The sequence below is a fragment of the Salvelinus namaycush genome, chromosome 2 (assembly GCF_016432855.1).
Source record: "Salvelinus namaycush isolate Seneca chromosome 2, SaNama_1.0, whole genome shotgun sequence".
In the NCBI taxonomy this organism is placed as follows: Eukaryota; Metazoa; Chordata; class Actinopteri; order Salmoniformes; family Salmonidae; genus Salvelinus; species Salvelinus namaycush.
Window position 1 is genome coordinate 8,550,051 of NC_052308.1, and position 64,564 is coordinate 8,614,614.

Below are 64,564 nucleotides of genomic sequence, written 5' to 3' on the forward strand. Positions count from 1 at the left end.
ATCGATATGAGTCAGAAACATTTTGACTACAAAGTGTAAATAGGATAATTTTGGTCATAAAGTCAGTCTTGTGCAAAACTGTGTTTTTGTAAGACTTGTGGTCATGACTGCATTACAACATAAATGACTGCATTACAACATAAATTAAGGTTGGGTTTGTTTCAATATTGCCCACAGCTGGCAGAACACAAGTAAGCTGCATGTGACCCGATCGTAATGCCTGGTAAATGTGGGTCGACTTTGGAAATACCTATGGGGCTAGTAAGGGACCATTGGTAAATCAGACAATGTCCATGGGACAATATGTTAAAATTCCAATAGATCCAAATGTATATTACTTAAAAACCTCCAACTATAAATTGTAGTAATTCATATACAAATGTTGAAATAATTGAATGAGAAAACTAAAAGGTGAAAATATTGTCTCATTTACATACGGAGAAAGGCTATCCAAAGTCAGTTTGCAAACAAACCGTCTGAAGCTAAATCATTTTGCTAACTATATTCCCACTTGCAAACACACACACAAGACACACACAACAAACCACACCCCGAAACCAACTGACCTTTGAATTCAATCATGGCCACTAGCATTTCTTAATGAACCAAATCTAAAACTAGGTCAAATCAGGAAGTTCAGTCACCCGTTAAAACAAACAAATGACATGTTGCAGCTCTGGCCAGCAGCATATCACCCTGCATCCCACTACTGGCTTGCTTCTGAAGCTAAGCAGGGTTGGTCCCTGGATGGGAGACCAGATGCTGCTGGAAGAGGTGTTGGAGGGCCAGTAGGAGGTGCCCTTTCTTCTGGTCTAAAAATAAATAAATATATATCCCAAAGCCCCAGGACAGTGATTGGGGACATTTCCCTGTGTAGGGTACCGTCTTTCAGATGGGATGTTAAATGGGTGTCCTGACTCTCTGTGGTCACTAAAGACCCAATGGCACCTATCGTAAGAGTAGGGGTGTTAACCCTGGTGTCCTGGCTAAATTCACAATCTGGCCCTCATACTAATCACACCCAGCTTACAATTGGCTCATTTATCCCTGTAACTATTCCCCAGGTCGTTGCTGTAAATGAGGATGTGTTCTCAGGCAAATTACCTGGTAAAATAAATAAAATACCTTTCTACCTTTCAGATGAGCCAAGGAGGACAGATAAGAACAACAGGCCAGTGGGGCCCTTAGAAAAGCAGCAGGCAGGGGCAACTGGTAGGGAAGATGATGATTTAGGTGACCCAGGCCCAAAACAAGTTAATATACCCTAGTATGCCCTTGACCGTTCTGGATTGCAAAACTAAAAATACACACAAGACACAGCAACAGAAGAGTAGGACAAGACCCAACAACAGAAGAGTGAGACAAGACACAGAGGAATAGGATATTTAACTAGGCAAGTCAGTCAAGAACAAATTCTTATTTAAATGACGGTCTACACCGGCCAAACCCGGACGACGCTAGGCCAATTGTGCAACACTCAATCACAGCCAGTTGTGATACAGCCTGGATTCAAACCAGTGTCTGTAGTGACACCTCTGAAACTGAGCTGCAGTGCCTTAGACCGCTGCGCCACTCAGGATATGATGGAGAGAGACACCAGACAAGACACAGAGACAGCAACAGAAGAATAGGATATGATGGAAAGAGACACCAGAAGAACAGAACAGGCCATAACAGAAGAGGACAGACAAAGGAGACAGTAACAAACAAGAACCTGAGACAGCAAGAGAAAAGACAGAGAAAGTGACAGAAGAGGGCAGATGGAGAGAGAACTGAGGTGGGTTGAGCACACAGAGGACTGTATCACTTCAAGCTGCTATATAGATTCTAATTAATTGTATTTATTTGCACAAATTATAAGTGATGCAGATGCAGGAATGCAAACATGCAGGAACGCCCCAAATTGCGGTCCGTAATCACATTATTGGTATTGGTACACTGTGTTACTGAGTGCCTCAAGTGACAACATGGGCCAATGTGTTAGGGGGCTTTCATACCAAATTGGTTTGAAGCGGTATTTCCCAACTCTGGAGTGTTTATGCTTGATAATCATAGATGGATTTAACGTGAACATTTTTCTCCAATAACCAAATCAATTGCATGAACACATAGTTTTGTTTAGGCATTTAGTTTGTTTGACATTTGGCCATTTCAAACCAACTGGACAAAAAAAATTAAAAATACAATGTAACAAATAATCTAACTCTGATTTTAACTATAGCTCAGAACTATGTGTGAAAACGCCTTTAGAAATGCCAAGGCCAATTTCTGGCCCCAGTCCGGCCCTGGTATGCTCAAAGGTGTGCGCTACTATGCCTGCGTTTAGACAGGCAGCCCAACAAATATTACCTTTTTTCACAAATTGGTCTTTGTTCCAATCAGATCAGATCTGATGTGAAAAGATCTGATGTGACAGTTCAAAAGACCAATGAGTGGAGAGAAAAAAATCTGAATTGGGCTGCCTGTCTAAACGCATACTATGAGGGAGGTGACTATATTTTGCTCAGGCTGGTGTCTGAGTTTGGTCATGGGGAGACTGGACAGAGCCAGGAAGACACTACCTGTTAGTTATATTGGCAGGAATGCCTGCTTAGGGTTTTCAGTGTTTCTACACTCTTTTTGTTCATATTTGTAAATATTTTTGCCAATTTTGCTTAATTTTGTATCACCTTTTATTTAATCAACCTTCACATCAATTTCCCTCCTTTCATTTTGCCTCCTACCCTTTTCACAGAGTTATTGAATCAATTTAACTTCTCTCTCGCTCTCTAAAAATGTCTCTCTCATAGCACGTTTGTCCCAACAAACATATTTAGGCTAGGTAACATTATTTATCTTCATGCTCCAAAATCCCCAAATAATTGTAGGCCTAGACTTTTAAACTTGAGCTTTACCTAATAGCCCCGCCCCTGGAGAAAGTGAGTAATCCTTTCAGCAAACATGCCTGCAGTCTGCAATCATCATAACAAACACCTTGTAAGGCAGTGGCCAGCACTCAGCACTTCACTGACTGGAGAACTCCACAAACCAATCTAGTACTGGAGAAGCTGTTTTATCTTCAAGCCATAAAATACAATGTTTTTCTTTGCATATCATAGCTCGCTCTTGGTAAGAAGAAGTCCTTACAGCATGAGTCTCACATGCTGCCTGGGAAAATCATCTTGGCTGTGTTATACCTCAGTAAATGTTACCAGGCCATTGTGGATTTGACTGATTGGAGGTTACTGGATTTGAAGAAGATAGAGTAGCTAGGTAATTTAATGGTACTGCTACCCATCACAGGAAGAGGGCAGTAAAACCAGATTTTAGAAGGAGGCTGTCTTGGCTTCACTGGCCTGCTGGTATATTATATCTAATCTCCTCTTTCCATCATACCATCCTTTTTCCTTCCCTCTCTTTCTGCCTCTTTCCCTCTCTCTCTTGCCTCGTCTACACCTTGCCCTAACGTGACTTTCGTGATCTAATCAATAAGGTTTGACGTGCCTACACTCATTATTAAAATGTGTCTTATGCGTCCGCTGTGTACTCATTGTGACCAGATTATCTAATGCCTCCCCGTACGCAAATTATTTGATAGACATTCTTTCAAAATAATATGAATGTATTTATTTTAAGACTATTACTGATGCCATAAGTCAATAGTGCTTACTCTCAATGATTTTAGAGGCCATGATAATGATTTAAATGGTTTGACCATCCAGGTCTGTTTACACTTGATTGATATCCAGACACAATGCGTGCCTGACTACTTCTGGAGTTAGTCAGGAAGACACAATCAGACCACAATGTGTCTTTTAATAATCTACTCCTGTCTAAAAACGTGGGCACAATCAGAATGTGGACAAGATCAGGACAAAGGGCTGCATGTCAGCACCAGATATAAACGGGGCTTCTCTCTCTCTCTCTCTCTTACACTCTCTCTCGCTCTCTATCGTACTCTCTCTCTCTTTCTTTCTCTCAGCCTCTCTCTAACCCTGTTTCTGCATCTCTCTACCTCTCTCCCCATCTCTCTCACAAACATGCTTATCTCTCATGTCTCTTCCTCTTTTCCTTCATCCTCTCTTTCTCCTCCCGCTCTCCATGTCTCTCTTTTAGTCTACGTGTGTATCCAGCAGACTCCTCCTCCCTCAGTCCCAGCCTGGCTTCTTTCTCTGCTGCTGTCTTAGACTGAAGCCTGTCCTGAACTCGTCTGAACTCCACTCATCAGAGATCACTCTATGACCAGGGAGTATCTGCCAGGCCAGACAGACACACACAAAAACAACAGGTAAGATGGGACCATCTTCAACATCTACCGGCAACTGTAACCACTGCTTTCATGATGTATAGAATACAGTTACAGTCCACAGAGAACACATTCAAAACTTGTATTCCTATCCGGGACTGCACATTCTTCTGCTTTTTCACTTTCAAAGCCTGAAGTGTGGGTGTGTGAGCAGTGAGTGTATTCTGAAACTTTTTCAGACTGCTGAGTTCCTGCCAAGAGTATAACTTTGAGAACTGTATCTATGCGAGTTTGAAGTTTGAAGGGTAGATCACATCTGTTGCTCTAAAAACATAATTTTCTCAAAAAGACTTGTGTCCAACACAGGGTAAAGAAGCTATGGTCATTTAGGGAAAGAATGTAAAAAAAAAAGTTTTTTTATTTAAATGTAATGACTTATTAGCTTGATCATAATTCCATACACTGGGTGTGTGGTGACTGCTATATACTGTATGGTAGTGTATATGTAATCTGAGGAGTGATGACAGCATGTTCAGAACATGATGGATGACAGCAGCACACAAGGCCAGTAGATGTAAAAACACCGAACTGGGTAGAGGTTTGGCTGGGTGAGTTAAGGGTTCTATTTCCTGAGAATCTGCAGGAGATGAGTCTCAGAACTCAGGATATGATATGATGAGTAACATTCGTGTAGAGTACTGTACTGTATGTACAATACAGATGTAAGATCTTAATTTGATCACACTATAGTTGCTGAGAATGTTTCTGCACAGCAGGAAATGCAAACGTGTAGTGTATTCAAGGTTTAAAAAGGCTTCTAAAGTTTGTAATTTCCACTTAAAATGTCAGACTTGAATTGCCCTAATGAAAAATGTATCAACCCCTACAAAAAATGTCCATGAATTATAATCCACATAATATTTCACATTTCCTATTTCTGCAGGATCATTTTCCTGCTGTAGCAAAATGGCTCAAATTAGGATCCTACATCTGTATGTCGCAAGACCTGCTTCCTATGCAATGTGTTGTTCAAAATGATCTTTGTTTCTCAGTACTCAAGTTTCACTCTCAACCCTTTATACAGGAAAGCTGATGTTGCAATAAATTATCTTGTTATTGTGGTAACCAGGCGATTACTGTGATAGAGGTGATGTCGGATAATACTCTAAATTGTCAAATGCAGTTCTTTACAATAGACATTTTTCAGCATTTGAATTGTTCTATTGCATTAATCTCTGTTGTCTAATGCCTGCCCGGGTCAGTGACTGTCTAAAGCCATGAAGTGGCTACTAACATGGTGGTGTAATTACAAAATGAAATGCAGACCATTTCCTGTTTACCCAAATGGCAGATTGGAACCTGTCTGGGTGACATCATAGGATTCATATTTCAACAAGATGGAGTCGAGTACAATACACTCAACAGCAATGTATTATTTCAATTCAGCAGTAGTTCTCTATTTAAAGCACAGGAGGTTGGTGGCACCTTATTTGGGAAGGACAGGCTTGTGGTAATGGCTGGAGCAGAATTGGTGGAATGGTACCAAATACATCTAACCCATGGCTTCCATGTGTTTGATTCCATTCCATTTGCTCCATTTTGGCCATTATTATGAGCCGTCCTCCCTTCAGCTGATACAATGAGTGTTCTGTATGAGTGGCCTGGAACCTCCCTAGCAGCTGTTGAACATCAGGAGGAACTTTGCATTTCCTGATAAAAGATAATAAAGTACTGTAGTCAAGCCCTGCAGCAGTTTTGACTCAGAGGAGTAAGCTATAAAAAGAGAGTAGCACAATCAATATTTAAACTCCCAGTAATTTATTGAGTAAATCACCAACGTTTCAGCATCACACTGTGCCTTCACAATAAACGTTGGTGATTTACCCAATAAATTACTGGGAGTTTGTCACGTGTGCGCCCTCTCCGGCCTATAGGTCGTCAGACTGCTGATTATCCCACACACCTGTCACCATCGGCATGTGCACCAGCGCCTCATGACACTCACCTGGACTCCATCACCTCCTTGATTACCTACCTTATATATGTCACTCCCTTTGGTTCCTTCCCCAGGTGTTCTTGTTTCTGTTTCATGTCTGTGTGATATTCATAGTTTGTATTATGTTTTGTTTATTGATTAAATCACTCACTCTCTCTCAGTGCACATCGTTACAGAGTTTATATGAAGTGTGCTACTCTCTATATTTGTATACACAAAATCATTTTCTCTGGATGTGTTCCAGCTCATGCTTTTTATTTAACTCAGAGTTCATTTTCTGAGTAAATTCCTAAGATACTACACATTTAGAAAGGGTCTCTACAATGGATAATCAGGCTCTGTTCTGTAAGTACTGTATGTTCTCTCATTTGAAGAGTTCTTGATCACCTGACCAGAAAAGCTCTGGGCCCTAGGTACCGTATAGTCTATAATGGGTTTGCACACAGTTTTTTTGTGGTCAAATCACAAGGTCTGTAGGTCTCCTCCCATCCAATGCGTGTCAGGGACTGTAGATGTAGACTTAATTTCTATGTAAGGACCTATTCCCATTGAGTGAGTGTTAAACAACAGGAAGTACAGACCTGCTGCTCTTTTTCTATGTATGGAACTAAGTCTCCACTGTGACTCCGCAGGATGCCTTTGGGAGGAGGAAATAAGTGCGGCTGCTGCCAGAAGACGGTGTACTTTGCTGAGGAAGTGCAGTGTGAAGGGAAATTTTTCCACAAGTGCTGCTTTCTGTGCAGTAAGTGAACGGAGTGAGTTCTGTGCAGTAAGTGAACGGAGTGAGGTCATCCCGTTCTTTCATAAACCACACTGTGACTACCAATGCACCAATTACTCTGAGCTGATATTCAGAGCTCAGGATGGAATGTGAAGTATTCTGGCACCGAGAGAGGAAGCAGAGCATCCAAAGGTTCTCGGTTCTCGTTTGTGTGCCCTTATTTGGAGAGAGAGAAATGGATGTGTCACAGGCCTTGTAGCCCTTATATGGGAGAAAAGGTACACATCATGTGTTTGTGTGAGCTAACAAGGCTCATCTCTCACCCGCAGAGTCAGAAGATCAAATGTTAACTAACACAGACTGTGGTGATGTCACAGTGTCATTTCAATGTCATGAAAGGACTGAAACCTTAAACGGCAAGGTCTGTTTACCTACAAAATGACCTAAGATTGTTAGTGTTGTACTGTAGTGTCTAAACTGCTGGTGTTGCTGCTGATATGGCACAGCATTGACCACTTAAAGGCCAAGCACAGTCCAAAACGTGATTTACCTGTGTTTTAAATATATTTGGAATAAAAAGCTGTTTGAAATGACCACCTGCCATTTCTGCTTGTTTTGGTGGGATGGAGTTTCATCCTGCCTAGTTACATCACCAGGTGGTAAATTAGTTATGTAACCTTTATTTAATGACAGCTTAGCAGGGAACAGTTGGTTAACTGCCTTGTTCAGGGGCAGAACAACAGATGTTTACCTTGTCAGCTTTCGGTTACTGGCCCACTACTCTAACCACTAGGCTGCTTGCCGCCCCAGGAAAAGATAAATGGTTGAGTTTCATGTAATTTGAAAGCTTACAAACACACTGTCAGAAATAATTCAGGTTGTTAGTAAATTATACTTGAAAATATAATTATTTTGACATAAAAAATGTAGTTGTCATATTTTCTTGAATATAATTAGTACTTTACTTGTTCAACCAACCCCCCCCCCACCCCAAAAAAATTAATTCAATATAAGATAAAAGTGTAATCTAAACAACTATGTGTGTTTAAAAACAACTAGAAGGAAAATTGTGTTTAACTTACAGAATTTTCATATTTCCCATAAATGTAAGAATTCACTCTGTTTTCAGAGGATTGTGGGTATTTTTTACTTTACGATACTTTGTTGTATGTTGTATGCATGTTTAGAAGAACGAAAAGCTCATTTATATATTAGTATCAAACAATTTGTTATGCTATGAGGTGTAATGGATCATGATGAACAGATATAAAAACCGTTGAACAAATTGATGTTCAATGATGAGACCACCCACAATTCCTGCTAAAGTGGATAAAAATGTCAAGCTATGAAATACATAAAGCCTTGTTTAACACTAAGACACAATCAATGAAAGTAACTAATCAAATATGTATTCAAAGACATTCATTGCGGTACCTATAGATGCATGTTAGCACTAATGCTAATGCTAAAAAATAATTTACAAGTCTTCTTCTCATAATGCACTGATGTGTCCTTGTGTCCTTTCTGTCATAGTTTGAACCCTGTTCATTGCTGCTCTTAGCTATATTTCTAATTATATTACCTCCTACTCTCCTCTTAGTGGCATGTAAGAAGAACCTGGACAGCACAACGGTGGCCTGTCACGTGGATGAGATCTACTGCAAGTCCTGCTACGGCAAGAAGTATGGGCCAAAAGGCTATGGCTTTGGCGGAGGAGCAGGCACCCTGAGCATGGACACGGGGGCACATCTTGGAATCAGACCTGAAGAGTAAGGAAGGAATCTCAGAGAGTTTAAAATTGTATACACTCTATACGAGGGGTGTATTCATTACGTCAATTCTGTTGCAAAACGTTTCTTAAACAAAAGCAAATGGAATGAGACTGGAAGGGACCTGCCTGAATTTGTCCAATAGAAACTCTTGTTTTAGTAGTGTTTGGATTAATGATTACACCCCAGGGCTTTCACTGCTGATGTTCATCCTTCCCTTCTAATCAGCCCTGGGAAACCAGGTGAGTGGAATCTGGTCAGTGACATAGGTCTACCAGGGAAAAACAGCAGTACTACAGACATCAAGGCCTGAATATGTAGAGTAATCATAACAAACCTGTCTTGTCATCCACAGGCCAGCAGCCCACTGTCCCACCAACAACCCCAATGCCTCCAAGTTGGCCACCAAGTTTGGCAGTTCAGACGTGTGCCCGCGCTGTGCCAAGGCTGTGTACTCTGCCGAGAAGGTGCTCGGAGGTGGAAATGTAAGTCTGAGTTTTGGGCTAATCAGATTGTTTTGAGAGGAAATAGCTCATAATCTTGCCATCTCAAAACCCTGCTTCTACTAAACGTTGTATACCGTATGTAAAAGTACTAAATGACTACATGTATCTTTGGCTTTCGAGTTCATGTCAACTGAAATAGATGCAGGGGGATATGCTGTCTGTGTTCTAATACAGAACAACACTTCTCCTGATCTCTCTCCTTCAGTCCTGGCACAAGAGCTGCTTCCGCTGTGCCAAATGCGGCAAGGGGCTGGAGTCAACCACTGTGGCCGACAAAGATGGAGAAATCTACTGCAAAGGTGTTTATACTCTATTCATGTAAAACAAATGTGTACAATAAATAGCAAAGACACAATTGCCTAAATGCATTCAATTAAAGTGTAGAGTAAACATGAGAATTGCACATACTGTAGTGTCTTTTTAAAGGTGTGTAAATACTCTGTTCTGAACATCTACTTGTTTTCGAGTTATTGATAAACACATGTGTAGACAACTCGTGGATTGCCTAGCTAAATAAATTCACCAAAACGGAATGTAAATATACTGGAGAAAAAGCTCAACTTTAGCATCTCTTATAAATGTATATGCCTTTGTATGTAAATACATTCTTATATAAAGTTTACCATCTTTCATCCACAGCATGTTATGCCAAATCCTTTGGTCCCAAGGGCTTCGGGTTCGGCCAGGGGGCAGGGGCTCTGGCACATGCTCAGTAGAGCTATGGCTTCCTCTGATAGACACCTAGACAGTTGGACTGCAAATCCCAGGATTCTCAAATCAACCTCTATTTAATACTGCCATTTCACTACTGCTACAGTCACAGAGGCTCAACAGCAACACACAGTGCACAGCTTACCTAAATGCTTATCTTGCCAGAAGAGTAAGTTGTTTATGTTTTCTATCTAAGCTCTGGTATTGATGAGGTTAATACTCTGCATGACAAATGTTTCCTAACCACTATGAGGAAGAAAAAAAGGACTTATTAGCGTGTTCATTTTGACCTAATAGACTCCATTCACAAGAACGTTCCTTTTAGAATTTTGAATGTACACAAAGTGAGTCAGTGATATGTACAGTCAGATGGACACACCCTGGTTTTGTAGAGTTGTTTGGCTGTTGGCGTGTTTACTTAACAGAGCAAATTATCAGCGGCAGAATGAAAGAACAAAGTCATAATGTACAATTATTGTCCAAGGCTATAAACTCTGGAGAAAACTGGCACTGATCTTATCCTAGGATATTTACAACACAGTGGATGTACTGTATCAAATACTGTGCACATTTAAACACCAAATAAAAAACTCTAATAGAAAAAAACATTGTATTTAATTCAATTATGGTAATGTGAGGAAATGATGTGTTTGAGACATGACAACAGCACATTTGGAAACAAACAAACCCAATTGAAACAACCTGCCAGGGTGTTCCTTGCAGGGGTGCAATTTTGGTTTTAGAAGTGGGGGGACGACATAATATATATATATATATATATATATATATATTATTTATTTTTTTATCCAGCCGGATAAACACTCCGAACAGCCTACGCGTGGTCCTAAAGCACAGCCCTGGCACCGCCCTCTCCCGGGGGTTGGCACACCGGGCAGCTGGAATGGGGCTGTGGGTAGGACTGGCAGGTGGCCAATCTGTCTTTTGTATCTCCATACAAAACTATGACATGCACACGCCATCTCATCTCAACGGCCAGTAGGTGGCGTGTGACCTGGCTACTGGGATGTTAATTAGTGTTTGTATACAAACTGCTGCTCACACACATGCTGGTATGGAATCAGGAAGCAACTGTGAAGAGAGTCAACCAGGTAGTAGTGTTTTTACAGTATCCAAAATTGTTCTGTATTTGATTTGATTTTTGTTAGTTACTAGATCTATTTTCAACCACTGCAGAATGCCACAAGAGGGCACTAGAGAACTCCATTGTTACAAGAAAAAAAACGATTTGGACAAAATGTTGCTGTTTCAGTTTTACAGCTGAACAGTATGTCTTGCATCTCACTCTGAACTCTCCCATCCATACTGACAGAGTTAGATACAATACCAAAAAATAATTAACTGATCCTCCTGCCATAGATAAGTGGGAATGAACTGATCCTGCTGCCTTATATAAGTGGATATTAACTGATCCTACTGCCATATATAAGAGGATATTAACTGATCCTGCTGCCATATATAAGTGGATATTAACTGATCCTCCTGCCATATATAAGTGGGAATTAACTGATCCTCCTGTCATATATAAGTGGGAATTAACTGATCCTCCTGCCATATATAACTGGGAATTAACTGATCCTGCTGCCTTATATAACTGGAAAAATAACTGATCCTCCTTCCATAGATAAGTGGGAAATAACTGATCCTTCTGCATATATAAGTGGGAATTAACTGATCCTTCTGCATATATAAGTGGGAATTAACTGATCCTTCTGCATGTATAAGTGGGAATTAGCTGATCCTTCTGCATATATCGGTGTAAAATAACTGATCCTGCTGCTATATAAAACTGGAAAAATAACTGATCCTCCTTCCATAGATAAGTGGGAATTAACTGATCTTTCTGCATATATAAGTGGGAATTAACTGATCCTCCTGCCATCGATAAGTGGGAATTAACTGATCCTCCTGCCATATATAACTGGGAATTAACTGATCCTCCTGCCATCGATAAGTGGGAATTAACTGATCCTGCTGCCATGTATAAGTGGGAATTAACTGATCCTCCTGCCATATATAGGTGGAAAATAACTGATCCTGCTGCCATATATAACTGGGAATTAACTGATCCTCCTGCCATATATAAGTGGGAATTAACTGATCCTGCTGCCAAATATAAGTGGGAATTAACTGATCCTCCTGCCATATATAACTGGGAATTAACTGATCCTGCTGCCATATATAAGTGGGAATTAACTGATCCTCCTGCCATATATAACTGGGAATTAACTGATCCTCCTGCAATCGATAAGTGGGAACTAACTGATCCTGCTGCCATATATACGTGGGAAGTAACTGATCCACCTGCCATATGTAATTGGGAATTAACTGAACCTCCTGCCATATATACAGTGAATGGGAATGAACTGATCCTGCTGCATATATAAGTGGGAATGATCTGATCTTGCTGCCATATATAAGTGGGAATTAACTGATCCTCCTGCCATAGATAAGTGGGAATTAACTGATCCTCCTGCCATATATAAGTGGGAATTAACTGATCCTGCTGCTATTTATAAGTGGGAATTAACTGATCCTCCTGCCATAGATAAGTGGAAATTAACTGATCCTCCTGCCATATATAAGTGGGAATTAACTGATCCCCCTGCCATAGATAAGTGGGAATGATCTGATCTTGCTGCCATAGATAAGTGGGAATTAACTGATCCTCCTGCCATTGTCTATGGCAGGAGGATCAGTTAATTCCCACATATATGGCAGGAGGATCAGTTAATTCCCACTTATCTATGGCAGGAGGATCAGTTAATTCCCACTTATCTAAGTGGGAATGATCTGATCTTGCTGCCATATACAGTGGGAATTAACTGATCCTCCTGCCATAGATAAGTGGGAATGATCTGATCTTGCTGCCATATACAGTGGGAATTAACTGATCCTCCTGCCATATATAATTGGGAATTAACTGATCCTCCTGCCATAGATAAGTGGGAATTAACTGATCCTCCTGCCATAGATAAGTGGGAATAGACTGATCCTCCTGCCATAGATAAGTGGGAATAGACTGATCCTCCTGCTATAGATAAGTGGGAATGATCTGATCCTTCTGCCATATATAACTGATCATGCTGCCATTTATAAGTGGGGATTAAAATGTCATGCCATTCAGCAGTAGTTCTCAAGAGTCACATCACAACTGACAATCTTCCCATTGTACCAACAGGCAACCATAAATGTGAGATACTTGCTTCGGTAAAACTTTATTTGTATAGTCCACATGTCACACTCATTACACAGAGGGCCGAGTGTCTGTAGGTTTTCGCTCCTCCCGTGTACTTGATTGATGAATTAAGATCACTAATTAGAAAGGAACTCCCCTCACCTGGTTGTCTAGGTTTTATTTGAAAGGAAAAACCAAAAACCTGCAGACACTCGGCCCTCCATTGAATGGGTTTGACACCTCTGGTATTGCCCAACTGTAGGTGCTCTACAGCAACGTTTTCCAACCCTGTTCCTGGAGCGCTACCATCCTGTAGGTTTTCGCTCCAACCCTAATCTAGCACACCTGATTCTAATAATTAGCAGGTTGATGAGCTGTTGGATTGAAAACCTTCAGGAGGGTAGCTCTCCAGGAACAGGGTTGGATTGATAACATTCAGGAGGGTAGCTCTCCAGGAACAGGGTTGGATTGAAAACCTTCAGGAGGGTAGCTCTCCAGGAACAGGGTTGGATTGAAAACCTTCAGGAGGGTAGCTCTCCAGGAACAGGGTTGGATTGAAAACCTTCAGGAGGGTAGCTCTCCAGGAACAGGGTTGGATTGAAAACCTTCAGGAGGGTAGCTCTCCAGGAACAGGGTTGGATTGAAAACCTTCAGGAGGGTAGCTCTCCAGGAACAGGGTTGGATTCAAAACCTTCAGGAGGTTATCTCTTCAGGAACAGAGTTAGAGAGCACTGCTCTACAGACTATCAGTAACATTTCAACTAACTATCTACTAAACCTATCCCTAACCTTAACCCTTATCCAAACCCTAAACTTAACCCTTACCCTAACCCTAGCCCTAAGCCTAACATTAACCTTTACCCCTAACCCTTATTCTAAACCTAACCGTAACCTTAGCAAGCAGTTGCTTATCAACAGATAGTTTGTTGATAGTATGACCATCTGTAGAGCATATCTGAAGAGCATCTACAGATGGACTATCCACATAAAGTGTGACCCTTGCTTCTTATCTGTACAAATAAAACAAAAATAGACCAACAAAAGGTTGATCCGAGCACTCAGACAGTACAACCGCTATCAAGCACCCAAGTTAGCATGCTAAAGTTGGCTAGCTTGCTAGCTACTTCCAGACACAACTGAGAAAACACCTCACTCTGACAATTTGACTGGCCCAGGCAGAGCTGGTTAGGCTGTTTTCATTTTATTTAGGACGTTAGTGACTGTAACTGTGCTGCTGGCAACAATTTAATTACATGTTTTTTACCTACGTTCACTGACACCGGTCATATTAAAGGGGTGTTGTGAGTTCGTAAATTCATCAGTTATTCAGTGCTCTGGTACACTCAGAAGAGAGTGCTCTGAAATCGGCTTAGATTGGCGGAGTGAATTTACAAACGCACCCATAGTTGACATGGTGACACTACAGACCAGAATGTCAGCACCTGTTTCATATGGCAGGGTGGGCCAGTGACAACAGGCCTAATTCGTTATTGACTCTGGACAGTAACCATGGGGGGCATCATAGTTTAGAATTTGGTTCATGAGAACAAGAGCTCAACTGTGAATTGAACCACAGCAATGGCCACTGATTCAAATGGCAAGATAGAATGGTGTGGTGTTAGAGAATATACCTGTCCAAACAAGCTTTTTATGATTTAAACAGAGGCTATATAAACTTGGATAAACATCTTTAGACTTAAGACGTTGAAGTCTGTCCTTAATGGCCTCCTCACAGTTTTCATTTACTTCAATTGACCATGCCATTCTATTCAAAACTACTCTCAGTTTAATTATAATTCTGTCTCAGAATCCCGGCAGGGCTAAGTGGTACCTCCAGAGTAGACAGGACTGGATCTTTAAGACAAGCACAAACCAGTCCAATCTGATTTACTTAAGTACCTTGGGGATTTATTGTCCTTGTGAAGCACACACACACACCCACACACACATGCATGCTTGCACACACGCACACGGACGGACACGGACACGACCACACACACAAACAAGCAATAACCCGATCAAAGAGTAGCAGGATCAGATGGTGGTACAGTCCCCTGCTATTGTATGGTGGATATGATCGCATTCCTTTAATCAACTCCAGGGCTTAACATTGTCTGCAGTTAATATTCTAATCAGGCCATGGGGGGGGGGGGGGGGGGCTGCTGTTCTCAGGGGCAGTGCCTGTCTGTAAAACCTCTCTCATTACCAGCCAGCAGAGAACACAGCAACCAGTGCTTAATTTGAGCCTCTCATTTTCGGACTGTATCATTCCGGAACCCATTTGCCAGGCTCTGGTACCTCTTGTGGCATGAAAAATAATTGTCACTGTTTGCAATGTAAAAATTATAGTAAAGGCAATCACAGTTAATTAATGTTGACTCCTTTGTAATGCTCCTGCCCCTTAAATAATGTAATGTGAAAAAGTGCCTGATTAATTTTTTGTTGGGCCAGCCCAGGTTTACGGTGTGTGCAACATTGTAGCCCATATAGACCAACGAGTGGCCATTGCTGTGGTGAGAGAGAAAAGCGTTCCATTCTATGATCTCTCTCTATCTGCTCTGATGGACATGAGCCTGCAACTCTCATCTCTCCAGCGTTGAACTTCATCATTTATTTCCTTATAGAGTCATAGCCGCAAGAAGAGTGCTGGAGTTGCTGCAGCACCTCTGATGAATTGAAATACTTTTGCCACAGTTATTTAACTACTGCTGTCTGTTCAGAAAGAAATGAAATAATTCAGAATACTATACCAGGTGTAGGCCTAGAATTTAGCCACAGAGGATCAATAGTTTATAGCCAAGCTGTGGATTGTGTGTAGCCCAATCACAAGGCATTCCTACAGTCGGGAACACGCTGCAGATCTGTCAGTGAACAGCATGAAGCCAAAATAGGCCTTTGGAATATTTCAAATACAATAGCGTGAAAACACAGGTTGGAAAGCAATGTCTCCTGCTGAAAAGAGAACTCTTATCTGTCTGTGGTAGGCTACCAAGTTATCAACTTCCAAATAGGCCTATTGAGGGAACAGCAATGTAAAACAAGAGAGAGATACGTTTTTGGTACTGGTGCATTGGCCAATTGCCGGTGAGTGAGCTGCACATCATTTGGTGAGTCAGTGAAACTGGAAAGCTTTTTTAGAACTATAATTTCCTCCTCATATTGTACAATATGTGTGTCTCCACACACCTAGAACCGAGCTACTGATGTACTGTACTCAAGACAAGGTCATTTTTATTCATCTCAGATTGTCAGTTTGTCAGTGTCAAAGTATCCTGTCATTTCGATCATTTGTGAGGTATTAAAAAAGATTCTGCTAAAGTCTGCATCATCTAAAATGATTTAGAAGTGTATGAAATGCATTTATAAAAGGCATACATTTTCCCAGACCCTAGGCTACAATTTTTTTCCCCCATGTGTGCAACTTCTGCAAGCGCCTCTACTCTACTGCTCTATCTATGCCTGTTCACAAAAGTGATGATAACGCATGCAATACATTTCTTCTGATTTCTGATACATCGGAGCCCCCCAGGTCACCACCCTCCCGGACTCATGCTTTGTTCCGGCACCTCCCAATTTACAAGTGAAGCACTGACAGCAGCCAAACTGCCTGAAAAACCTATCTCATTACCAGCCAACAGAGAACACAGCAACCAAACTGCCTGCAGAATCTCTTTCATTACCAGCCAACAGAGAACACAGCAACCAAACTGCCTGCAGAATCTCTCTCATTACCAGCCAACAGAGAACACAGCAACCAAACTGCCTGCAGAATCTCTTTCATTACCAGCCAACAGAGAACACAGCAACCAAACTGCCTGCAGAATCTCTCTCATTACCAGCCAACAGAGAACACTGCAACCAAACTGCCATCAGAATCTCTTTCATTACCAGCCAACAGAGAACACAGCAACCAAACTGCCATCAGAATCTCTTTCATTACCAGCCAACAGAGAACACAGCAACCAAACTGCCATCAGAATCTCTCTCATTACCAGCCAACAGAGAACACTGCAACCAAACTGGCATCAGAATATCTTTCATTACCAATTAACAGAGAACACAGCAACCAAACTGCCATCAGAATCTCTTTCATTACCAGCCAACAGAGAACACAGCAACCAAACTGCCTGCAGAATCTCTCTCATTACCAGCCAACAGAGAACACAGCAACCAAACTGCCTGCAGAATCTCTCTCATTACCAGCCAACAGAGAACACAGCAACCAAACTGCCTGCAGAATCTCTCTCATTACCAGCCAACAGAGAACACAGCAACCAAACTGCCTGCAGAATCTCTCTCATTACCAGCCAACAGAGAACACAGCAACCAAACTGCCTGCAGAATCTCTTTCATTACCAGCCAACAGAGAACACAGCAACCAAACTGCCTGCAGAATCTCTCTCATTACCAGCCAACAGAGAACACAGCAACCAAACTGCCTGCAGAATCTCTTTCATTACCAGCCAACAGAGAACACAGCAACCAAACTGCCTGCAGAATCTCTCTCATTACCAGCCAACAGAGAACACTGCAACCAAACTGCCATCAGAATCTCTTTCATTACCAGCCAACAGAGAACACAGCAACCAAACTGCCATCAGAATCTCTTTCATTACCAGCCAACAGAGAACACAGCAACCAAACTGCCATCAGAATCTCTCTCATTACCAGCCAACAGAGAACACAGCAACCAAACTGCCATCAGAATCTCTCTCATTACCAGCCAACAGAGAACACAGCAACCAAACTGCCATCAGAATCTCTTTCATTACCAGCCAACAGAGAACACAGCAACCAAACTGCCATCAGAATCTCTTTCATTACCAGCCAACAGAGAACACAGCAACCAAACTGCCATCAGAATCTCTTTCATTACCAGCCAACAGAGAACACAGCAACCAAACTGCCATCAGAATCTCTTTCATTACCAGCCAACAGAGAACACAGCAACCAAACTGCCATCAGAATCTCTTTCATTACCAGCCAACAGAGAACACAGCAACCAAACTGCCATCAGAATCTCTTTCATTACCAGCCAACAGAGAACACAGCAACCAAACTGCATGCAGAACCAACCTATTGGATCACTTAGCAAAGCTACATCATATGGTCTGAAGAGAATAAAATACAGAGCTATGTTTATTTGGACAACTTCCTTTACATACTTTTCATTGCTGGCTTGTCAGTCACTGTGACTGAGATAAGATAACAATGTCCAACCCCCAACATTCCTAACCAAAGGTATGACTGGAAAGTTCAGCATTATAAGCAGTGGATAAGAGAGACCAGCCTAGGGTGTGTTCTATTCTGGGGTCCCAGTGACGGGCAGGAAGGACAATGGGAGACAGCTAAATACTCTGGTGCATTCTACTTCCCAGCACTCTGAGCCTCTACGGAACATCCCCCACCTCAGCACAGGAAGGTAAGACAGGACTCCTCTCTCATTCGGATATTGAGGAGACAATACATAAAGCTTTTCTGTATTCTTTGAATTTGAGGTTCAGGTATAATTGCAGAACATTATTAAATGTATTATCATAAATATCGGTGTATTTCAGTATGTAGAAAATCGGCCATTATTGAGTAATTTACTATTTATTTAACTTTTTAGATATTGACACAATTTACATAAGAGCAAAATTAAACATTTTAAGGATAGGCCTATTAGAAAAATCTGGAAATAAAATATAGGTTTTCCTTATTTTCTTTTTACAATTAATTTGTTTGGGAAATTCATTTTTGACTTTCAGGTTTCCAACTGATTTGAGTTTTCCAATTGATCTTTTGTTCCAATTAATTGTATATTCTTTATGGGATTTGACTGTGACATTACAGATTTGACTCAGACAATAAATTCCAACAGAATTAAAGAAGTTGTACAGGTTTTAAATGTTTAACAGTTATTTCCATAACCTCTAAGTATTCCACATCGTTTCATATTACTAATAATTCAAACTGGGTTCCCATCTAAACTGGACACTGCGACATTCCTCATGGAATTGGAAATTCTAAAAAAGAACCTCTTAATCCCAACCTCCTGGTCCCTTTAAGGAGAAGGCAGCCTGACAGGTCTATTTGTGGAGCGTTATCCAGTGGAAATGAGCAGGAGAAAGCTGGGATTGTTATCTGTCTGGAATAGTTACCACGCCAGAGCCGATGAACGCCTCTCCCTCTGTCTGCCATCACTTTATTTTCTGGGGGAGAGCCATTGTCAGCAGAAGGGGGACGGGCCACGGGCCACGGTCTCCAGACCCCAGGCATCAGGCTCCAGACCGCAGACTCCATACACCAGGCTCCATAACCCAGGTTCCAGACACCAGGCTCCAGACACCAGGCTCCATAACCCAGGCTCCAGACCCCAGGCCAGAGGGTGAGCCGTAGTAGTAGGGTCTGGTGAAGTAAACCACTTGGAGCCCTGAGTGACCACTTTTAACCTGTTGATAATGTACTGTAGTAGGTGGAGAATATCAAACCATGATAATATACTGTAGTTGGTGGAGAGTAACAACCATGATAATGTACTGTAGTTGGTGGAGAGTAACAACCATGATAATGTACTGTAGTTGGTGGAGAATAACAGCCATGATAATGTACTGTAGTTGGTGGAGAGTAACAACCATAATAATATACTGTAGTTGGTGGAGAGTAACAGCCATGATAATGTACTGTAGTTGGTGGAGAGTAACAACCATGATAATGTACTGTAGTTGGTGGAGAGTAACAACCATGATAATATACTGTAGTTGGTGGAGAGTAACAACCATGATAATGTACTGTAGTTGGTGGAGAATAACAGCCATGATAATGTACTGTAGTTGGTGGAGAGTAACAACCATGATAATATACTGTAGTTGGTGGAGAGTAACAACTATGATAATGTACTGTAGTTGGTGGAGAGTAACAACCATGATAATGTACTGTAGTTGGTGGAGAATAACAGCCATGATAATGTACTGTAGTTGGTGGAGAGTAACAACCATGATAATGTACTGTAGTTGGTGGAGAGTAACAACCATGATAATGTACTGTAGTTGGTGGAGAGTAACAACCATGATAATGTACTGTAGTAGGTGGAGAGTAACAACCATGATAATGTACTGTAGTTGGTGGAGAGTAACAACCATGATAATGTACTGTAGTTGGTGGAGAGTAACAACCATGATAATGTACTGTAGTTGGTGGAGAGTAACAACCATGATAATGTACTGTAGTTGGTGGAGAATAACAGCCATGATAATGTACTGTAGTTGGTGGAGAATAACAACCATGATAATGTACTGTAGTTGGTGGAGAGTAACAACCATGATAATGTGCTGTAGTTGGTGGAGAGTAACAACCATGATAATGTACTGTAGTTGGTGGAGAATAACAGCCATGATAATGTACTGTAGTTGGTGGAGAATATCAAACCATGATAATATACTGTAGTTGGTGGAGAGTAACAACCATGATAATGTACTGTAGTTGGTGGAGAATAACAGCCATGATAATGTACTGTAGTTGGTGGAGAGTAACAACCATGATAATATACTGTAGTTGGTGGAGAGTAACAACTATGATAATGTACTGTAGTTGGTGGAGAGTAACAACCATGATAATGTACTGTAGTTGGTGGAGAATAACAGCCATGATAATGTACTGTAGTTGGTGGAGAGTAACAACCATGATAATGTACTGTAGTTGGTGGAGAGTAACAACCATGATAATGTACTGTAGTTGGTGGAGAGTAACAACCATGATAATGTACTGTAGTAGGTGGAGAGTAACAACCATGATAATGTACTGTAGTTGGTGGAGAGTAACAACCATGATAATATACTGTAGTTGGTGGAGAGTAACAACCATGATAATGTACTGTAGTTGGTGGAGAGTAACAACCATGATAATGTACTGTAGTAGGTGGAGAGTAACAACCATGATAATGTACTGTAGTTGGTGGAGAGTAACAACCATGATAATGTACTGTAGTTGGTGGAGAGTAACAACCATGATAAGGGGCTGTAGTTGGTGGAGAGTAACAACCATGATAATGTACTGTAGTTGGTGGAGAATAACAGCCATGATAATGTACTGTAGTTGGTGGAGAGTAACAACCATGATAATATACTGTAGTTGGTGGAGAATAACAGCCATGATAATGTACTGTCGTTGGTGGAGAATATCAAACCATGATAATATACTGTAGTTGGTGGAGAATAACAGCCATGATAATGTACTGTAGTAGGTTCTCGATTAACAACCATGATAATGTTATGTAGTTACTGGAGAATAAAAACCATGATAATGTACTGTAGAAGGTGGAGAATAACAGCCGTGAATATGTGCTGTAGAAGGTGGAGAATAACAGCCGTGATAATGTAATGGGCTATACATTTGGGTGATGTTTTTATCTCGGCTGAGTAGCCTCGTTTCACTGCCAAAAATAAAATTTAACCATCTGGTGTTCAGCGAAATAACAACACAATGTCAAATACAGATAGCTTAGTCAAATAATTAACATCGAATCACATTAACCTTTACTCTCTGGCGAGAATTCCACTAATGGTCCCTATGTAGCCAAACGTAGCTGCTGCTCATTCCGTTTGCTCGAAAATTGATAAATGGTTAAAAAAAAGTAAGGCCCATGTCCATAGAGACACATACCAGCTCTACTGGTAGTACTGCTACTACCAGCAGTACTGCACCTGTCGAAGACACAAGTTGTTCTGCTTCCACGCGCACATCCAATGCTATCATTAGTAATTCTACATTTGTTGTTAGCCCAGCTAGCATGGACACTGACAGTTGTGAATTTGATGCAGCCGAAGGGCTACTGCCCCCTTACCCGGAAAGCACCGAACAACAGACAGGGACATTGGACCATTGAAGAGGCGCAAATATGATGAGAACTACATTGATTTGGGGTTCACCTATATTGGGAGTAGTGCCTTTCCTCAGCCGCAGTGTGTTATATTTTCACGGCCGTCGAAAGAACTGGACCAAAGCGCAGCGTGGTAAGCGTACATTTTCCCTTTATTTAAAATGACGCCAACTAAACAATAAACCATACAAAACGACCGTGAAGCTTAAGGGCTATAGTGCCACAAACAAGGATAACTACCCACAACGAAAGGAGGGAAAAAGGGCTACCTAAATATGGTTCCCAATCAGAGACAACGATAGACATCTGTCCCTGATTGAGAACCATACCCGGCCAAAACATAGAAACACAAAATCATAGCAAACAAAACATAGAATGCCCACCCCAAATCACACCCTGAACAAACCAAATAGAGACATAAAAAGGCTCTCTAAGGTCAGGGCGTGACATATATGTACTATCTCACAACTCAATGAAACCTTCACTCTTCTGCAGACATTTAGAAATGAAACATGCCAATTCGAATAATAAGCCACAGGAGTTTTTTGAGCGAGAATTAAGACGACTTTCGAGTAGTAAGACATGTATAAAAGCAACAGATAACATTAATAAGAAGGGTCTGGAAGCGTCTTATATGGTGAGCTACCGAGTGGCTAGGACAGGCAAGCCACATGGGACAATGCTGGGGGAAAAGGCCAAATAAACTATACAGACAATGCTTTCATCAAATAACACTGTTTCACGACGCATCGGTGACATGGCAGGAGATGTTTTGAAACAATTGCTGCTTCGCATACAAGCCAGTGAATTCTATGCGTTACAGCTGGATGAGTCAACAGACGTGGCGGGCCTGGCACAGCTCCTGGTATATGTCTGTTACGTTTATGGGGGGTCAATTAAGGAAGACATCCTGTTCTGCAAACCACTGGAAAACAACACAACAGGAGAGGATATTTTTAAAGTACTGGACAGCTTTGTGACATCAAATGGACTTTGGTGGTCAAGATGTGTTGGTATCTGTACTGATGGTGCAAAATCCATGACAAGGAGACATAGTGGAGTGGTAACGCGTGTGCAAGCAGTTGCTCCCGACGCCACTTGGGTACACTGTAGCATCCACTGAGAGGCTCTTGCTGCCAAGAGAATGCCTGGAAGCTTGAAAGACGTTTTGGACTCTACAGTGAAAATGGTTAACTTTGTTAAAGCAAGGCTCCTGAACTCTCCTGTATTTTCTGCATTATGCAATAATATGGGCAGTGACCATGTAATGCTTTTACAACATACAGAAGTGTGCTGGTTATCAAGGGGCAAAGTATTGGCATGGTTTTTTTTTTTATTGAGAAACGAGCTTAAAGTTTTCTTTGCTGAGCATCATTTTCACATGTCTGAATGCTTGCATGATGACGAGTTTCTCACACGACTGGCCTATCTGGGTGAGGTTTTTTCTCACCTGAATGATCTGAATCTAGGATTATAGGGACTCTCCACAACTACATTCAATATGCAGGACAAAATTGAGGCTATGATTAAGAGGTTGGAGCTCTTCTCTGTCTGCATTAACAAGGACAACACACAGGTCTTTCCATCATTGTATGATTTTCTGTGTGCAAATGAACTCAAGCTTATCCCTTTGATGCCCTGCCTCCAGTCCACTTACCGATATCTGAACAAGAGAGCCTCAATCTAAATTGCAACAAACTGTCCTGTGAAAATTGAATTTAATCAGAAGCCACTGTCAGGGATAGAGCTGCGCTCAGAGTATCCTGCCTTGGCAAATTGGGCTGTTAAGACACTGATGCCCTTTGCAACCATATACCCATGTGAGAGTGGATTCTTGGCCCTCACAAGCAAAACCAAATACAGGCAGGTGTGTGAAAAATGATTTAAGACTGAGACTCTCTCCAATACAACCCAACATTGCTTTCAAGCACACTCTTCTCATTAAACTGTGGTGAGTTATTCACGATTTTTGATGAACAAATAAGGTTTGATATGTAAGATGGCTAAATAAAATGCACAATTATTGATTATTTTTATATTAATTATTTGTGCCCTGGTCCTATAAGAGCGCTTTGTCACTTCCCACGAGCCGGGTTGTGACAAAAACTCACACTCATTGTTATGTTTAATAAATGTATCTTATGTGTGTGTGGCAGGCTTACAATGATGGCAAAAAAAGTGTGCTGACCCTGGTGCTAGAGGGGGTACGCAGCTGGAGGTTGAATGTTTGAAGGGGTACGGGACTATAAAAAGTTTGGGAACCACTGCTGTAGATTTGTGGTCTCTGTCATCAAGCACTTCAGAAACAATAAGATTTATTTTTGTCTTCTAGGTGAATCTACATTGCCAAGATGCCGGATCAAGTGTAAGTATATCATGTTTCTGTTTTCTTTTCCAGCAGTCCCCTTTAAGAGAAGGGTCAGACATCACATGGCAGTTATCTTAAGAAACACTAGCAATGACTGCCTGATAAATTCTGTCTGCCACATCGGGTATGTATTTCAGATACTTTATCTCTAATGCCAAATTATGTTTACACTAAAATGTGTTTTTTCTTTACAGACAAGAGGTAAGAGCTCTAATTGTATTACATAAATGCTGATAAACTCTGATTAATTGAGACATTATTATACTGTCAATCATAATTTGACTATAACTAAATTAATCAAATTGATTTAATATTTTTGAAGCAAAAGTCGAAGATCTCTGCCTCCCGTAAGCTCATGCTAAAGGTGAGTCTATAGCCACACTATGACTACAGCAATAACACTTGACTATTTGGCAACTATCTATCATATGTGGCAATACATTTTCAAACTTAAATGTATTTTCAGAGCTTAATGGTGGCCAAGGCGAAGGAGGAGATCGAGCAGGAGATAGTGGATAAAGAGGAGGAGAAGGAGAGGTATCTGGCAGAGAGAGCTCCTCCCTTACAGACTGGTGGCATGTCCTTTGCTGAGCTCCAGGTACTCCCATCCATACATACGTTCAATAAACCTGTTGACTGTTTATGGTCCTGGCTGCTGGGTAGCTCATTGCTAATTCTAATTTCCTGAACAGGAGTTATGTCAGGAGTTACATGCCAAGGTTGATGTGGTGGATGAGGAGCGATATGACATTGAAGCCAAAGTCATGCACAACACCAGAGAGGTAACGTAGCCTACATGATGCTGCTTGAATCATACACTACATGACCAAAAGTATGTGGACACCTGCTCATCGAATGTCTCATTCCAACATCATGGGCATTAATATGGAGTTGGTCCCCCCCTTTGCTGCTATAACAGCCTCAACTCTTCTGGGAAGGCTTTCCACTAGATGTTGGAACATTGCTGCGGGGACTGGCTTCCATTCAGCCACAAAAGCATAAGTTAGGTCGGGCACTGATGTTGGGCGATTAGGCCTGGCTCTCAGTCTGCGTTCCAATTCATCCCAAAGGTGTTCGATGGGGTTGAGGTCAGGGCTCAGGCCAGTCAAGTTCTTCCATACCAATGTTGACATACCATTTCTGTATTGACCTCGCTTTGTGCACGGGCATTGTCATTCTGAAACAGAAAAGGGCCTTCCCCAAACTCTTGCCACAAGGTTGGAAGCACAGTATCATCTTAAATGTCATTGTATGCTATAGATTTCCTTTCAAAGGAACTAAGGGGCCTAGCCCGAACCATTAAAAACATCCCCAGACCATTCTTCCTCCACTAAACTTTACAGTTGTAACTGTGCATTCAGGCAGGTAGAGTTCACCTGGCAACCCTGATTCATTCGTTGTACTGCCAGATGGTGAAGCGTGATTCATCACTCCAGAGAACGCATTTCCACTGCTCCGGAGTCCAATGGCGTCGAGCTTTACACCACTCCAGCCTACACTTGGCATTGCGCATGGTGATTTAGGTTTGGGTTTGTTTAGGTTTGTGTGCGGCTGCACAGCCATGGAAACCCATTTCATGAAGCTCCCGACCAACAGTTGTTGTGCTGATGTTGCTTCCAGAGGCAGTTTGGAACTCAGTAGTAAGTGTTGCAACCGAGGACAGACTATTATCCACTGTGTTCTCGGGGACCTTCAATGCTGCAGACATTTTTTGGTACCCTTCCCCCAGATCTGTGCCTTGACACAATCCTGTCTCGGAGCTGTGCGGACAATTCCTTTGACCGCATGGCTTGGTTTTTCCTCTGACATGCACTGTCAACTATGGGACCTTATATAGAAAGATGTACCTTTCCAAATCATGTCCAATCAATTTAATTTACCACAGGTGGACTCCATTCAAGTTGTAGAAACATCTCAAGGATGATCAATTGAAACAGAATGCACATGAGCTCAATTTCGTGTCTCATAGCAAAGGGAAAAAAATTGCAGAGATTGCACAACAAAGTCTGATACTTATTTCCATTGTGGTCCCAGATGCCTGTTGTGTAGCCCATAAAGATTGAAGAAACTTTAGTTTTATCTCTATGATGGTCCACCTCTTCTGTCCCGCAGATAAAGGACCTGAACATCAAGGTTCTGGACCTGAGGGGGAAGTTCAAGCGGCCCAACCTGAGGAGGGTGAGGGTCTCTGCTGATGCCATCCTGCGCTCCCTTCTAGGCTCCAAACACAAGGTCTCCATGGACCTCCGGACAAACCTGAAGTCAGTCAAGAAGGAGGACACAGAGAAGGTATGTTTTGTTTGCCGTGGTATATTTAGTGGGTCCTCATCAGACCAAAGGTAGCAAGCATTAGTGTAAAAAAAAGTCTGTCCTGCTCCTCTCCTCTCTACCTGACTTTCCCTCACAGTCCCTTCAGTTTCCCTTAAGTCATGCAAGTTTGGCTCACAACCAAGTTTTCAGTGTCTATTTTAAAGAAGTGATCTTTGTGTGTACTAATGTGTGCTGGTGAACTATAGAATAAAACTATGGATTTGGAACATCTGATTGGTTCTTGCCAGACCGCTTGTAGTGGAGTTTGACCAAAGTAGCATTAAGTCACTAGTGTGTGAGGGCATATACAGCCAACCGCCCAGACGGCTCCAGCTAGATGTTTTAACATGGCCCTTAGAATCACCGGATTCTGGCCTGCTATAGTTGACATGTTGAGATGCCGCGAAGAGGAGTCTGTGTTTCTTGCCAAGAGACGCCTGTCACTACCCACCTCAGCCCAGACCGCCACAAAAAAACGCTATGCACCTGAGGAAGATGAGGGGGCACACTCCAACACTCAGACATAATTTACAAACAAAGCATTTGTGTTTATTGAGTCTGCCAGATCAGATGCAGTAGGGATGTTCTCTTGATAAGTGTGTGAATTGGACAATTTTCCTGCCAAAATGTAACGAGTACTTTTGGGTGTCAGGGAAAATGTATGGAGTAAAAAGTACATTATTTTATTTAGGAATGTAGTGAAGTAAAAGTAAAAGTTGCCAAAAATATAAAAAGTAAAGTAATGTACAGATACCCTAAAAAAATACTTAAGTGGTACTTTAACCTCTTTCAGCTAGGGGGCACTATTTTTTTATTTTATGGAAAAATAACATTCCCAAGGTAAACAGACTATTTCTCAGGCCCAGATGCTAGAATATGCATAGCATTGACAGATTAGGATAGAAAACACTCTAAAGTTTCCAAAACTGTCAAAAATATTGTCTGTGAGTATAACAGAACTGATTTTGCAGGCGAAAACCTGAGGAAATCCAACCCGGAAGTGCCTTTTATTTGGAAAATCCCTGTTCCATTGCCTGCCCCTCCTCCATTTAAAGGGGTATCAACCAGATTCATTTTCCAATGGCTTCCTCAGGCTGTGACCAGGCTTTAGACATAGTTTCAAGCTTTTATTTTGAAAAATGAGCGAGATTTATCAAAACGCGTCAGGTGTCCTTTGATTAGTTCCTGCGCGCGAGAGTTGTAGCGCGACATTTTCTTTCTCTGTAGTATTGAATAGTTTACCGTCCGGTTTAAATATTATTGATTATGTATGTTAAAAACAACCTGAGGATTGATTATAAAAAAAGTTTGACATGTTTCTACGAACATTACGGATAGTTTTTGGAATTTTCGTCTGCCCTTCAGGACCGGCACGAGCCTGTGGTTTTCTGAACATAACGCGCAAACCAAATGGAGGTTTTTGGTTATAAATATCATCTTTACCGAACAAAAATAACATTTATTGTGTATTATTGTGTAAATATTTTTAGTATTTTTTTAAAATTTGGCGCTCTGCAATTCAGCGGTTGTTTACGAAAATGATCCCGCTAAAGGGATCCGTGAGTCAAGAAGTTAAGAAGTATTTTTACTTAAGTAACTTTGACCACTGCCCATGCCTTCACACCAGTACATTCACATGCTTTATATACTGTTACATGCACACTTATCACATAGTATTCCATACATAAGTTAAGGCCATGCAGCCATATATGTATGTGGTGGACACTTGATACGGTCAAATGATATTGTTGTAGTATGTCACAAAATCATGTTACAACCACACATATCAATAATAATTTTACATATCAATATTTTGCTAAGTCTTGCTAAGTGAATGGGTCTCTGCAGAAGGTGTAAATGGTACAGCCAAATGGTTACTTGCATAGTAGCAATACTAGAAGTATATTGTGTCAAAATAAAATAATATACAGTATGTACAAGAACAATATCAATAAAGATATCAGTGATACACAAGGTAGTTGTATGCATACAATCAGGGGTAAAGTGACTGAGCAGCAGGATAAAAGTAAATCAAAAATAGTAGCAGCAACATATGGCGTGTGGGTTAGGAGAGAGTCATTTGAATAGAGGCACTGCAGATAGTGCTGATTACTGGTCCGTCCGAACCACGCATGAACAGGGAATCTATATTCGGAGAGCATGTTTCTGTCCTGCCCTTGACTTGGGTCAATCAATCAAATGTATTAATAAAGCCCTTCTTACATCAGCTGATGTCACAAAGTGCTGTACAGATACCCAGCCTAAAACCCCAAACAGCAAGCAATGCAGGTGTAGAAGCACGGTGGATAGGAAAAACTCCCTAGAAAGGTCGAAACCTAGGAAGAATCCTAGAGAGGAACTAGGCTATGAGGGTTGGCCAGTCCTCTTCTGGCTGTGCCAAGTGGAGATTATAACAGAACATGGCCAAGATGTTCAAATGTTCATAGATGACCAGCAGGGTGAGATAATAATAATCACAATCTCTTCCGCACAAGGTAGCACATCCGGTGAACAGGTCAGGGTTCCATAGCCGCAGGCAGAACAGTTGAAACTGGAGTAGCAGCATGACCAGGTGGACTGGGGACAGCAAGGAGTCATCAGGCCAGGTAGCCCTGAGGCATGTTCCTAGGGCTTAGGTCCTCCGAGAGAAAGAAAGAGAGGGAGAGAGAATTAGAGAGAGCATACCCAAATTCACACAGGACACCGGATAAGACAGGAGAAATAGTCCAGATACAACAGACTGACCCTAGCCCCCCGACATAAACTATTGCAACATAAATACTGGAGGCTGAGACTGGAGAGGTCGGAATACACTATGGCCCCGTCCGACGATACCCCCGGACAGGGCCAAACAGGTAGGATATAACCCCACCCACTTTGCCAAAGCACAGCCCCCACACCACTAGAGGGATATCTTCAACCACCAACTTACTATCCTGAGACAAGGCCCGAGTATAGCCCACAAAGATCCTCCCCTTGGCATGAATCCGAAGAGGGGGGGATCGCCAACCCAGACAGGAAGACCACGTCAGTGACTCAACCCACTCAAGAGACACACCCCTCCTAGGGACAGCATGGAAGAGCACCAGTAAGCCAGTGACTCAGCACACGTAATAGGGTTTGAGGCAGAGAATCCCAGTGGAGAGAGGGGAACCGGCCAGGCAGAGACAGCAAGGGTGGTTTGTTGCTCCAGTGCCTTTCCGTTCACCTTTACACTCATGGGCCAGACTACACTCAATCATAGGACCTACTGAAGAGATGAGTCTTCATTAAGGTCGAGACCGAGTCTGCGTCTCTCACATGGGTAGGCAGACCATTCCATAAATATGGAGCTCTACTGGAGAAAGCCCTGCCTCCAGCTATTTGATTAGAAATTCTAGGGCAGTAAGGAGGCCTGCGTCTTGTGACTGTAGCGTACATGTAGGTACGTACAGCAGGACCAAATCGGAAAGATAGGCAGGACCAAGCCCATGTAATGTTTTGTAGGTTAGCAGTAAAACTTTGGTGCAGGGCATGTGATGTCCATAGCCTCGTTGTCGCAAACTCCCTGATCTTCTCAAAAATATATGTTTGTCTAGCTGTGTCCAGTCCAGGTGGTGCAAGTATAGGCAGACCATCTATGGAAGGAAGGATGTCAGCGTTGCACAGCATCTGAAACCTGGTCCAGACAGTCCGAACGCTCCTTGGCGACAACAACGCCAGGCTCCAGAGCATAGAAGCTGTCAGAAGACATTACAACCCTGCAAAACATCAATTCACCTCCCAAGTTTAGATAAGAAGAATAACGTCATGCAGTGCAATGAAAAGGATTTTCACCTTAAGTGCTGGTACTGCTTGATCTGTGGCAGCGGCCTGAAGTATCGAGTCGGGCGTTGTTGCCAGACATAGCTTTCCACCAGCACCATACCATCCTCAAGTCCAAACAGCTGTGGAATGTTGACCCCTGTCACAGTGCTGTCCTTCACAACACCAGCAATCTCAGACAAAGTGTTCACTCTGGTCTATCTGAAGCGTTGCTTGATGAGGCCGAAGCACAAGTCGGGGGCAAACTTGGTGTGGCCTGTGATCAGGAAGTGAAGATCCAGACTGTTGTGGAGCTTGTGCATGGTCCGCCACACACAATACCAGAGCACAAACTTGTTCTTGTTTTGGCCACTGCAGTTATCACATTTCAGGTCCACACTTGTTTCCCCAACTCTGTAGTTGGTGAAGAAATGGTGCATGTAGTTGATGACTGCGCTGCTGCCTTTGCTTGCTTGGGCCAGCTTTCTATTTGATGGGAGGCATTAAACTATTCTCCCTGTATGACTCGTGGAGGAGAGTCAGGCGTGCTCTACTGATGCTGAAATACAAAATCCAGACAAATATTGTAGCATTATTATACAGTAGATGCGAAATGGCATTCTGAGATATCACTACACACACTTCAAACACGTAATGTTAGCTAGCTAGCCAGCCATCTAACGTCAGCTGGCTAGCTAGCAGAAAGCTTTAACTAGCAATATAAACCCAGTGTCATAGCTACCTAAAGTTAACCAAATAGGTTCAATGTTAGCTAGCTAACATTAGACTATAACTAGCAATGTGAAATGGCATTCTGAGAAAACATCACACAATTCATACACGTAAATTAATGTTAGCTAGCAAGTAGCCATCTAACCTCAGCTAATGTTAGCTAGCTAACAGCAAGCTTTAACTTGAGGTATTTTGTTTAGACATGTCACGTTAGCTAGCTAAAAAATGAACTATAATCCCAATCCATAGAGTAACGCTACTAGCAATACAAACCGATTGTCAGAGCTAAAGTTAACCAAATAAATTAGGTTCAATGTTAACATCAGTTAGCAAGCCAGCCATCTAACCTCAGCTAGCTAACAGCAAGCTTTAATTTGGGGTCTTTTGTTCAGACATGTCACGTTAACGTTATCTAGCTAAAAAATTTACTATAGTCCCAATCCATAGAGTAACGTTACTAGCAATACAAACTGATTGTCATGGCTAAAGTTAACTAAATAAGTTAGGTTCAATGCTAACGTTAGCTAGCAAGTCAGACATCTAACATCAGCTAACGTTAGCTAGCTACAGCAAGCTTTAACTTGGGGTCGTTTGTTTAGACATGTCACTTTAATGTTGGTGTAACGTCTCTTGTTTGTGGGAGAAAGAGTGGACCAAGGCGCAGCGTGGTAGGCGTACATTGTCTTTTTATCGATGACACCAAAACAAAATAACAAAGACAAAAAAACGAAAGCGAACAGTTCCGTCAGGCACAGACACTAAACAGAAAACAAGATCCCACAAAACCCAAAAGGAAAATTACAACTTATATATGATCCCAATCAGAGACAACGATAGACAGCTGCTTCTGATTGGGAACCACACTCGGCCAAAAACAAAGAAATAGAAAACATAGACTTTCCCACCCGAGTCACACCCTGACCTAACCAAACATAGAGAATAATAAGGATCTCTAAGGTCAGGACGTGACAGTATCCCCCCCCCCCCCCCCCCCCCCCCCACTGAACCTATAGGGGAGGGTCCGGATGAGCATCAACTCTTGGTGGAGGCTCCGGTGCGGGACGCAGACCCTTGCTCTGCTTGAGGCTCCCCCCACTTCGGTGGTGCCTCTGGTGCAGGGATCGTCGCCGGGACCTCCGGACCGTAGATCGTCGTCGGGTACTCCAGGCTAGGAACCCTCCCTGTAAGCTCCGGACTGGAGACCCTCGCTGGAGGCTTCGGACTGGGAACCATCGCTGCAGGATCCGGACTGGGGACCGTCGTTGGAGGCTCCGGAATGGGGACCGTTGCTGGAGGCTCCGGACTGGGGACATTCGCTGGATGCTCCGGACTGGAGATCGTCGCTGGAGGCTCCGGACTGGAGACCGTCGCTGGAGGCTCCGGACTGGGGACCGTCGCTGGAGGCTCCGGACTGGGGACAGTCGCTGGAGGCTCCGGACTGGGGACTGTCGCTGGAGGCTCCGGACTGGGGACCGTCGCTGGAGGCTCCGGACTGGGGACCGTCGCTGGAGGCTCCGGACTGGGGACCGTCGCTGCTGGCTCCGGACTGGGGACCGTCGCTGGAGGCTCCGGACTGGGGACCGTCGCTGCAAGCTCCGGACTGGAGACCGTCGCTGGAGGTTCCGGACTGGGGACCGTCGCTGGAGGCTCCGGACTGGGGACCGTTGCTGCAGGCTCCGGACCGGGGACCGTGCCATGGATCATCACTGGAGGCTCCGGGCCATGGATCATCACTGGAGGCTTCGTGCCATGGATTATCACTGGAGGCTTCGTGCCATGGATCATCACTGGAGGCTCCGTGCCATGGATCATCACTGGAGGCTCCGGGCTGGGGACCGTCGCTGCTGGCTCCGGACTGGGGACCGTCGCTGCAAGCTCCGGATTGGAGACCGTCGCTGGAGGTTCCGGACTGGGGACCGTCGCTGGAGGTTCAGGACTGGGGACCGTCACTGGAGGCTCCGGACTGGGGACCGTTGCTGCAGGCTCCGGACCGGGGACCGTGCCATGGATCATCACTGGAGGCTCCGGGCCATGGATCATCACTGGAGGCTCCGTGCCATGGATCATCACTGGAGGCTCCGGGCCATGGTTCATCACTGGTGGCTTCTTACGTGGAGCCGGAACAGGTCTCACCGGACTGAGGAGACGTACTGGAAGCCTGGTGCGTGGAGCTGCAACACAAAACGCAGAAATAAAGATATAATTCATGCCTTACCTTTGACGAGCTTCTTCTGTTGGCACTCCAATATGTCCCATAAACATCACAAATGGTCCTTTTGTTCGATTAATTCCGTCAATATATATCCAAAATGTCCATTTATTTGGCGTGTTTGATCCAGAAAAACACCGGTTCCAACTTGCGCAACGTGACTACAAATATCTCAAAAGTTACCTGTAAGCTTTGTCCAAACATTTCAAACTACTTTTGTAATACAACTTTAGGTATTTTTTTACGTAAATAATCAATAAAATTGAAGATGGGATATACTTTGGTCAATACTGGAGGAAAACAAAGTGTAGCTAGCTTTCAGGTTACGCGCCTCTAACAAATAGTACACTTCCCTCGAGCCTCATTCTGAATATGGCTACTTCTTCATTTCTCAAAGTAAAAACCTCAACCAATTTCTAAAGACTGTTGATATCCAGTGGAAGCGATAGGAACTGCAAGAAGGTCCCTTAGAAATAAGGACTCCCAATGAAAAACCCTTGAATGAGAAAAAATACATTCTGAATGGTTTGTCCTCGGGGTTTCGCCTGCCAAATAAGTTCTGTTATACTGACAGACATGATTCAAACAGTTTTAGAAACTTCAGAGTGTTTTCTATCCAAATCCACTAATAATATGCATATCTTAGGTTCTGGGCCTGAGAAGCAGGCAGTTTACTTTGGACACGCTTTTCATCCGGACGTGGAAATACTGCCACCTATCCCAGAGAAGTTAACAACTTTATTCGTATTGACAGATGGCATAAACATTTGTTATTTAAGCACATGAAAGTTCACATGTTCGAGAAGGCATTTCTGCCCAAAAAAAACGCATTTTGATAAAAATATATTTTTTACGTTCAAACGGCTCTCCTGTAAAGTCGTGACTTGCGACATACGCCTAGTTTCCTGAATCGGGTCACATATTTCCATAAGAAATATTGTGGTGGCTGTAAAATAAAGGCTTTCCTGCTCCTCCCCTCTGTACCGAAGTTTCCCTTATAGTTCCTTCAGTTTCCCTTAAGTCCCGTTAGTTTGGCTGTTCAGCCTACCTTAGTTATCCCTCACCCATCATGGCCCTGCCATTCCCGACCAATCAGAGCACCTGGAAATGCGCATCTGGACACTGCACCCGTCCACTCAGGTCAGAGTGTTATCGTCGTCTGAAGGGAGAAGACACGTTTTCTGAGGACTTTTTATTGTTGACAGTAACACCAATGTCTGAATGTTGTGTGTGTATAGAAATGTAAGTTGCAGGGGGGGTTATTGGTGGTTTTACATGCTGTGTAATAATAGGTAATTACCACTAATTACTTAAAGGTATTTTGATAAGTTTCAGCCATATGTTTTACTGTATGGCTGTAACTATTCTTTATTGTTAGAGTTGCCAATGCTGCTTTGTGTATTATTTATCGTATGTAGTATTATTCCGTACTGCCATCAGTGTTATTATTACATTGGTTGCACAAGTTCTTTTACAGAAGTTGTTTAATTGTTGCATTGGTAAACATAGTCTTTTGCATGAAAACGCTACAGCAGTGTTTTCCATAGTGGCCTTTATTAAGGTGAGCATCCAGAGTCATCCCAGACACTACTGAATTGATTTGATTTGATTTTCTTGAAGCTTGCTCATGCGCAAAGTAATTTACGACCTTGTGGGGGCAGATCAGATAAGATCTCAGCCCTGGAAATTCTCACAACAGGCTGGAGAGAGAGTGCCATAAATATTGTCCCTTCTCAAGCCAAGCAATTAGTTCCTCGCTCCAAGAGGTGAATGTTAAGTTATATGCTTATATTGACGCTGGGTTTATAGCCCTTTGTAGATGTCTTAAAGTGCATTGCCATTTGCCATTTATTCATGTACATATACATTGCATAGTTAACTAATACTGTTTACATGTGTGCAAATCTTTGCCTTATACAAGCACAAAAAATACGATTCCAAGTCATTTGGATTATCACATCTAAAGAACTACCTTCAATAGGAGCAGCTGTGTCCACGTGTGTGTGTGTGTGAGTGTGTGTGTGTGAGTCCACGTGTGTGTGTGTCCACGTGTGTGTGTGTGCACGTGTGTGTGTGTGTGTGTGTGTCCACGTGTGTGTGTGTGTGTGTGTGTGCACGTGTGTGTGTGGTGGTGACTATCAAGAGTAATGTGCCTCAACATGGTGTTCTAACCGGACAACACTGTAGTGAGCAGAACCTAAGCAATCACCATAAGTTAATAATGGATAAGGTCATTCACAGTCGATCGCTCTCACGAGTTCCTGCTAGCCGTTTTTACAAATAGTGTGATGCAACGATGACTTTTGCTGTTATTTTTTTAATAATATACTGTCTGGAGTTTTGTTTGGAGTTTTGTTTAAATTGTCAGGTCAATGTTTCCCTGAGTCTGTACATATATGACACAATCTAACAGTTTGTTCTGTACCTTGAAGCTGACCAGCCATAGGACTGACAAACTGAAATCCTACTGTCATGATAGTGACTGCCATTGTCTGTGTGCCTGCAGGAGAAGACAGTAGAGGTCAGTGACTGGAGGAAGAATGTGGAGGCCATGTCTGGCATGGAGGGCAGAAAGAAGATGTTTGACGCAGCGAAAGGCCCCGCCCCATAGACTCAGAAGAGAATACTAAACATTTGGTTTCCTTGTTTCGTGTTTCTTTCATTTTTATTAGTCCCGGACATTCAAAATGTACGAACGGTTTGGCCTTTTAATCTCTTGTGAATGTATCTACTTTGTCTTTCAGTGCCATTAATACAATTGTTTTATTCTTTGTTCAGCATGGTTTATACAGCACAAGCTGTTAGCTAATCACAATTTTATGTTATTTTGTTATGGGTGAAAAAGGGCATGAAGACAATTTCTGCTCCTTACTGATAATATTGGCCTGAGAATAAATGATAAAGTAAGATAAGCCAGCTTTACTTTAAAGTTGTAGATGCTGTAGATGTTTTGCTTGCTGTACATTCATTGTGGCATATCCTTCTACTACAATAAAAAATATTATTGTTTATGCAAATGTGTTATTTAGTTCATCCGACTATTGTTAGCGTTCAACACCAAATGATAACTGTAAAGTATCTACTAGAGTGCATACCATTCACACAACTACACTCTCCTGATGGTGTCCTTACGAAAGTAACAACTACACTCTCCTGGTGGTGTCCTTACGAAATAACAACTACACTCTCCTGATGGTGTCCTTACGAAAGTAACAACTACACTCTCCTGATGGTGTCCTTACGAAAGTAACAACTACACTCTCCTGATGGTGTCCGTACGAAAGTAACAACTACACTCTCCTGATGGTTTCCTTACGAAAGTAACAACTACACTCTCCTGGTGGTGTCCTTACGAAATAACAACTACACTCTCCTAATGGTGTCCTTACGAAAGGTGCAACTACACTCTCCTGATGGTGTCTGTACGAAAGTAACAACTACACTCTCCTGATGGTGTCCTTACGAAAGTAACAACTACACTCTCCTGATGGTGTCCTTACAAAAGTAACGACTACACTCTCCTGGTGGTGTCCTTACGAAAGTAACAACTACACTCTCCTGGTAGTGTCCTTACGAAAGTAACAACTACACTCTCCTGGTGGTGTCCTTACGAAAGTAACAACTACACTCTCCTGGTGGTGTCCTTACAAAAGTAACAACTACACTCTCCTGGTGGTGTCCTTACGAAAGTAACAACTACACTCTCCTGGTGGTGTCCTTACAAAAGTAACAACTACACTATCCTGGTGGTGTCCTTACAAAAGTAACAACTACACTCTCCTGATGGTGTCCTTACGAAAGTAACAACTACACTCTCCTGATGGTGTCCTTACAAAAGTAACGACTACACTCTCCTGGTGGTGTCCTTACGAAAGTAACAACTAGACTCTCCTGGTAGTGTCCTTACGAAAGTAACAACTACACTCTCCTGGTGGTGTCCTTACGAAAGCAACAACTACACTCTCCTGGTGGTGTCCTTACAAAAGTAACAACTACACTCTCCTGGTGGTGTCCTTACGAAAGTAACAACTACACTCTCCTGGTGGTGTCCTTACAAAAGTAACAACTACACTATCCTGGTGGTGTCCTTACAAAAGTAACAACTACACTCTCCTGGTAGTGTCCTTACGAAAGTAACAACTACACTCTCCTGGTGGTGTCCTTACAAAATAACAACTACACTCTCCTGATGGTGTCCTTACGAAAGTAACAACTACACTCTCCTGATGGTGTCCGTACGAAAGTAACAACTACACTCTCCTGATGGTGTCCTTACGAAAGTAACGACTACACTCTCCTGGTGGTGTCCTTACGAAAGTAACAACTACACTCTCCTGGTGGTGTCCTTACAAAAGTAACAACTACACTCTCCTGGTGGTGTCCTTACGAAAGTAACAACTACACTCTCCTGGTGGTGTCCTTACGAAATAACAACTACACTCTCCTGGTAGTGTCCTTACGAAAGTAACAACTACACTCTCCTGGTGGTGTCCGTACGAAAGTAACAACTACACTCTCCTGATGGTGTCCTTACGAAAGTAACGACTACACTCTCCTGGTGGTGTCCTTACGAAAGTAACAACTACACTCTCCTGGTGGTGTCCTTACAAAAGTAACAACTACACTCTCCTGGTGGTGTCCTTACGAAAGTAACAACTACACTCTCCTGGTGGTGTCCTTACAAAAGTAACAACTACACTCTCCTGGTGGTGTCCTTACGAAAGTAACAACTACACTCTCCTGGTGGTGTCCTTACGAAATAACAACTACACTCTCCTGATGGTGTCCTTACGAAAGTAACAACTACACTCTCCTGATGGTGTCCGTATGAAAGTAACAACTACACTCTCCTGATGGTGTCCTTACGAAAGTAACGACTACACTCTCCTGATGGTGTCCTTACGAAAGTAACAACTACACTCTCCTGGTGGTGTCCTTACGAAAGTAACAACTACACTCTCCTGGTGGTGTCCTTACAAAAGTAACAACTACACTCTCCTGGTGGTGTCCTTACGAAAGTAACAACTACACTCTCCTGGTGGTGTCCTTACAAAAGTAACAACTACACTCTCCTGGTGGTGTCCTTACGAAAGTAACAACTACACTCTCCTGGTGGTGTCCTTACAAATGTAACAACTACACTCTCCTGGTGGTGTCCTTACGAAAGTAACAACTACACTCTCCTGGTAGTGTCCTTACGAAAGTAACAACTACACTCTCCTGGTGGTGTCCTTACGAAAGTAACAACTACACTCTCCTGGTGGTGTCCTTACAAAAGTAACAACTACACTCTCCTGGTGGTGTCCTTACGAAAGTAACAACTACACTCTCCTGGTGGTGTCCTTACAAAAGTAACAACTACACTATCCTGGTGGTGTCCTTACAAAAGTAACAACTACACTCTCCTGGTAGTGTCCTTACGAAAGTAACAACTACACTCTCCTGGTGGTGTCCTTACAAAATAACAACTACACTCTCCTGATGGTGTCCTTACGAAAGTAACAACTACACTCTCCTGATGGTGTCCGTACGAAAGTAACAACTACACTCTCCTGATGGTGTCCTTACGAAAGTAACGACTACACTCTCCTGGTGGTGTCCTTACGAAAGTAACAACTACACTCTCCTGGTGGTGTCCTTACAAAAGTAACAACTACACTCTCCTGGTGGTGTCCTTACGAAAGTAACAACTACACTCTCCTGGTGGTGTCCTTACGAAATAACAACTACACTCTCCTGGTAGTGTCCTTACGAAAGTAACAACTACACTCTCCTGGTGGTGTCCGTACGAAAGTAACAACTACACTCTCCTGATGGTGTCCTTACGAAAGTAACGACTACACTCTCCTGGTGGTGTCCTTACGAAAGTAACAACTACACTCTCCTGGTGGTGTCCTTACAAAAGTAACAACTACACTCTCCTGGTGGTGTCCTTACGAAAGTAACAACTACACTCTCCTGGTGGTGTCCTTACAAAAGTAACAACTACACTCTCCTGGTGGTGTCCTTACGAAAGTAACAACTACACTCTCCTGGTGGTGTCCTTACGAAATAACAACTACACTCTCCTGATGGTGTCCTTACGAAAGTAACAACTACACTCTCCTGATGGTGTCCTTACGAAAGTAACGACTACACTCTCCTGGTGGTGTCCTTACGAAAGTAACAACTACACTCTCCTGGTGGTGTCCTTACAAAAGTAACAACTACACTCTCCTGGTGGTGTCCTTACGAAAGTAACAACTACACTCTCCTGGTGGTGTCTTTACAAAAGTAACAACTACACTCTCCTGGTGGTGTCCTTACGAAAGTAACAACTACACTCTCCTGGTGGTGTCCTTACAAAAGTAACAACTACACTCTCCTGGTGGTGTCCTTACGAAAGTAACAACTACACTCTCCTGATGGTGTCCTTACGAAAGTAACAACCAGATCAGAAAGAAAACAGGAATGGGTAAATTAAATTATGATTGTCTTGAAATGACTGACGTAAAAGAATATAACTAAATATTTCAAAACCTTACTCCAATCATCAGAAAGCAATACTGTAGGACATTATACATTCATGAACAAACATGGACTCAAACATGGCATCATTATTTTCAATAGACAGATGGTACTCCTTTGTGTCAGAGTCAAATAGAAAATGAAAAATATTACCATAGCTCTTTGTCTACTGAGAACTTTTTGTAGGCCAGGGTACTAAACATTGGCCCTGTCCGGAAACAACACCAGATTTAGATCTGAAATTATTTGAGAGGTATAAGCAATATGGTAGTAGCTTTGCCTTTCCCTTTGATAGGCCAGGTGGAACATTACAGAAGGTAAGCTTTTCAGAACCAAATATTTTTTTTTTTATGTAAATGGTATTTTATAGAAGGGTCCAGACTTACCCCAATGAGCGATTCCTTTCCTCATCCTCGTTGTGCAGTACGGGTGCTCTGAAGAAAAAAAAACATGAGCAAAGGCTCCAAAAACACCCAAATAATGAAACATAGTCATAACATGTAAATGGTCGTCATGACAGGGTGTGCTTTGTTACAATTATTGTTACCAGGTATTAACCTATTTACCAACCCCGGTATTACTTGTGAAATAGTGCTCAAACCCATCCACTCCTCTCATATCTCTACACAAGTGCAGAGGGAGTTTGATTAGGGTTAAGGGGTTATGTCTCGACAGGGCCCACCTCAGTCTCAGAGCAGTAACTGCAGTGAGGGTAGAGGGCAGTGTTACCTAAGTGCGGAACGAACGATCAATGCTGTAGGATAGTCTGTGTTCAGATTTCCATTCAAACTTGTAGTAGGCCTGACAATGTTGCATTAGTAGCTGAAAGGAATTTATTAACTGTGGACTGCATCCTAACTTGAATCGTCTGTAACTTGGACTTTTCATTCAATGGGATATTTCTGTGAAGAGTACATGGCTTTGCAGTCAGGCTTTGTCCCTGAGTTCTCAAGTCCTTCAGTACAAGTATGGAGGGATATGCAGTATCACTAGATACTGTAATATCACTTGTATCTAATTTAGCATTTAACCTCATGTCTGTCATGATAAGGCCAGGTATGTATGCATAAGGGCAGTTTTATTCATGAAGGTTATTATAAATTGTTACCCAGTTCAGTTACAAAGACAAGAGGACTGTTTTTCTATAACCACATTAGCATATGTGGATGTTCATTTACTGTAGTGCTGATCTCAGTTTTATTACCACGGATCAATTCCACCATAAAAGCCTAACAGTTCTCTGTAAAGAAGGTGTGACAGTATTCTCGAAAATACCCTTTGGACACTGGTTCCCTGATAACGGGTTGTGTGTTGTTGCATACATAATTCAGAATTAACGTTATTGTTTGAAATAAATTGTTTGGATTGTTTCAAGAGTTCATAAAGAGCTATGCATTTTGATATGTTTCATTGTACTTTAAGTGCTATGGATTTATTGTTACAGAACACTGTGTTATTCTGTTCGTCGGACAAAGGATAGTTCAAAAAGGAGCAACACACGGGGTGTGCTCCTATCATAAAGTGTTGAGGTGTGGTGGCTGATTAGATTGGAGAATGCATGTTAAGTTTTATTTATTTTATTGTAATGTTTTGGGCCATGCAAAGTGATTTTAACTAGATAGTAGGACATACTGGGACGCTCTTGGAAGAATGATAGCAGGGTATTAACTTAGATCATGGAGTTATTGGTAAACATTTCTATGTCTTAGTGGTGACTTTTCTATGCTGTTAAGATTTAAGATATTTTGTATTATTTTTATTGTGAAGATTTCATGTATGTGCCATCTGTTAATTGTATTCTAATTTCTGTAACTGTAATACATATGATTACTTTTAAATGTACATGAACCGTAGTCCTCACATTTCTGAGTAATATTCCTTGAATGATTATTTGGTGAAATGTTGTTCATAATATACATAGAATATATGCTCGGTCTCTAACTGTGCATCTCTGAGCTATGGGGAACTCAGTCATTTAATGCTAGGACATTGATTTGGAGATATTGGCTCTTTGAGCCTTAGCCTCTTAACCCTCCTGCTGTGTTCCGGTAAAATTGGACCGATTTAGTTGTCTCTCTAAAAAATGTAGTTCATTTAAGGTTCCATGACTCTGTCCACACAGGGCATCTGAAAACACAAGATACATTTTGATTATTTTCATTACCTTTTGGGTGTTTTATTTAACTTTTGTACACCTATGGTGTTCCCGGTCAAAAATGACCAGTCATTAGAAATGAATGGGTGAGACTACAATTAGTGTATAAAATTGAGTTCAGGCACATGCCCATTCATCAGATGGACACACTTCCTCTCCCAGAGCTCCCAGATGCATTTGGGACGGCAGGTAGCCAAGTTTAGGGCGTTGGACCCGTAACCAAAAGGTTGCTGGATTGAATCCCCGAACTGACAAGGTAAAAATCTGTCGTTCTGCCCCTGAACAAGGCAGTTAACCCACTGGTCCCTCCCCACGGGAACCACACCTGTTGGCATTCTCACAAACAATTGCAACATTTTTTATTTATTTTATTTATTTATTTCACCTTTATTTAACCAGGTAGGCAAATTGAGAACACGTTCTCATTTACAATTGCGACCTGGCCAAGATAAAGCAAAGCAGTTCGACACATACAACAACACATAGTTACACATGGAGTAAAACAAACATACAGTCAATAATACAGTGAAAAATAAGTCTATATACAATGTGAGCAAGTGAGGTGAGATAAGGGAGGTGAAGGCAAACAAAATATATAAAATATATATATAAATAAATAAAAATATAAAAAAGGCCATGGTGGCGAAGTAAATACAATATAGCAAGTAAAAAAAACACTGGAATGGTTGGTTTGCAGTGGAAGAAAGTGTAAAGTAGAGATAGAAATAATGGGGTGCAAAGGAGCAAAATAAATAAATAAATACAGTAGGTAAAGAGGTAGTTGTTTGGGCTAAATTATAGATGGGCTATGTACAGGTGCAGTAATCTATGAGCTGCTCTGACAGCTGGTGCTTAAAGCTAGTGAGGGAGATAAGTGTTTCCAGTTTCAGAGATTTTTGTAGTTCGTTCCAGTCATTGGCAGCAGAGAACTGGAAGGAGAGGCGGCCAAAGGAAGAATTGGTTTTGGGGGTGACCAGAGAGATATACCTGCTGGAGCGCGTGCTACAGGTAGGTGCTGCTATGGTGACCAGCGAGCTGAGATAAGGGGGGACTTTACCTAGCAGGGTCTTGTAGATGACCTGGAGCCAGTGGGTTTGGCGACGAGTATGAAGCGAGGGCCAGCCAACGAGAGTGTACAGGTCGCAGTGGTGGGTAGTATATGGGGCTTTGGTGACAAAACGGATGGCACTGTGATAGACTGCATCCAATTTATTGAGTAGGGTTTTGGAGGCTATTTTGTAAATGACATCACCGAAGTCGAGGATTGGTAGGATGGTCAGTTTTACAAGGGTATGTTTGGCAGCATGAGTGAAGGATGCTTTGTTGCGGAATAGGAAGCCAATTCTAGATTTAACTTTGGATTGGAGATGTTTGATGTGAGTCTGGAAGGAGAGTTTACAGTCTAACCAGACACCTAGGTATTTGTAGTTGTCCACATATTCTAAGTCAGAGCCGTCCAGAGTAGTGATGTTGGACAGGCGGGCAGGTGCAGGCAGCGATCGGTTGAAGAGCATGCATTTAGTTTTACTTGTTTCAACATTGTTTCAATAATATATAGATATACTGTATGTGAGGCTCTTGATCATATCTTTGATCATGGCACTGGTGAGGAGGAGAGCGTCCTTGTTAAACTTTGACAGAAAGCAGTCTGTGATAAATAGCACAATATGTTTCATCTGAGTATTTGTTATAGTCTAAATAATCCATGCATTATGTTTTTTTACTTCAAAACGAGTTGTATGAGCTCAGGTCAATGAGGCCTACAGGCCATAAATAGCAAATAGAAGTTCAAAACGTGTAATGTTCACAAGAACTGAAGTTGATAAAAAGATCTAACACAAAGGAAGGTGACAATATATGTATTATTATGGATTTATAATCAGCTATAATGGGGCGGTCATTTTGGACCGGGAACACAGAATTAATTAACATGAAACAAACACAACAGCAGGGTTAATAACTGCAAAACGGTAAACTTAGACACATGCATCTTATAGCATTCCGAGTGGTGACGCAAGGCTCACAACCTTGGCTATACCCACTGGATATGATTATGGACCAATAGCATTCACATAGTAATGGAGTCTGGTTGATAAACGTTGTTTATTATTATTCAACATCATTTTTACACGTCTACATAATGGAGACCCCGTCATCCTCAATTGATGGTAATTTCCACCAACTACATAATGGTTGGGCAATTTCCACCAACCCATCCACCAACCCACATAATGGTTGGGCAATTTCCACCACACTATATGGTGACTCATTCAGTTGATGGGGGTGTTCTATATTACACTACATTTACAGGCCAGAAACACACTGTAAATATTTGGGGCAACATGGGTAGCTATAAAAAACGTTGAAAGGCTGTGGAGGCATGTTCTGAATCATAATGTCACATCAAATATGATACGTGTGGGGTCACAGAGAACGCTGGGGTGTATTAAAAGGTTTGGCAGGGAGATAAAGAGTGCTGCTAACATGCTGATGCAAGTGAGGCCAGAGGAATAAGACACTGAACAATGGAGGTGCAGCAGAGGGTGCAGCAGTTCAAGAGTCTGAAGAATGGAAATAGGCCTATACCCTTCAACTGTAGTGTAACAATACTTTTATATCCAATGGGAATATACAGATGTAAGATTTTAATTTGCCATCACTAGCACATTAGAGGATGCTGCCTATATACGTAGACTTGAAGTCACTGGCCACTTTAATAATGGAACACTAGTCACTTTAATAATGTTTACATATTTTGCATTACTCATCTCATATGTATACGCTGTATTCTATTCTATTCTACTGTATCTTAGTCTATGCCGCTCTGACATTGCTCGTCCATATATTTACATATTCTTAATTGCATTCCTTTACTTAGATTTGAGTGTATTGTGTGTATTGTTGTGAAATTGTTAGATATTACTTGATAGATATTACTGCACTCTTGGAGCTAGAAACACAAGCATTTGTCTACACCCACAATAACATCTTCTAAACATGTGTATGTGACCAATACATTTTGATTTGATTTGGAATTTGAGACAGTTTGCTCCAAAATAATCCTGTAGCAACAGGAAATGTGATTTGTTACATGGGTTATAATTAATTGACGTTTTTGCAGGGGTTGGTTAAGGGAAAATCAAGTCTGAAATTTCAAAAAGTGGAAATTCCAAACTTCAGAAGCCTTTTTACACCTCAAATATACTGCAAATGTTCTTGCAACAGGGTGGTCAAATTAAGATCCTACATCTGTCGGCACATTTATTTCCTAATCTGACAGTTGATTCTTTCTTACTGTTGTTCCTAATTGGAAAATATTATATACGATAATTGTTGCCAATGAATAACAGATGAGCAGATTAAGCAGATCAATAATATCCATTCGATGAGGGTCACATTTCATAATCAGAAACAACAGTAGATTGTTGTTAGTTCTGTACTGTATGTGATGTGTATCAGGGCTATGCTGTGCTGTCCCTCATGCTATCTGGTGACCACAACTTGGAAGAGACTGGACCTGTAATAACTCAGGTCAGAGGTCACAAGTCAGAGGTAGCCTAATGTTGAACAGTGCTCTTTTGAGTGGTGCCTGCAGAGTTCTTCCTGGCGGAGTGGTGCCAGGAAAATAACCTCTCCCTCAATGTCAACAAAACGAAGTAGCTGTTCGTGGAATTCAGGAAACAGCAGAAGGGGAACCCCCCTATCCACTGGACCGCAGTGAAGAAGGTGGAAATCTTCAAGTTCCCCGGCGTACACATCACTGACAATTTGAAATGGTCCACCCACACAGACAGTGTGGTGAAGATGGCGCAACAGTGCCTTTTCAACCTCAGGAGGCTGAAGAAATTTGGCTTGGCCCCTAAAATCTTCAGAAACTTTTATAGATGCACAATTGAGAGCATCCTGTCGAGCTGTATCACCACCTGATACGGAAACTGCACCGCCCGCAACCGCAGGGCTCTCCAGAGGGTGGTGCGGTCTGCCCAACGCATCACCAGGGGCACGCTGCCTGCCCTCCAGGACACCTACAGCACCTGATGTCACAGGAAGGCCAAAAAGATCATCAAGGACATTAACCACCCGAACCACGGCCTATTCACCCCGCTATCATCCGGAAGGTGAGGTCAGTACAGGTGCATCAAAGCTGGGACCGAGACACTGAAAAACAGCTCCTATCTCAAGACCATCAGACTGTTAAATAGCCATCACTAGCCGGCTATCCCCCGGTTACTCAACCCTGCAACTTAAGAGCCTGCTGCCCTATATGCATAGACATGGAATCACTTGCCACTTTAATAATGGAACACTAGTCACTTTAATAATGTTTACTCATCTCAAATGTATATACTGTATTCTATTCTACTGTATTTAGTCAGTGCTACTCCGACATTGCTCGTCCTAATATTTAAATATTTCTTAATTTCATTCTTTTACTTTTAGATGTGTGTATTGCTGTGAATTGTTAAATATTATTGCATTGTTGTATCTAGTAACACAAGCATTTCACCACACCTGCAATAACATCTGCTAAATATGTGTATGTGACCAATACAATGTGATTTGATTTAAAGTAATGTCAGACTTCGTTCTGGGGTAAGGTGTTAAAATGTTCCTGTGCAAATGCTTTTCTGTGTTTGTGGAAGGGCCAGCATGTACAGTATTAGCAGGGGCATGAACTACTCATTGCATGTGATGCTGGCTACCATCTGTTAGCAAATTGGTGTCCACAGGCTGTAGACACATTCAGAGAAGGCCATGTGATCCTCAACAGGGTTTAAAAACCTATGGCTCCAACAGAGCTTGGCATACAATACAATCTTGCAATACAATCCTACATTGTGTCCTTATCTCAAGCCCACACTGCACCCCTCTGAGTAACTCTGCATGCTGTGTGTTCATATATACACTTCGGGTCAAAAGTTTTAGAACACTTCAAGGGTTTTTCTTTATTTCCACTATTTTCAGAAAGAATTCCAGCTCTCACAGACCTGTTAGTTTTTCTTTAAGAAGCCCTCCTGTTCTCCACTCATTACCTGTATTAACTGCACCTGTTTGAACTCGTTACCTGTATAAAAGACACCTGTCCACACACTCAATCAAACAGACTCCAACCTCTCCACAATGGCCAAGACCAGAGAGCTGTGTAAGGACATCAGGGATAAAATTGTAGACCTGCACAAGGCTGGGATGGGCTACAGGACAATAGGCAAGCAGCTTGGTGAGAAGGCAACAACTGTTGGCGCAATTATTAGAAAATGGAAGAAGTTCAAGATGACGGTCAATCACCCTCGGTCTGGGGCTCCATGCAAGATCTCACCTCGTGGGGCATCAATGATCATGAGGAAGGTGAGGGGGCACACTCCAACACTCAGACATAATTTACAAATGAAGCATTTGTGTTTATTGAGTCTGCCAGATCAGATGCAGTAGGGATGTTCTCTTGATAAGTGTGTGAATTGGACAATTTTCCTGCCAAAATGTAACGAGTACTTTTGGGTGTCAGGGGAAAATGTATGGAGTAAAAAGTACATTATTTTATTTAGGAATGTAGTGAAGTAAAAGTAAAAGTTGCCAAAAATATAAAAAGTAAAGTAATGTACAGATACCCTAAAAAAATACTTAAGTGGTACTTTAACCTCTTTCAGCTAGGGGGCACTATTTTTTTATTTTATGGAAAAATAACGTTCCCAAGGTAAACAGACTATTTCTCAGGCCCAGATGCTAGAATATGCATAGCATTGACAGATTAGGATAGAAAACACTCTAAAGTTTCCAAAACTGTCAAAAATATTGTCTGTGAGTATAACAGAACTGATTTTGCAGGCGAAAACCTGAGGAAATCCAACCCGGAAGTGCCTTTTATTTGGAAAATCCCTGTTCCATTGCCTGCCCCTCTATTTTAAAGGGGTATCAACCAGATTCATTTTCCAATGGCTTCCTCAGGCTGTGACCAGGCTTTAGACATAGTTTCAAGCTTTTATTTTGAAAAATGAGCGAGATTTATCAAAACGCGTCAGGTGTCCTTTGATTAGTTCCTGCGCGCGAGAGTTGTAGTGCGACATTTTCTTTCTCTGTAGTATTGAATAGTTTACCGTCCGGTTTAAATATTATCGATTATGTATGTTAAAAACAACCTGAGGATTGATTATAAAAAAAGTTTTACATGTTTCTACGAACATTACGGATACTTTTTGGAATTTTCGTCTGCCCTTCAGGACCGGCACGAGCCTGTGGTTTTCTGAACATAACGCGCAAACCAAATGGAGGTTTTTGGTTATAAATATCGTCTTTATCGAACAAAAATAACATTTATTGTGTAACTGGGAGTCTCGTGAGTGCAAACATCTGAAGATCATCAAAGGTAAGCGATTAATTGTATTGCTTTTCTGACTTTCGTGACCAAGCTAATTTGCGGCTAGCTGTTCTTACTGTTTTGTCTAGTGATTGATAAACTCACAAACGCTTGGATTGCTTTCGCTGTAAAGCATATTTTCTAAATCTGACACGATAGGTGGATTAACAACAAGCTAAGCTGTGTTTTGGTATATTTCACTTGTGATTTCATGATTATAAATATTTTTAGTATTTTTTTTTAAATTTGGCGCTCTGCAATTCAGCGGTTGTTTACGAAAATTATCCCGCTAAAGGGATCCGTGAGTCAAGAAGTTAAGAAGTATTTTTACTTAAGTAACTTTGACCACTGCCCATGCCTTCACACCAGTACATTCACATGCTTTATATACTGTTACATGCACACTTATCACATAGTATTCCATACATAAGTTAAGGCCATGCAGCCATATATGTATGTGGTGGACACTTGATACGGTCAAATAATATTGTTGTAGTATGTCACAAAATCATGTTACAACCACACATATCAATAATAATTTTACATATCAATATTTTGCTAAGTCTTGCTAAGTGAATGGGTCTCTGCAGAAGGTGTAAATGGTACAGCCAAATGGTTACTTGCATAGTAGCAATACTAGAAGTATATTGTGTCAAAATAAAATAATATACAGTATGTACAAGAACAATATCAATAAAGATATCAGTGATACACAAGGTAGTTGTATGCATACAATCAGGGGTAAAGTGACTGAGCAGCAGGATAAAAGTAAATCAAAAATAGTAGCAGCAACATATGGCGTGTGGGTTAGGAGAGAGTCATTTGAATAGAGGCACTGCAGATAGTGCTGATTACTGGTCCGTCCGAACCACGCATGAACAGGGAATCTATATTCGGAGAGCATGTTTCTGTCCTGCCCTTGACTTGGGTCAATCAATCAAATGTATTAATAAAGCCCTTCTTACATCAGCTGATGTCACAAAGTGCTGTACAGATACCCAGCCTAAAACCCCAAACAGCAAGCAATGCAGGTGTAGAAGCACGGTGGATAGGAAAAACTCCCTAGAAAGGTCGTAACCTAGGAAGAATCCTAGAGAGGAACTAGGCTATGAGGGTTGGCCAGTCCTCTTCTGGCTGTGCCAAGTGGAGATTATAACAGAACATGGCCAAGATGTTCAAATGTTCATAGATGACCAGCAGGGTGAGATAATAATAATCACAATCTCTTCCGCACAAGGTAGCACATCCGGTGAACAGGTCAGGGTTCCATAGCCGCAGGCAGAACAGTTGAAACTGGAGTAGCAGCATGACCAGGTGGACTGGGGACAGCAAGGAGTCATCAGGCCAGGTAGCCCTGAGGCATGTTCCTAGGGCTTAGGTCCTCCGAGAGAAAGAAAGAGAGGGAGAGAGAATTAGAGAGAGCATACCCAAATTCACACAGGACACCGGATAAGACAGGAGAAATAGTCCAGATACAACAGACTGACCCAGGCCTGCGTCTTGTGACTGTAGCGTACATGTAGGTACGTACAGCAGGACCAAATCGGAAAGATAGGCAGGACCAAGCCCATGTAATGTTTTGTAGGTTAGCAGTAAAACTTTGGTGCAGGGCATGTGATGTCCATAGCCTCGTTGTCGCAAACTCCCTGATCTTCTCAAAAATATATGTTTGTCTAGCTGTGTCCAGTCCAGGTGGTGCAAGTATAGGCAGACCATCTATGGCAGGAAGGATGTCAGCGTTGCACAGCATCTGAAACCTGGTCCTGACAGTCTGAACGCTCCTTGGCGACAACAACGCCAGGCTCCAGAGCATAGAAGCTGTCAGAAGACATTACAACCCTGCAAAACATCAATTCACCTCCCAAGTTTAGATAAGAAGAATACCGTCATGCAGTGCAATGAAAAGGATTTTCACCTGAAGTGCTGGTACTGCTTGATCTGTGGCAGCGGCCTGAAGTATCGAGTCGGGTGTTGTTGCCAGCCATAGCTTTCCACCAGCACCATACCATCCTCAAGTCCAAACAGCTGTGGAATGTTGACCCCTGTCACAGTGCTGTCCTTCACAACACCAGCAATCTCAGACAAAGTGTTCACTCTGGTCTATCTGAAGCGTTGCTTGATGAGGCCGAAGCACAAGTCGGGGGCAAACTTGGTGTGGCCTGTGATCAGGAAGTGAAGATCCAGACTGTTGTGGAGCTTGTGCATGGTCCGCCACACACAATACCAGAGCACAAACTTGTTCTTGTTTTGGCCACTGCAGTTATCACAATTCAGGTCCACACTTGTTTCCCCAACTCCGTAGTTGGTGAAGAAATGGTGCATGTAGTTGATGACTGCGCTGCTGCCTTTGCTTGCTTGGGCCAGCTTTCTATTTGATGGGAGGCATTAAACTATTCTCCCTGTATGACTCGTGGAGGAGAGTCAGGCGTGCTCTACTGATGCTGAAATACAAAATCCAGACAAATATTTTAGCATTATTATACAATAGATGCGAAATGGCATTCTGAGGTATCACTACACACACTTCAAACACGTAATGTTAGCTAGCTAGCCAGCCATCTAACGTCAGCTGGCTAGCTAGCAGAAAGCTTTAACTAGCAATATAAACCCAGTGTCATAGCTACCTAAAGTTAACCAAATAGGTTCAATGTTAGCTAGCTAACATTAGACTATAACTAGCAATGTGAAATGGCATTCTGAGAAAACATCACACAATTCATACACGTAAATTAATGTTAGCTAGCAAGTAGCCATCTAACCTCAGCTAATGTTAGCTAGCTAACAGCAAGCTTTAACTTGAGGTATTTTGTTTAGACATGTCACGTTAGCTAGCTAAAAAATGAACTATAATCCCAATCCATAGAGTAACGTTACTAGCAATACAAACCGATTGTCATGGCTAAAGTTAACTAAATAAGTTAGGTTCAATGTTAACATCAGTTAGCAAGCCAGCCATCTAACCTCAGCTAGCTAACAGCAAGCTTTAATTTGGGGTCTTTTGTTCAGACACGTTAACGTTAGCTAGCTAAAAAATGAACTATAATCCCAATCCATAGAGTAACGTTACTAGCAATACAAACCGATTGTCATGGCTAAAGTTAACTAAATAAGTTAGGTTCAATGCTAACGTTAGCTAGCAAGTCAGCCATCTAACATCAGCTAACGTTAGCTAGCTACAGCAAGCTTTAACTTGGGGTCGTTTGTTTAGACATGTCACTTTAATGTTGGTGTAACGTCTCTTGTTTGTGGGAGAAAGAGTGGACCAAGGCGCAGCGTGGTAGGCGTACATTGTCTTTTTATTGATGACACCAAAACAAAATAACAAAGACAAAAAAACGAAAGCGAACAGTTCTGTCAGGCACAGACACTAAACAGAAAACAAGATCCCACAAAACCCAAAAGGAAAATGACAACTTATATATGATCCCCAATCAGAGACAACGATAGACAGCTGCCTCTGATTGGGAACCACACTCGGCCAAAAACAAAGAAATAGAAAACATAGACTTTCCCACCCGAGTCACACCCTGACCTAACCAAACATAGAGAGTAATAAGGATCTCTAAGGTCAGGACGTGACAGTACCCCCACTGAACCTATAGGGCTATAGGGGAGGGTCCGGGTGGGCATCTACTCTCGCTGGAGGCTCCGGACTGGGGACCGTCGCTGGAGGCTCCGGACTGGGGACCGTCGCTGCTGGCTCCGGACTGGGGACCGTCGCTGCAGGCTCCGGACCGGGGACCGTGCCATGGATCATCACTGGAGGCTCCGGGCCATGGTTCATCACTGGAGGCTTCTTACGTGGAGCCGGAACAGGTCTCACCGGACTGAGGAGACGTACTGGAAGCCTGGTGCGTGGAGCTGCAACACAAAACGCAGAAATAAAGATATAATTCATGCCTTACCTTTGACGAGCTTCTTCTGTTGGCACTCCAATATGTCCCATAAACATCACAAATGGTCCTTTTGTTCGATTAATTCCGTCAATATATATCCAAAATGTCCATTTATTTGGCGTGTTTGATCCAGAAAAACACCGGTTCCAACTTGCGCAACGTGACTACAAATATCTCAAAAGTTACCTGTAAGCTTTGTCCAAACATTTCAAACTACTTTTGTAATACAACTTTAGTTTTTTTTTTACGTAAATAATCAATAAAATTGAAGACGGGATATACTTTGTTCAATACTGGAGGAAAACAAAGTGTAGCTAGCTTTCAGGTCACGCGCCTCTAACAAATAGTACACTTCCCTCGAGCCTCATTCTGAATATGGCTACTTCTTCATTTCTCAAAGTAAAAACCTCAACCAATTTCTAAAGACTGTTGATATCCAGTGGAAGCGATAGGAACTGCAAGAAGGTCCCTTAGAAATAAGGACTCCCAATGAAAAACCCTTGAATGAGAAAAAATACATTCTGAATGGTTTGTCCTCGGGGTTTCGCCTGCCAAATAAGTTCTGTTATACTCACAGACATGATTCAAACAGTTTTAGAAACTTCAGAGTGTTTTCTATCCAAATCCACTAATAATATGCATATCTTTGGTTCTGGGCCTGAGAAGCAGGCAGTTTACTTTGGACACGCTTTTCATCCGGACGTGAAAATACTGCCACCTATCCCAGAGAAGTTAACAACTTTATTCGTATTTACAGATGGCATAAACATTTGTTATTTAAGCACATGAAAGTTCACATGTTCGAGAAGGCATTTCTGCCCCAAAAAAACGCATTTTGATAAAAATATATTTTTTACGTTCAAACGGCTCTCCTGTAAAGTCGTGACTTGCGACATACGCCTAGTTTCCTGAATCGGGTCCCATATTTCCATAAGAAATATTGTGGTGGCTGTAAAATAAAGGCTTTCCTGCTCCTCCCCTCTGTACCGAAGTTTCCCTTAAGTCCCGTTAGTTTGGCTGTTCAGCCTACCTTAGTTATCCCTCACCCATCATGGCCCTGCCATTCCCGACCAATCAGAGCACCTGGAAATGCGCATCTGGACACTGCACCCGTCCACTCAGGTCAGAGTGTTATCGTCGTCTGAAGGGAGAAGACACGTTTTCTGAGGACTTTTTATTGTTGACAGTAACACCAATGTCTGAATGTTGTGTGTGTATAGAAATGTAAGTTGCAGGGGGGTTTATTGGTGGTTTTACATGCTGTGTAATAATAGGTAATTACCACTAATTACTTAAAGGTATTTTGATAAGTTTCAGCCATATGTTTTACTGTATGGCTGTAACTATTCTTTATTGTTAGAGTTGCCAATGCTGCTTTGTGTATTATTTATCGTATGTAGTATTATTCCGTACTGCCATCAGTGTTATTATTACATTGGTTGCACAAGTTCTTTTACAGAAGTTGTTTAATTGTTGCATTGGTAAACATAGTCTTTTGCATGAAAACGCTACAGCAGTGTTTTCCATAGTGGCCTTTATTAAGGTGAGCATCCAGAGTCATCCCAGACACTACTGAATTGATTTGATTAGATTTTCTTGAAGCTTGCTCATGCGCAAAGTAATTTACGACCTTGTGGGGGCAGATCAGATAAGATCTCAGCCCTGGAAATTCTCACAACAGGCTGGAGAGAGAGTGCCATAAATATTGTCCCTTCTCAAACCAAGCAATTAGTTCCTCGCTCCAAGAGGTGAATGTTAAGTTATATGCTTATATTGACGCTGGGTTTATAGCCCTTTGTAGATGTCTTAAAGTGCATTGCCATTTGCCATTTATTCATGTACATATACATTGCATAGTTAACTAATACTGTTTACATGTGTACAAATCTTTGCCTTATACAAGCACAAAAAATACAATTCCAAGTCATTTGGATTATCACATCTAAAGAACTACCTTCAATAGGAGCAGCTGTGTCCACGTGTGTGTGCACGTGTGTGTGTGTGTGTCCACGTGTGTGTGTGTGTGTGGTGGTGACTATCAAGAGTAATGGGCCTCAACATGGTGTTCTAACCGGACAACACTGTAGTGAGCAGAACCTAAGCAATCACCATAAGTTAATAATGGATAAGGTCATTCACAGTCGATCGCTCTCACGAGTTCCTGCTAGCCGTTTTTACAAATAGTGTGATGCAACGATGACTTTTGCTGTTATTTTTTTAATAATATACTGTCTGGAGTTTTGTTTGGAGTTTTGTTTAAATTGTCAGGTCAATGTTTCCCTGAGTCTGTACATATATGACACAATCTAACAGTTTGTTCTGTACCTTGAAGCTGACCAGCCATAGGACTGACAAACTGAAATCCTACTGTCATGATAGTGACTGCCATTGTCTGTGTGCCTGCAGGAGAAGACAGTAGAGGTCAGTGACTGGAGGAAGAATGTGGAGGCCATGTCTGGCATGGAGGGCAGAAAGAAGATGTTTGACGCAGCGAAAGGCCCCGCCCCATAGACTCAGAAGAGAATACTAAACATTTGGTTTCCTTGTTTCGTGTTTCTTTCATTTTTATTAGTCCCGGACATTCAAAATGTGCGAATGGTTGGCCTTTTAATCTCTTGTGAGTGTATCTACTTTGTCTTTCAGTGCCATTAATACAATTGTTTTATTCTTTGTTCAGCATGGTTTATACAGCACAAGCTGTTAGCTAATCACAATTTTATGTTATTTTGTTATGGGTGAAAAAGGGCATGAAGACAATTTCTGCTCCTTACTGATAATATTGGCCTGAGAATAAATGATAAAGTAAGATAAGCCAGCTTTACTTTAAAGCTGTAGATGCTGTAGATGTTTTGCTTGCTGTACATTCATTGTGGCATATCCTTCTACTACAATTAAAAATATTATTGTTTATGCAAATGTGTTATTTAGTTCATCCGACTATTGTTAGCGTTCAACACCAAATGATAACTGTAAAGTATCTACTAGAGTGCATACCATTCACACAACTACACTCTCCTGATGGTGTCCTTAAAATAACAACTACACTCTCCTGGTGGTGTCCTTACAAAAGTAACGACTACACTCTCCTGGTGGTGTCCTTACAAAAGTAACGACTACACTCTCCTGGTGGTGTCCTTACAAAAGTAACAACTACACTCTCCTGGTGGTGTCCTTACAAAAGTAACAACTACACTCTCCTGGTGGTGTCCTTACAAAAGTAACAACTACACTCTCCTGGTGGTGTCCTTACGAAAGTAACAACCAGATCAGAAAGAAAACATTAATGGGTAAATTCAATTATGATTGTCTTGAAATGACTGACGTAAAAGAATATAACTAAATATTTCAAAACCTTACTCCAATCATCAGAAAGCAATACTGTAGGACATTATACATTCATGAACAAACATGGACTCAAACATGGCATCATTATTTTCAATAGACAGATGGTACTCCTTTGTATCAGAGTCAAATAGAAAATGAAAAATATTACTATAGCTCTGTCTACTGAGAACTTTTTGTAGGCCAGGGTACTAAACATTGGCCCTGTCCGGAAACAACACCAGATTTAGATCTGAAATTATTTGAGAGGTATAAGCAATATGGTAGTAGCTTTGCCTTTCCCTTTGATAGGCCAGGTGGAACATTACAGAAGGTAAGCTTTTCAGAACCAAATATTTTTTTTTTATGTAAATGGTATTTTATAGAAGGGTCCAGACTTACCCCAATGAGCGATTCCTTTCCTCATCCTCGTTCTGCAGTACGGGTGCTCTGAAAAAAAAAACATGAGCAAAGGCTCCAAAAACACCCAAATAATGAAACATAGTCATAACATGTAAATGGTCGTCATGACAGGGTGTGCTTTGTTACAATTATTGTTACCAGGTATTAACCTATTTACCAACCCCGGTATTACTTGTGAAATAGTGCTCAAACCCATCCACTCCTCTCATATCTCTACACAAGTGCAGAGGGAGTTTGATTAGGGTTAAGGGGTTATGTCTCGACAGGGCCCACCTCAGTCTCAGAGCAGTAACTGCAGTGAGGGTAGAGGGCAGTGTTACCTAAGTGCGGAACGAACGATCAATGCTGTAGGATAGTCTGTGTTCAGATTTCCATTCAAACTTGTAGTAGGCCTGACAATGTTGCATTAGTAGCTGAAAGGAATTTATTAACTGTGGACTGCATCCTAACTTGAATCGTCTGTAACTTGGACTTTTCATTCAATGGGATATTTCTGTGAAGAGTACATGGCTTTGCAGTCAGGCTTTGTCCCTGAGTTCTCAAGTCCTTCAGTACAAGTATGGAGGGATATGCAGTATCACTAGATACTGTAATATCACTTGTATCTAATTTAGCATTTAACCTCATGTCTGTCATGATAAGGCCAGGTATGTATGCATAAGGGCAGTTTTATTCATGAAGGTTATTATAAATTGTTACCCAGTTCAGTTACAAAGACAAGAGAACTGTTTTTCTATAACCACATTAGCATATGTGGATGTTCATTTACTGTAGTGCTGAGCTCAGTTTTATTACCACGGATCAATTCCACCATAAAAGCCTAACAATTCTCTGTAAAGAAGGTGTGACAGTATTCTCGAAAATACCCTGTGGACACTGGTTCCCTGATAACGGGTTGTGTGTTGTTGCATACATAATTCAGAATTAACGTTATTGTTTGAAATAAATTGTTTGGATTGTTTCAAGAGTTCATAAAGAGCTATGCATTTTGATATGTTTCATTGTACTTTAAGTGCTATGGATTTATTGTTACAGAAACACTGTGTTATTCTGTTCGTCGGACAAAGGATAGTTCAAAAAGGAGCAACACACGGGGTGTGCTCCTATCATAAAGTGTTGAGGTGTGGTGGCTGATTAGATTGGAGAATGCATGTTAAGTTTTATTTATTTTATTGTAATGTTTTGGGCCATGCAAAGTGATTTTAACTAGATAGTAGGACATACTGGGACGCTCTTGGAAGAATGATAGCAGGGTATTAACTTAGATCATGGAGTTATTGGTAAACATTTCTATGTCTTAGTGGTGACTTTTCTATGCTGTTAAGATTTAAGATATTTTGTATTATTTTTATTGTGAAGATTTCATGTATGTGCCATCTGTTAATTGTATTCTAATTTCTGTAACTGTAATACATATGATTACTTTTAAATGTACATGAACCGTAGTCCTCACATTTCTGAGTAATATTCCTTGAATGATTATTTGGTGAAATGTTGTTCATAATATACATAGAATATATGCTCGGTCTCTAACTGTGCATCTCTGAGCTATGGGTAACTCAGTCATTTAATGCTAGGACATTGATTTCACCATAAAAAAATAATAAATTAAAAATTAAAAAAAATCGAGATATTGGCTCTGAGCCTTAGTAACCTCTTAACCCTCCTGCTGTGTTCCGGTAAAATTGGACCGATTTAGTTGTCTTTCTAAAAAAATGTAGTTCATTTAAGGTTCCATGACTCTGTCCACACAGGGCATCTGAAAACACAAGATACATTTTGATTATTTTCATTACCTTTTGGGTGTTTTATTTAACTTTTGTACACCTGTGGTGTTCCCGGTCAAAAATGACCAGTCATTAGAAATGAATGGGTGAGACTACAATTAGTGTATAAAATTGAGTTCAGGCACATGCCCATTCATCAGATGGACACACTTCCTCTCCCAGAGCTCCCAGATGCATTTGGGACGGCAGGTAGCCAAGTTTAGGGCGTTGGACCCGTAACCAAAAGGTTGCTGGATTGAATCCCCGAACTGACAAGGTAAAAATCTGTCGTTCTGCCCCTGAACAAGGCAGTTAACCCACTGGTCCCTCCCCACGGGAACCACACCTGTTGGCATTCTCACAAACAATTGCAACATTGTTTCAATAATATATAGATATACTGTATGTGAGGCTCTTGATCATATCTTTGATCATGACACTGGTGAGGAGGAGAGCGTCCTTGTTAAACTTTGACAGAAAGCAGTCTGTGATAAATAGCACAATATGTTTCATCTGAGTATTTGTTATAGTCTAAATAATCCATGCATTATGTTTTTTTACTTCAACACGAGTTGTATGAGCTCAGGTCAATGAGGCCTACAGGCCATAAATAGCAAATAGAAGTTCAAAACGTGTAATGTTCACAAGAACTGAAGTTGATAAAAAGATCTAACACAAAGGAAGGTGACAATATATGTATTATTATGGATTTATAATCAGCTATAATGGGGCGGTCATTTTGGACCGGGAACACAGAATTAATTAACATGAAACAAACACAACAGCAGGGTTAATAACTGCAAAACGGTAAACTTAGACACATGCATCTTATAGCATTCCGAGTGGTGACGCAAGGCTCACAACCTTGGCTATACCCACTGGATATGATTATGGACCAATAGCATTCACATAGTAATGGAGTCTGGTTGATAAACGTTGTTTATTATTATTCAACATCATTTTTACACGTCTACATAATGGAGACCCCGTCATTCTCAATTGATGGTAATTTCCACCAACTACATAATGGTTGGGCAATTTCCACCAACCCATCCACCAACCCACATAATGGTTGGGCAATTTCCACCACACTATATGGTGACTCATTCAGTTGATGGGGGTGTTCTATATTACACTACATTTACAGGCCAGAAACACACTGTAAATATTTGGGGCAACATGGGTAGCTATAAAAAACGTTGAAAGGCTGTGGAGGCATGTTCTGAATCATAATGTCACATCAGATATGATACGTGTGGGGTCACAGAGAACGCTGGGGTGTATTACAAGGTTTGGCAGGGAGATAAAGAGAGCTGCTAACATGCTGATGCAAGTGAGGCCAGAGGAATAAGACACTGAACAATGGAGGGTGCAGAAGAGGGTGCAGCAGTTCAAGAGTCTGAAGAATGGAAATAGGCCTATACCCTTCAACTGTAGTGTAACAATACTTTTATATCCAATGGGAATATACAGATGTAAGATTTTAATGTGCCATTACTAGCACATTAGAGGATGCTGCCTATATGCGTAGACTTGAAGTCACTGGCCACTTTAATAATGGAACACTAGTCACTTTAATAATGTTTACATATTTTGCATTACTCATCTCATATGTATACGCTGTATTCTATTCTATTCTACTGTATCTTAGTCTATGCCGCTCTGACATTGCTCGTCCATATATTTACATATTCTTAATTGCATTCCTTTACTTAGATTTGAGTGTATTGTGTGTATTGTTGTGAAATTGTTAGATATTACTTGATAGATATTACTGCACTCTTGGAGCTAGAAACACAAGCATTTGTCTACACCCACAATAACATCTTCTAAACATGTGTATGTGACCAATACATTTTGATTTGATTTGGAATTTGAGACAGTTTGCTCCAAAATAATCCTGTAGCAACAGGAAATGTGATTTGTTACATGGGTTATAATTAATTGACGTTTTTGCAGGGGTTGATACATTTAAGGGAAAATCAAGTCTGAAATTTCAAAAAGTGGAAATTCCAAACTTCAGAAGCCTTTTTACACCTCAAATACACTGCAAATGTTCTTGCAAAAGGGTGGTCAAATTAAGATCCTACATCTGTCGGCACATTTATTTCCTAATCTGACAGTTGATTCTTTCTTACTGTTGTTCCTAATTGGAAAATATTATATACGATAATTGTTGCCAATGAATAACAGATGAGCAGATTAAGCAGATCAATAATATCCATTCGATGAGGGTCACATTTCATAATCAGAAACAACAGTAGATTGTTGTTAGTTCTGTACTGTATGTGATGTGTATCAGGGCTATGCTGTGCTGTCCCTCATGCTATCTGGTGACCACAACTTGGAAGAGACTGGACCTGTAATAACTCAGGTCAGAGGTCACAAGTCAGAGGTAGCCTAATGTTGAACAGTGCTCTTTTGAGTGGTGCCTGCAGAGTTCTTCCTGGCGGAGTGGTGCCAGGAAAATAACCTCTCCCTCAATGTCAACAAAACGAAGTAGCTGTTCGTGGAATTCAGGAAACAGCAGAAGGGGAACCCCCCTATCCACTGGACCGCAGTGAAGAAGGTGGAAATCTTCAAGTTCCCCGGCATACACATCACTGACAATTTCAAATGGTCCACCCACACAGACAGTGTGGTGAAGATGGCGCAACAGTGCCTCTTCAACCTCAGGAGGCTGAACAAATTTGGCTTGGCCCCTAAAATCTTCAGAAACTTTTATAGATGCACAATTGAGAGCATCCTGTCGAGCTGTATCACCACCTGATACGGAAACTGCACCGCCCGCAACCGCAGGGCTCTCCAGAGGGTGGTGCGGTCTGCCCAACGCATCACCAGGGGCACGCTGCCTGCCCTCCAGGACACCTACAGCACCTGATGTCACAGGAAGGCCAAAAAGATCATCAAGGACATTAACCACCCGAACCACGGCCTATTCACCCCGCTATCATCCGGAAGGTGAGGTCAGTACAGGTGCATCAGAGCCTGCTGCCCTATATGCATAGACATGGAATCACTTGCCACTTTAATAATGGAACACTAGTCACTTTAATAATGTTTACTCATCTCAAATGTATATACTGTATTCTATTCTACTGTATTTAGTCAGTGCTACTCCGACATTGCTCGTCCTAATATTTAAATATTTCTTAATTTCATTCTTTTACTTTTAGATGTGTGTATTGCTGTGAATTGTTAAATATTATTGCATTGTTGTATCTAGTAACACAAGCATTTCACCACACCTGCAATAACATCTGCTAAATATGTGTATGTGACCAATACAATGTGATTTGATTTAAAGTAATGTCAGACTTCGTTCTGGGGTAAGGTGTTAAAATGTTCCTGTGCAAATGCTTTTCTGTGTTTGTGGAAGGGTCAGCATGTACAGTATTAGCAGGGGCATGAACTACTCATTGCATGTGATGCTGGCTACCATCTGTTAGCAAATTGGTGTCCACAGGCTGTAGACACATTCAGAGAAGGCCATGTGATCCTCAACAGGGTTTAAAAACCTATGGCTCCAACAGAGCTTGGCATACAATACAATCTTGCAATACAATCCTACATTGTGTCCTTATCTCAAGCCCACACTGCACCCCTCTGAGTAACTCTGCATGCTGTGTGTTCATATATACACTTCGGGTCAAAAGTTTTAGAACACTTCAAGGGTTTTTCTTTATTTCCACTATTTTCAGAAAGAATTCCAGCTCTCACAGACCTGTTAGTTTTTCTTTAAGAAGCCCTCCTGTTCTCCACTCATTACCTGTATTAACTGCACCTGTTTGAACTCGTTACCTGTATAAAAGACACCTGTCCACACACTCAATCAAACAGACTCCAACCTCTCCACAATGGCCAAGACCAGAGAGCTGTGTAAGGACATCAGGGATAAAATTGTAGACCTGCACAAGGCTGGGATGGGCTACAGGACAATAGGCAAGCAGCTTGGTGAGAAGGCAACAACTGTTGGCGCAATTATTAGAAAATGGAAGAAGTTGAAGATGACGGTCAATCACCCTCGGTCTGGGGCTGCATGCAAGATCTCACCTCGTGGGGCATCAATGATCATGAGGAAGTTGAGGGATCAGCCCAGAACTACACGGCAGGACCTGGTCAATGACCCGGAAAGAAAATAAAACCGTTAGTAACACACTACGCCGTCATGGATTAAAATCCTGCAGCGCACGCAAGGTCCCCCTGCTCAAGCCAGCGCATGTCCAGGCCCGTCTGAAGTTTGCCAATGACCATCTGGATGATCCAGAGGAGGAATGGGAGAAGGTCATGTGGTCTGATGAGACAAAAATAGAGCTTTTTGGTCTAAACTCCACTCGCCGTGTTTGGAGGAAGAAGAAGGATGAGTACAACCCCAAGAACACCATCCCAACCATGAAGCATGGAGGTGGAAACATAATTCTTTGGGGATGCTTTTCTGCAAAGGGGACAGGACGACTGCACCGTATTGAGGGGAGGATGGATGGGGCCATGTATCGCGAGATCTTGGCCAACAACCTCCTTCCCTCAGTAAGAGCATTGAAGATGGTTCGTGGCTGGGTCTTCCAGCATGACAACGACCCGAAACACACAGCCAGGGCAACTAAGGAGTGGCTCCGTAAGAAGCATCTCAAGGTCCTGGAGTGGCCTGGCCAGTGTCCAGACCTGAACCCAATAGAAAATCTTTGGAGGGAGCTGAAAGTCCGTATTGCCCAGCGACAGCCACGAAACCTGAAGGATCTGGAGAAGGTCTGTATGGAGGAGTGGGCCAAAATCCCTGCTGCAGTGTGTGCAAACCTGGTCAAGAACTACAGGAAACGTATGATCTCTGTAATTGCAAACAAAGGTTTCTGTACCAAATATTAAAGTTCTGCTTTTCTGATGTATCAAATACTTATGTCATGCAATAAAATGCAAATGAATTACTTAAAAATCATACAATGTGATTTTCTGGATTTTTGTTTTAGATTCCGTCTCTCACAGTTGAAGTGTACCTATGATAAAAATGACAGACCTCTACATGCTTTGTAAGTAGGAAAACCTGCAAAATCGGCAGTGTATCAAATACTTGTTCTCCCCACTGTATATTGTCAAAAGCACAACTGAACTGCAAAAGAGGCAGGTTGGAAAATCAATTATCCTGAAATTAATAGGAATTCTGACTGAAATGTTGGAGAAATCAATATTTTTCTTGTAATTTTGTGGTGTTTTAATTTGTTAATTTACTGCAGGACATGATTGATTGGTTTGCGGGACGTGGGACGTGGGTCAAAAGCGTGGTGACTGTCCCACACAACCCGGGACAAGTGGTCACCCTAGCCTGCCTCTCTGTCTCTGACTGCCTCCTAAGGATTTTCCCTGGGGGATGCTTTCTGTCATTGACTTCAAAAGTTTGCTGGTGCTTGGGTCCTATCTCTGTTTCTTTCCCATCTTGTGGCCATCTTGTTGGGCTACAGCGTGGTCCAGCTAGGCCTGACTTCAACCAGCACCTGTTTTTGTCTCAACCCCATGTCGAGCTAGAGACTGTAGAACTGGTGTTATAGTGCTATTAGTCCAGAGTAGGGGACCCTAGGGAAAAGATGCACAATGCCACTCTTGGTTTGTTGATGTGGTTCATGTTTCCCTCTAGGCAGAGCCACAGAGTTAGTTTTACCGACCACTGCACTGTCACTGGCACTCTGACTGGGGAATCAATGGTGACCTTTGATTTTCAGCCTTGAAATGCACAGACTGCAACAATGAGAGAGCTGTAGCGAGCTGTATCACTCTCCCTGGAGTGCTGCTCATATTGAGGACACCAATCCAATGAGAAGATACATTTCAGCTGTGCTGTTGCACTCCATCAAGCTGTGTGAGAAAAGGGCTGACACACAAAATAATTGCTTTGATCCATTGATTGAAACATAATAATAGAATACTGTATAGAATTATTAGAATTATGACTTTGCTCTTCTGTTAGTACATTAGTTAGGACCCTACTGTCTTGGTTGGAGAATGCTCTGCTGTCTCACAATATGCGCTTGTTTTGCAACAGAGGAGGTGGAGGAGGCCGTGGAGGACGAGGTTGTAGAGGAGAAGGAGGAGGTAGAAGAGAAGAGGTTGAAGAAGAGGTGGTAGAGGAGGCCGTGGAGGACGAGGTTCGAGAGGAGAAGGAGGAGGTAGAAGAGAAGAGGTTGAAGAAGAGGTGGTAGAGGAGGTAGGGGAGGAGGAGGTTGCAGAGGAGAAGGAGGTAGAGGAGGTTACAGAGGAGGATATAGAGGAGGAGGAGTTTGCAGAGGAGGAGGAGGTAGAGGCGGAGGTAGCATTTGCATATTTCCATTAGGGAACGCCTACTCGGTGAAGTGCGCGTAGGCAATAACTCAATTCACTTTTGCATTTCTTCTAAACAACTACATTTTTTAAAACTTTGGCAAAATGTAAAGTCTACACATCTTAATCCACTCTGTTCATAACATATTCTAGTTTTGTGAACAGAAAACTACATTGAGATCGAATGTTTCATCGATGAGAACATTAGTAGAATATTGGCCAAAATTCATCACGTTCCATCTTCTCCCACTGCCGGCCACTGGGCTTCCTCTCTTTACCATATTTGGTAGTGAGTGGAAACGCCAAGCGGATGCTTCACATTTATACATCCAGTAAAATATCTGTCTCTGGGTGATTTGAAAAGTCATAGTCAATCAATCAATAGTTTAATAATAATTTTAGCAAAATGTTTATCTTTAATTTACAATTTGTAGAAGACATGAGAATAGAGA

General features: G+C 41.9%; 2 protein-coding genes across 2 annotated transcripts; both read left to right on the forward strand.

Moving 5' to 3' along the window:
- Window positions 1-4,091: 4,091 nt before the first annotated feature.
- Window positions 4,092-10,525, forward strand: LOC120024277 (cysteine and glycine-rich protein 1-like). The gene is made up of 6 exons (XM_038968476.1): window positions 4,092-4,267; window positions 6,854-6,963; window positions 8,543-8,711; window positions 9,067-9,196; window positions 9,423-9,516; window positions 9,857-10,525. The coding sequence occupies exons 1-6, from the start codon at window positions 4,218-4,220 to the stop codon at window positions 9,931-9,933; spliced, it is 630 nt and encodes a 209-aa protein (XP_038824404.1). The 5' UTR covers window positions 4,092-4,217; the 3' UTR covers window positions 9,934-10,525.
- A 7,931-nt stretch (window positions 10,526-18,456) lies between these two features.
- LOC120024285 (troponin I, slow skeletal muscle-like) lies at window positions 18,457-36,364 on the forward strand. Its single transcript, XM_038968489.1, has 8 exons — window positions 18,457-18,546; window positions 24,317-24,349; window positions 24,547-24,553; window positions 24,675-24,716; window positions 24,819-24,950; window positions 25,045-25,134; window positions 26,465-26,641; window positions 35,893-36,364. Exons 2-8 carry the CDS (start codon window positions 24,336-24,338, stop codon window positions 35,995-35,997), a joined length of 567 nt encoding a protein of 188 aa, XP_038824417.1. The 5' UTR covers window positions 18,457-18,546; window positions 24,317-24,335; the 3' UTR covers window positions 35,998-36,364.
- Window positions 36,365-64,564: the final 28,200 nt, after the last annotated feature.

What these genes read in the sequence shown, in the direction of transcription:
- LOC120024285 (XM_038968489.1), top strand. An exon ending in TCATGCACAACACCAGAGAG is followed by an intron (nt 25,135 to 26,464) that starts GTAACGTAGCCT and finishes TCTGTCCCGCAG; the next exon opens with ATAAAGGACCTGAACATCAA. An exon ending in AGAAGGAGGACACAGAGAAG is followed by an intron (nt 26,642 to 35,892) that starts GTATGTTTTGTT and finishes GTGTGCCTGCAG; the next exon opens with GAGAAGACAGTAGAGGTCAG.
- LOC120024277 (XM_038968476.1), top strand. Translation starts at nt 4,218, where the DNA reads ATGACCAGGGAGTATCTGCCAGGCCAGACAGACACACACAAAAACAAC. An exon ending in CAAGTGCTGCTTTCTGTGCA is followed by an intron (nt 6,964 to 8,542) that starts GTAAGTGAACGG and finishes CTCTCCTCTTAG; the next exon opens with TGGCATGTAAGAAGAACCTG. An exon ending in TGGAGAAATCTACTGCAAAG is followed by an intron (nt 9,517 to 9,856) that starts GTGTTTATACTC and finishes TTTCATCCACAG; the next exon opens with CATGTTATGCCAAATCCTTT.